The 72089-nt window shown below is 34.2% G+C and overlaps 2 protein-coding genes and 3 pseudogenes across 2 annotated transcripts; 3 read left to right on the forward strand and 2 right to left on the reverse strand.

Annotated features, from left to right (window-relative positions):
* Positions 1 to 2304: 2304 nt before the first annotated feature.
* Positions 2305 to 6850, forward strand: LOC142531845 (splicing factor SF3a60 homolog; annotated as a pseudogene).
* Positions 6851 to 7660: 810 nt separating this feature from the next.
* LOC142530485 (uncharacterized) lies at positions 7661 to 10576 on the reverse strand (annotated as a pseudogene).
* An 8587-nt stretch (positions 10577 to 19163) lies between these two features.
* Positions 19164 to 22371, forward strand: LOC142531107 (uncharacterized; annotated as a pseudogene).
* Positions 22372 to 22727: 356 nt separating this feature from the next.
* Positions 22728 to 27420, reverse strand: LOC142531601 (splicing factor SF3a60 homolog). Its single transcript, XM_075637800.1, has 12 exons — positions 27178 to 27420; positions 26949 to 27068; positions 26745 to 26849; positions 26437 to 26579; positions 26047 to 26143; positions 25617 to 25781; positions 25202 to 25273; positions 24728 to 24886; positions 24423 to 24500; positions 24124 to 24252; positions 23342 to 23488; positions 22728 to 23097 (listed from the first exon to the last, which is right to left on the reverse strand). Exons 1-12 carry the CDS (start codon positions 27349 to 27351, stop codon positions 22951 to 22953), a joined length of 1536 nt encoding a protein of 511 aa, XP_075493915.1. The 5' UTR covers positions 27352 to 27420; the 3' UTR covers positions 22728 to 22950.
* Positions 27421 to 67536: 40116 nt separating this feature from the next.
* On the forward strand, positions 67537 to 71422 carry LOC142530486 (uncharacterized). Its single transcript, XM_075636319.1, has 6 exons — positions 67537 to 67553; positions 68396 to 68666; positions 68826 to 69480; positions 69528 to 69815; positions 70320 to 70462; positions 71069 to 71422. Exons 1-6 carry the CDS (start codon positions 67537 to 67539, stop codon positions 71420 to 71422), a joined length of 1728 nt encoding a protein of 575 aa, XP_075492434.1.
* Positions 71423 to 72089: the final 667 nt, after the last annotated feature.

Raw genomic sequence — 72089 nt, forward strand, 5'->3', positions numbered from 1 at the left:
TAGGTGAAGTCCACAAGTCACTATGAATAATATCAAATGGTAAAGTAGTAACAGACATAGAGTCACTAAAAGGCAACTTTTTAAGTTTACCAAGAGGACAAGAGAAACATGATTGTTTAGAAGTTTTATTACAAGAAATTAAATTGCTTTGACAAAGAGAATGTAAACCATTGTCTCCCGGATGTCCAAGACGATTATGCCACAGGGTAGAGGACAAAGCCATGAGAAGCCGAGGGGGAGAATGATTTAGTGGGTTGATTATTTGAGAAGATAGGATATAGATCGCTCATGCTGTCACATCTCATGATTTTGGTCCCTGTCTGTAAATCATTCACAAAAAATCCAAAAGGATCAAATTCAACAGAAACAGAGTTATCGATGGTAAATTTACGAACCGAGATTAGATTTTGATGATTTAGGAGCATGTAACATATTGTTTAAGGATAAAGGTGGGTGAGGTTTAGGCAAAGAAGTACTTCCATGACCAATAATTGGAATCAAATGGCATTGCCAACAACAATATGATGATTATTGCTCGAATTAAAATAAGAGAAAAATATACCTTGATCCGCCGTCATGTGAGATGTCGCTCCGGTGTCCATGTAGTAGTTTCCATCTGGCTGAGAGAGCGACATGGTGTGCATGGTGTCTCGACGTCCGTAGGAATGTATTCGGCATTAGACGGAGCATAAGAAGCTGTATAAGCTGCTGAGGCCTTGGGCCAAGAACACCAGATGCCCTATTAGGGTAATTTTTCCGAGGTTGTTGCTGCCATGGACTAGAAGAAAATGGGCACGGTGGAATGGCCCATGGAGCTCCCCATTGTTGATGTGCCCAGTTGCCCCAAGGAGTCTGCCAATGCCAGGGACGTGGCTGCTGTGGGTTTGTGCAAAGGCAAAATTTCCAACGCCATTGGCGGCGCCACCGCCGTTATTCCTTCCACGGTTGGATTGGTAGTTACCTCGGCCATAATTTTTCTTTTTGTTCTTGCTGTGATTATTATTGTTCCTGCCGGCAGTATTGGGTGAGTGACCATCATCAAGGGTTGATTGCCATTTGTGGTGGCGAGTAAGGCGGCGGCGCCACCACCCTCCTTGGCTGCAGCGCTTTTAATTGTTCTTTCCCGCAATTAAAGGCGAGACCTGCAATTGTTCACCATGACGTTTAGTACATCAAAATTTTAGCTGATGAACGGAAACATTCACAAAAACTACATTTTTCCAGCAACCAATATCCTTTGAAGACCAACCTGAAAATATTATGAGCAAAATGGGTTTGGAATTTTGATAAATTTTCCAAAAATAAAATTGTAGAAATCATTAAGATACACCTTCCGTAAAATTTTCATATTTTTTTGGAGATGACTTCGAATTATTATGATTTTTCTTGTAAAATATTATATAGTATCATGCTTAATTTTGACCAAAAGTTTGAACAGGGTAGTCAAATATCTAGTAGCCTAACTAATACACATAAGATCAAAAAAATTATTACTCTAGGGATTATTGAAGCAACCAGAGTAAGAAAGCAAGCTGTTGCAGGAGATTTTACTACTGGATTTCTTTCTATATAGCTTTTTGGCATTTGGCCTAACATTTATGATAAAATCACCATTCTGTTTATTAAATATTGCATCATATTGAAACTTCACATTTATCATATTATAATGCATGTTTGAAATGTGAAGATACTATTGAGTTCTAATCATTCATGAACTACTGTAAATGAATGGATGAATGACTGTTTATTGGAACACTGGACAACGATCATCGTACTGGAAATTGAGTCCACTGACAAATGCAGCTTTGGCTCATAAACTGATTATATATGTCAGATATCGGAGTACCAAAGCTTGAATAAAAGGGAATAGGAAAATGAAAAGTTTTATAGTTAGATCTTGTGTGATAATATATCCTATCTAATCCAAAATTTGACCTTTTATATCAAATTTATGGATGGTCTTATCAACATGTTTGATTGTACTTTAATTTAAATAAATCATATAACGTTTCTGCTATTAATGTTAATTATAATAATGTTGTTATTATGAGTCTGAGGCCCAAAAACAATGCAACATTCCGCCTGCTGTAATTTGCATTCAGTTAAGTATTATCATTTTAGAATTACATTTTCCAGTACTATGCCTGCCCGGATTACTGATGCCTGCCCGGATTACAGAGGCTACAAAATCAAAAAAAAAAAAAAAATTAAGAATAGAGAAAATATTAAAATTTAAAACAATCTAATCGACCCCTCAATATAATAGTATTATCTTAAAACCCCAACATATTTTCACTCCATGCAAATAGGTCCTTTCTAGTGCCCCACTATCAAAACGACACCGTTGCTTGGCTCCCCCAATCTTCATTCCCTCAACCTCTACAAACAAAAAATCCTAGGTCTCGAGCAGATCTGAAGAATTCGAAGGATGTCTTCGACGCTGCTGGAGGTGACTCGTGCATCGCACGAGGAAGTCGAGCGACTGGAGCGGATCATTGTGAAGGATCTCCAAACCGAGCCGCCGACGAACAAGGAACGTCTCTACCAGAGTCACCGCGTTCGCAACATGATTGATCAAATCACTTCAACCACACACAAGCTCGTAAAACTATTTTTTCGAAGCTTAATTTTTATTTTTGTACTTTTTTTTTAGCTTCAGGTATTTATTTTGATGATTGATTTACGGTGAATGTTAGTTTTTTGACATGTAGATTGAAATTTACGAGGACAATGACAATGCTAGGAAGGATGAGATTGCGGCGCTCGGTGGACAGAGTTCCACGGGAGCCAATGTCAATGTTTTCAGCGCATTTTATGATAGACTGAAAGAAGTGTGAAATTCTGTGCTTTCTTACTATTGTTTTTTTTTTAAAAAAAAACAACTGTTCTCTATTTCTTGATATTGATGATGTGTATTGGTGGAATGCAGATTCGTGAGTACCACAGAAGGCATCCTGCTGCTCGATATGTTGACACCACTGATGAGTTTGAACAGCTTCTTAAAGAGGAGCCGGTTATTGAGTTCACTGGAGAGGTTATTACTCTCTTTCTGTTTCATTCAGATGAAATGCACTAGCACATGATAATAGCGGGATTCTGCTGATACAGCTCAAATTTATCTTATTTTTGGATTAATTTATCTTGGAAGTTTGCAGATTTGCTTTTATGCCATTGTTGATAAAATTTGGATTTTTTCAGGAAGCCTCTGGTAGATACCTCGATTTGCATGAATTATACAATGACTATATCAACGCTAAATTTGGGAAGCAAATCGATTATTCTATTTATCTCGACTTATTTTCGCAACCAGAGAACATATCCTGCAAGTTGAAGCTCACCAGGTAGATCTACCACTTACTACTTTGCTCCATAAGATTTGCAGTTTATACTCTACTTTGTCATATCTTCCACTTTTATTTCTGAAAAATTGTTAGGGTCATTTTGTCCTCAAAGTTTGTTCCATGTATTTATTAATATGTTGGATTATCTTGTTTGCTTTACCTTCAGAAATGAAAATCTCATGGAAACTCATCTGAGAATTCTTATTATCTGTTCTGCTCCTCTTTCGTTCTCGAGCTAAGAATTGCATGCCATCCATTCTAAACCTGTCGTATTTCTCGTTGTTTTTAACAGGCAGTATAAAGAGTACATGGAAAAACTCCTGGAATATCTTATATACTTTTTCGAGCGTGCAGAACCTTTACAAGATCTTGAAAGGATTTTTTCCAAGGTTTGTTGCTACACCTACTATGATCCACCTTTTCGCTTTGGTCCTTTCTATTGTTATGTTCTTCTTTGGCTTTTTGTTCCCCTGCTTTCCAGTTCAAAATTGATCTAACGAGCACACCAAAAGTTGTTACACTATTCTATTTTGATGGACTGTTGAGTATTATTTTATTGACTTTTACTAAAGGGAAAAAAATCCTCCTACTGATTGGTATACATATTGACTGATTTCAGCTTGAGTTCTTATTAGTCTCTGTATCTGGCAGGTAGTTTCTGATTTTGAAGAGCAATGGAGTAATGGTCAGGTTGAAGGATGGGAGAATGAGGGCCAGAAAAATGCTGCCATTCCGGAACAGAATCAAATTATTGATCTTGATTATTACGGCACTGTCGAGGAGCTAATGATAGTAGGACCGGAGAAGTTGAAGGAGGTACTAATGGAAGTGTTGGAAGAACTTTTTCAATTTAAGTATTTGCTTTGGAAGCGAAACATTATTTTCACATGAAAAGCTAAATTTTTGGAAAAGATTTAGATTAACCAGTTGTATACTTGTTATGCTGATGATTTTTTTCAATGAGTAGCTCCTTGTAATGCTTTCAACAATGAGTAAAAAGCGAATAAGCTTGTCTTACTGATAGTGATGCAGCATATCTGATCCAATGTGATTTAAATCCATTTCTCATTTTACACTTTCTAGTTTCTAGAGTTTGTGAAAGTGCGTTTTACGAAATCCTGTTATGGTTTATTACTGACTAATACCCTATTTTGTAGGCATTGGCTGTCCTTGGATTGAAAACAGGAGGCACTGTTCGACAGCGTGCAGAAAGGATTTTTCTTACGAAGGTGAGAATACACTCTTTGATGCATAATGTAAATGGACTTGTGCATGTGTACCATTGTACATATGTATAGGTGTGGAAGCTATGGTTGGATGGCTATGAATCTTTTTCTTTCAGATCCAAGTTTTTGCGTGCATTATTTTTAGAGGATCTGTACTTTACTTGATCCAATAAAGTCTCATCTTAGGCGCGTCATGATTAAACAAACTGTGCTATACTTCAATTACCTCATGAAGTAGAAGTTACGGGTTACCTATAATTTGGCACCTGGTGCTGAAATTTATCTGTCTTTGATCTTGTTGATTTTTTTCTGCTCCAGCATACACCCCTTGAGAAGTTGGATAGAAAACATTTTGCTAAGGGCTCACTTGGACCAGATACAAATGGTGGAGCTGTTGCCCTGGGGCCAAATGAAGATGCTAAAGAGATTCCTTGATGGAAGCCAAATTGAAAAAGTTATGTGACCTGTTGCATGAGGTAAGCTTATAATGTCTCTCACTTCTTTAATTCTCTCACCCTTCTCCATTTGATTTCTGATTTCCCCTTTAGTGTTGGTTCTGCACCCCTCTTTCTCATGGTTGTGATCATTTTACCCAGTTCTTCCACCTTTTTGTGCGTTAAATTTTATATGACTCGGAGGCTGCATAAATGAAATGTTTCTGGAATGGTGACTTAATTTTTTTCTGGTATTTGATTTTTGCAGACCATTGAGCGAACAAAAGAAAACATCGAAGAAACATGCCTTGACATATGATGAAATTGTACAAGAACGTGAAGAGGTACTGCTATTCATGCTCTGCTAACCCGGATAATACTGATATGAGATTTTAAAAGGATGGGCTAAGTGTAAAACGTAAATAAAAACAAAACAACTCACCCCTAGAGTATTAGTGCGGTTATTTTGTGTTTATTTGTGAATGTAATTTTTTTTTGGATTATACCATCAGGATGAGGTGCAACCTGAATCTGAAAGTGATGATGAGGATCAGCAGATCTACAATCCCCTAAAATTGCCCATGGGTTGGGACGGAAAGCCTATTCCATATTGGTTATATAAGCTTCATGGGCTTGGTCAGGTAAATAACCTTCTACTCATGTTGGAATTTGACGAATCTGTGGTGTTTTCCTCTTGCTGTGGTTTTCCGGTGGTCTGTCGTGAAGCTTCTCTATTACTTTCTGTTAAAAGATGTCAGTATACTAAAAGAGTGCTCAGAAAAAATTTAGCTAGTTTAGAATATTTGAGCAATGGGTGGCATACCCTTCCCCCTCAGTGCAGTTAGGAGATGGAAAAGAGGGCAGGGAAAGACAGAAGGAAAATAGATGCAGAATGGTCACAAACAGAGGTACCAAGTAAAAAAAGAAAATGTGGGAAAGGCGGAATGCTATAAAATAATGTCCTTGTGGAACCAAGAAAGCAAAATGAAATAATGGACGATGAACAATTGTAGTTAATGTGATACTAACCTCTTTCTAAATATCCCTTGTTACTGAGTCTTGTTTCCTTTGGGAGTGAGGGATATTGGTGGTTTGATAATAAGTTGGTTTTACTAACTTAGGCTGAAGAGTGAGACTTGTCGGTCATGGTTATTTTTCTACTGTTGGATGGTCTTAATGGTGATTGCCCTTCATGTTTGTATTTTGAGCTGTCTGATACTGTGTTTGGCTTTCTGAACATACTAACTTTTGTTGATGAGTTATTGCACGTTAACAGGAGTTCAAATGTGAAATATGTGGGAACCAAAGTTATTGGGGCCGTAGGGCTTATGAGCGCCATTTCAAGGAATGGAGACACCAACATGGAATGCGATGTCTTGGTATTCCAAATACGAAGAATTTTAACGAAATAACATTCATTGAGGTACGCTTTCTATCATGCAATTTTGGATTTATATCAGCCTCATCTCTTTGTTGATTATTTTCCTGGTGGATGTTGCAACCATCGAATGCTATCCTCATTTGTAGGAACAATGATCCTTGTAATCTGATAACTAGGCATGTTGAAAAACACATTTTTTAATGATTGATCACTCTGTCAAAAATAATGTTGTATAATACTTTCTCTGGTACGTATGGGTAAACAATATTGATTCATTCACATAGGAAGCGAAACAACTTTGGGAAAAAATCCAAGAAAAGCAAGGTGTAAATAAGTGGCGCCCTGAGCTGGAAGAAGAATATGAAGGACAAGGAGGGTAACATTTATAACAAGAAGACATATACCGATCTACAACGTCAGGGTTTGATATAAGGGAGACATTCCGATCCAGCCAATGCCTTTTTGTCTGGATTGACGGAAATCATCCATGCTCGTTCTTTGGTAAGCTGAAATTGCATATCGAGTTGATCTTCGTGACACGGGATTAATGTTAAAATTATTCTGAAGCAATGGGAGCTTCTTCTCGAGTACTCAATATTCTGACATGGAATTCAATATAACCTAATTTGTAATGATATCATTTAATGATGTCATGTCAGTAGATCTACTGCTTCGCGCGTAGAAATTGTTTTTGGACTATTTAGCAGTGAGACAATTTTGTAGTTTTTTTCTTTATCTTTCTAAATACTTTTTTTTATAGTATTAGAATTAGACATAGAGATAATTTAAATAGAAAGCTTGTATAATTATGAATGAAAAAGTTAAAATAATAAGTGATTTGAGAAAATTTGACGTAAAAATCGTTGATTTGACGTTTGAGGCAATTAATTATAGTATTGAAAAATGTATAAATAAATTTTGATGGCATTACAAATAAAATATTTTCTATTTAATATCGATGGGTTTCCTCCACAGAATTGACAACGCAACATTTATCAAGTCACAGAAATTTTATTTATTTTACTACGAACCAACCAGATATATATACATATCTAATCTACATGAGATTATTCAAGTAACAAAGAAACAAACCCGTCTACCAACTAATAGGTTCATGCATCCATCTTATACTATGTAAGTAAATCCTACCTAAGCTTCATTATCATTGCATAGACCTAAATCTACTGCTCGGGACGCTTCTTTTTCCCCTCACAACATCTAAATATTTTCCACATTCATTTTGTTCTTGCTCATGGCCTGTTTCTCCGAGGCTCCTATTTATTCGGTCTTCGCGAATCTTCACACGATTCTTGGCTGGCTGTCAGCCAACGCCTTCCTGCAAGCATACTGAAACAAAAACATATAATAAGTTTCGCAGTGTGTAGTTTTCAATACCCCATTTTGAGGATAAACTGATTGGTTTTGGACTGACCTTGATTTTCCTGCCAAAAGTTGCGCTGGACTTCTGCTCCGGTTACCTGGAAAGTTTCTCCCTTGCGTTCTTCAGAAGTGTAACTACTCGTAATAGTGGGCATGCCCAATGGGGATTGAACGAGGTTTGCATCACAGTACCAGAGTCTGTCATAAAAACTCAGAATCAATGAACCGTGCCCCATCCTGTCGAAGAGGAACAAACATCTAAACCTTTCTTAGTTTGCAGACTGTCATAGAACCGGTACATGCATGTGGGACTTGAATCATGAGAACAATTAGAGGAGAAATCATATTATTTTTTGTTCACATGTTTGGGAAAATAGCTACAACCCACTGCCTCTTGAGTTCGATTAACTTTACAGAATGGGTGCCACTGGATACTATTTTGACATATCCATTGTTTTTTTTTAAAAAAACTACTTAAGTTAACAGAGTTGTGAGCATAATCGGATAAGGGCATTCAGACTTCTTCCATAATCTGATATGAGACAAGATAATACGAGTTTCCAGCTTATACTGGTCTAAACTGGAGCCACATTTTCTTGGGCACTTTATCCTTCTTAGGGTTAGCAAAAGATTCACTTTGGACACAAATCAATCTTATCGTTCAGCGAAAGAATGGAATCATTCTATGCATGAGTTGCTGGTAAGAAGATAACAAGAAAGTAAGTGATTTTGAACCTTTATGTCTCCATCACTATAAGCTCTTCGCATCGATAAACATCTCCAAAGTCCCTAACAGGAAGATCAAGGAAATTCGGCCTCAATGAAGCCTCGTGTACATACTCCATTGAACTCAGGCAGCTAGAACTAACACTTTTCTGGAACGAACTCTCGATGATGGAGATTCCATCTGTCTTCACAGCAGGAATTTCGATACTTAGGACATCAGATAGAGGCGTTTCATTCCCTTCTTTGGCTAAATATCTTCTTGCATTCGTAAAAAACATCACTGAGAAGCTGACCGCTCTTGATGGATGATTCGATATCCGACACAGTCAATGGTTGTGGGGGATATGATATTTTCACCACAAGAAATCATGAAATGGCAGCTGTCATCGGATCGATTCCCATAATTGGTTCTTCAATTACTGGTTCAGGGGCCTTGAAGAGATCCCTTCCCCTCCCATGGTTGTAATCGGATATAGTGGAGGTCTGAATGACACTACTTGTTATGCCCTACATTAAATTAAAAGACAAGAAATTGTTAGTGATGTAAAAAATCAGATGGTGATGAGCATTAAAAAAGTTAACGGCCTCTATATACCGTCACCTATTCATGATTTTAGACATAGTCAAGAAGCATAAACAAAATAAATTAGGTCACCAGACATTGTCACCTTTTTAGATTTCGGAATTAAAACCTTCTAAAACCAATACCAATGTCCAAAATATTCAAAAAAAGCGTGCATTGGTCATTCCCCTGGTTTTCAATTTGTCAACTCTCACACTGTTCTAAAGCAAGGATGCTAAAGCTATATGGTCGATAAATTCTCCATTGCACTCATCTTAAGACATCATCCAGCAGTGGTGTACCACCCGATCTGTGGCGTGGCCAGTCTTCAGCCCTCGCAATTACCATTTCCAGCTCTTTTAAGAGGTGGTAAAACAGGTTCCCAAACTCCATACTGGCAGAGCCAAAATAAGGAAACAAGGGGGCTAATATGAATCAAATTTTTTTTATATGATTTAGGGAACAAATTGTAAATATTGGTATGCATATGAAAATATAAGAGGGTAGGCAACATCCTCTCATCCACCCCCCACCCCTCCTCTCCTCACTGCCGGCAAGGCCGCAACCAATGAAGTGATATCTACAAGAATGCACAAAACACGAGTCTGTCTACCTTTCCTAGAAATCCCTACAATCTCAACTCTCAAGCAAATAAAGAGCGCAAGGAAGGTAAAAATAACCCGTTTCAAGGTAAACAACAAAGCTACTCCAACGAATGGAAATCCATCAAGAAATGGAAAACAATTAATAGAATAGCAAACAATAAAGGGAGCTGAGCTTAGCTTAGCTTAGCTTATCTCTACCTTTTTCCAACTTTTTCCATCTTTAATCAGCCTCAAGTGGGATAAAAGGTGAATTCCCAACGCATTACAAGATCAAAATAAACAAAAAGGAACTGTGCAAAATAAAAAGATTAGTCATCCCTATTTGTCTTTTTGAATGAAGAAGAATGGGCAGTGAGTGAATGACACGGAACTAATGATGATGAATTATGTCCACATCTTCTTTCATCTCCTTTTATTTCCCTCTTCCTAAATAGATCCCAGCACTTAAAGAAGAACTGAAATCACTTTTCGTTTATGCTGCTTACTCCCATTAAATAAATATGTTTTAATAAAAATTCAAGCAGTGAAAGCGGCACTAATAACCCACCAAAATATTGGATCTTGAACTGGAAAATCTTGTAAATTCCATTAACATTCACCAAAATACAGATGATTACTGAGAACCCACCTCAAGAAAATCCAATGAAGATGAAAAAAAACGCCAAATAAAAAATGTGTAGACAGTCAAGCAAATGAAAAGAGCCCCTCAAAACTTAATCATTCTAATTTTGAAAAGAAGATTAATGCAGGCCAAGAAAAGAAGAAACAAGGAGATTACTTACCAATGAAGCATTGGTTTTGTGTGAGCAGCAAAACTCATCAAACTGCTGAACTTCTTGAGCGAAGTTCTGAAAGTAAGGGAACAAAAGCTCAGTATCCGCATACATTTACCTCACTTTTTCTTTGAAATTTGTCTTCTTTGACGATTTACAGAAATATTAGAGAAGCTGAGTGTAAATATTTTAGATAGAAAGAGAAAAACTTTAATGGTGGGAAGGCCTATTTATAGGGTATCAAACAGAGCTAGAGGGAAAAGGAAACAAAGTAGCAGCACAAGCAGTGATGGAACTGTTTGCCTGAGAGAGGAGTGAAAGGAATCTGATTTTGTTGATTCTTTGGTGTCTTCATTTCTAACAGTAAATTAAATAAATAACAAAAATAAAAGAATTAAAAATTTCTTAATTAATTTTGTTTAATTTAATCATATTAATTATGTTGGATTTTATAAGAATAAAGTATTTTTTTAAGCGGGAGTAATTATATTATAATTATATTTGGATTCTAAAAACTCATCCCAAATTTAAGATTTTGATATCAGATTAGCTGTGAGTTATCAACTATTATAAGTAATTTCAATCATCTATTTTTGCATAAAATAAAAAAATCCAATTCAATAGAATAGATTTAATTTTTTTTTTCAAGTAATTCTTGAATTATTCAATTTTGAGTGATGCAAGTTTTGGTAGTGTGGTGACGAAGATTTAAGAGAGAAAACAAATACTTGATAGATGAAAATTCTACCTAAAAAAATCAAAATTCAAGAAATAAGTGTTTGATCGGGATATTATTCGAATTTGGTTTCGGTCCTATTCACTAATGAAGCCTAATTTTTTTACAAAATTTATATTATTTTGGTACCAAAAATAACAACAACAAAATAACAATAATAAAAATAGTTTATAGGTATGGTCTTAATGGTGACGACATGAGCAAAAATGAATTATAATTTAATAAACAATTCCTCAATTTAAGGTGGCTTTTTATTCTCTTGACTTTTTCTCGTAGTGTGTGTGAGTTTAGACATATAATTATAAATTGGATGATAGGTCCAAATAACCTCTCCATCTATTGTATTTATGTTGGTTGGTTGTGCATATGTAAGATAATTATTAGAATTATTACAAGTCAAATGATAAAATATATTGTAGTATTTTTTTCAACTATTATTTTACCTTTATTAAATATAAATATTATGTTATCATGCTAAAAAAACTATTAAAAATATTATCGTACATAATTTAAACTCTTTGTGTTTCACAAGAATATCAAAGAGTTGTTACTAGAAAAATATATAAAATTATATTATTGTATAAATGGACTTATAACATTGAATGAAAACATAAATAGCAATTGCGCAACACAATCAAATTCTTAATCGTTTGTATTATTGTTTGATGATGTTTCTCACGTACATCAAAAGACAACTGAAAAACTAAATGATTTACCAAATAAATTTTCATTGATACATATTTGGGAAAAAAACACAACAAATAAAAGTTTCGAAAATAATGCAGGTGAGAGTGTGTATAAGTTATGGATGGATATGTTGGAAATTTGGATTAGATTTAAAGTTTGAATCAAAATTATGGCTTGTTGTGAATGTGTCTTTTGGCTCTCCACATTCTTGAGTTAGTTGTGCCTCGTGATTGTGGAAATGTCTTTTAATTTTCCAAATTCTTGAGTTAATTGGAGAATTTTGGATCTTCGTGTTTTTCAGTTAATTGCAGTTAATTAATCTTGCATGACTTTTAGTTTGCATTTTGAGCTTATAAATATTGTGTTCATTTCTTCAATCCATATAAAAATATTTTTTTTACAAACACGATCAACATCTCACTCAAGCATTATCTTGCATTTCATATTATTAGATACCCATTTGGCCTCCGTTAAGTTTTGATGATAAAGTGAAGGTACGTTTTTAGTCATCGATGTAGTTATTTCGTGCTAAATTGCTGCATGATTTTGTCATCGTATCATCGGAAACAGTTATACGTCCTAAACCTCGAAACACCTTCAGAGGCAATAAATTTGTCTTAAGAAAATTATACTTCGTACAGTGTATTTCGTATATGCCTCAATTTGATTTACTGGTTTCCTATTGTTTTAATAATCAATATTTATACTTCCAGTTACACGCTGCTTTTGTTTAGTACTTTGTTTGTATATATACGATCCTGCTTTCGTTTACTGCTCTATAATTGTTGTTTTGATATTTGGATTTTAGCATCTTGACTAACAATCTTAAAACATTTTTTTTATAATCATTATGTGATTTGTTGAAGACATGCCTACTGATTCGAATGTCTTGAATGTTCCAAAGGTTACTCCCTAGTCATGAAAGTCACTGTTGGTGTTATGCCTGTGAACCATGCCAATAAATCAGAGAAATTCAACCGCTCAAATTTCAAAAGGTGACATTAAAACGTTTTTATCTCACCACCTTGAATCTAGAAATGTTTCTTACCGAGGATGCTCTCAAACTAGATGAGGTTGATGGAGATGCTCATAATACTAGTGCTATTGATGCATAGCACCATCATAGTTCTTTTGTAGAAATTACATAATGAATTGTTTGGCTGATTCGATTTACAATCTTATAGTGAAAAAAGACAACTCAATAATTGTGGGAGTTTCTGGATCGGAAATACAAAACCGACGACATCGGGGCCAAGAAATTTGTTTTTGGTGGATTCTTGGACTACAAGATGACCGACTCTAAAAAGGTGATCAATAAAGTTCAGGAACTCCAAGTGATCCTGCATGATATTCACGCAAAGGGCATGGTGCTGAATGAAACCTTCCAAGTGACAACTATCATTGAAAAGTTGCCTCCGGTTTGGGATGATTTCAAGAATTATCCGAAGCACAAACGAAAATAAAAATTATTTCCTACCAATACTTGTACATGAATCTCAAAATAATTATCTTCCTACCAATTACCTTACAAGAATTATCTGAAGCACATGAATCTACCAGTACACACTCCCAAAACAGTAGGGCTTATTGTTTTCTTGTACATGAATCTCAAATATAAGATATTCACAAGAATACGATAATAGAATCAAGAAATGTTTCGTTATTTACCATGCAAATCTAAGGAAGAACCAAATTTATCTAAAAGATTACATGAGACAATTGAAAAAGAAAATGAGATTAACTATAAGGTTGAACCTAGACGTAGTAAGAGAGTTAGGACATAAAAATATTTTCCGGATTTTATCACTTTCATGATGATAAACTTGACTATCAAGATTTGTATCAATTTTCATTCATGTAGAGGATTGTGGAAAATTTGGATTAAATTTAAAGTTTGAATAAAAAAATGGCTTATGGATGTGAGATGTGTCTTTTGGCTTTCCACATTTTTGGGTTATTGTGACTCTCACTTACGCACTTGACACAACATTTTCTTACCAAGAAGTATATAAATATGCTTTTTGGGACACTTGTACTCATAACCTCGCTCCGATACCAATTGTAGGACCAAACATTTGTTGCTTTACCAAATACTATAACTAGTGTTAATGATGCAATTCAAATTTTAAACCAACAACAGCTTAAGCATCACGATTCGACCATTCTTTTAGTAGAGATAAATATTGCAGTTATCACACTCAGAAAACTTTTATTTTCATCCACACTAGACTCCATTTGGTTTGAGAATTCAACCTACTAAGACTACGTTTTTTAAATGATATTTTTTTTTCTTAAAAGTAACCTAAGCAAATTAGTTGATTATCTCTTGCTAATAAATAAGCTCTAAAAGAATTCAATTGAACAATGTATTTTGATATACATTTTCAACTTTAAGATTTATTTTTAATATCTTCTGGAGCATGGGTAAAACAATGTATGTTCTCGAATTCAACTTGAATAAGAGTTCATTTTAACTACTTGTTTCATTCAAATTTATTTAATATTCTATTAATTAAGTGATAGATCAAGCGCTTGCTGTTTTACCAAAAGTTATAGCTGATGGTAATGACGCAATTCAATTTTTTTAAACCGCATACAACATAGCAGCTCAACGTCATGGTTCGATCGCTCTACCTAGCAGAGACAATTATTGCACCTCAACATTCTCCCTCCTAATAATTGCATTCATTGCAATCAATGATAATCAAATCATGACATTGGTTCTGATATCAATTATAAGACCGAGCGTTTGTCATTTTACCAAAATTTATAGCTGATGGTAATTATGCAACTCAAATTTGTAAACGCATACAGCTCAAATATCATGATTCGATCATTATACTCACTAAAGATAATATTAGACCTCAACACAAACTATGAATAAAAATATAAATTAAATTCATGATGATATGACATGATAATTTATTCGTTTCACTCGTCAAACGAGCATCTCTCAAGTAAAAACCAACCAATTTGAACTTTTATATATATATATATTATAAATTTTTTTAATATATATATATATATATAAAAAGTTCAAATTGGTTGGTTTTTACTATTGAGAGATGCTCGTTTGACGAGTGAAACGAATAAATTATCATGTCATATCATCATGAATTTAATTTATATTTTTATTCATAGTTTGTGTTGAGGTCTAATAATTATCTTTAGTGAGTATAATGATCGAATCATGATATTTGAGCTGTTATGCGTTTACAAAATTTGAGTTGCATAATTACCATCAGCTATAAATTTTGGTAAATGACAAACGCTCGGTCTTATAATTGATATCAGAACCAATGTCATGATTTGATTATCATTGATTGCAATGAATGCAATTATTAGGAGGGAGAATGTTGAGGTGCAATAATTGTCTCTGCTAGGTAGAGCGATCGAACCATGACGTTTGAGCTGCTATGTTGTATGCGGTTTAAAAAATTGAATTGCGTCATTACCATCAGCTATAACTTTGGTAAAACAGCAAGCGCTTGATCTATCACTTGATTAATAGAATATATTAAATAATTTGAATCAAACAAGTAGTTAAAATGAACTCTTATTCAAGTTGAATTCGAGAACATACATTGTTTTTACCCATGCTCCAGAAGATATTAATAAAATAAATCTTAAAGTTGAAAATGTATATCAAAATACATTGTTCAATTGAATTCTTTTAGAGCTTATTTATTAGCAAGAGATAATCAACTAATTTGCTTAGGTTACTTTTTAAGAAAAAAATATCATTTAAAAAACGTAGTCTTAGTAGGTTGAATTCTCAAACCAAATGGAGTCTAGTGTGGATGAAAATAAAAGTTTTCTGAGTGTGATAACTGCAATATTTATCTCTACTAAAAGAATGGTCGAATCGTGATGCTTAAGCTGTTGTTGGTTTAAAATATTTGAATTGCATCATTAACACTAGTTATAGTATTTGGTAAAGCAACAAATGTTTGGTCCTACAATTGGTATCGGAGCGAGGTTATGAGTACAAGTGTCCCAAAAAGCATATTTATATATTCTTGGTAAGAAAATGTTGTGTCAAGTGTGCGTAAGTGAGAGTCACAGATAACCCAAAAATGTGGAAAGCCAAAAGACAACACATCTCACATCCATAAGCCATTTTTTTTCAAACTTTAAATTTAATCCAAATTTTCCACAATCCTCTACATGAATGAAAATTGATACAAATCTTGATAGTCAAGTTTATCATCATGAAAGTGATAAAATCCGGACCAATATTTTTATGTCCTAACTCTCTTACTACGTCTAGGTTCAACCTAGTTAATCTCATTTTCTTTTTCAATTGTCTCATGTAATCTTTTAGATAAATTTGGTTCTTCCTTAGATTTGCATGGTAAATAACGAAACATTTCTTGATTCTATTATCGTATTCTTGTGAATATCTTATATTTGAGATTCATGTACAAGAAAACAATAAGTCCTACTGTTTTGGGAGTGTGTACTGGTAGATTCATGTGCTTCAGATAATTCTTGTAAGGTAATTGGTAGGAAGATAATTATTTTGAGATTCATGTACAAGTATTGGTAGGAAATATTTTTATTTTCGTTTGTGCTTCGGATAATTCTTGAAATCATCCCAAACCGGAGGCAACTTTTCAATGATAGTTGTCACTTGGAAGGTTTCATTCAGCACCATGCCCTTTGCGTGAATATCATGCAGGATCACTTGGAGTTCCTGAACTTTATTGATCACCTTTTTAGAGTCGGTCATCTTGTAGTCCAAGAATCCACCAAAAACAAATTTCTTGGCCCCGATGTCGTCGGTTTTGTATTTCCGATCCAGAAACTCCCACAATTATTGAGTTGTCTTCTTTTCACTATAAAGATTGTAAATCGAATCAGCCAAACAATTCATTATGTAATTTCTACAAAAGAACTATGGATGGTGCTATGCATCAATAGCACTAGTATTATGAGCATCTCCATCAACCTCATCTAGTTTGAGAGCATCCTCGGTAAGAAAATTTCTAGATTCAAGGTGGTGAGATAAAAGAACATGTTTTAATGTCACCTTTTGAAATTTGAGCGGTTGAATTTCTCTGATTTATTGGCATGGTTCACAGGCATAACACCAACAGTGACTTTCATGACTAGGGGAGTAACCTTTGGAACATTCAAGACATTCGAATCAGTAGGCATGTCTTCAACAAATCACATAATGATTATAAAAAAAGTTTTAAGATTGTTAGTCAAGATGCTAAAATCCCAATATCAAAACAACAATTATAGAGCAGTAAACGAAAGCAGGATCGTATATATACAAACAAAGTACTAAACAAAAGCAGCGTGTAACTGGAAGTATAAATATTGATTATTTAAAACAATAGGAAACCAGTAAATCAAATTGAGGCATATACGAAATACACTGTACGAATATAATTTTCTTAAGACAAATTTATTGCCTCTGAAGGTGTTTCGAGGTTTAGGACGTTAACTGTTTCCGATGATACGATGACAAAATCATGCAGCAATTTAGCACGAAATAACTACATCGTGAACTAAAAACGTACCTTCACTTTATCATCAAAACTTAACGGAGGCCAAATGGGTATCTAATAATATGAAATGCAAGATAATGCTTGAGATGTTGATCGTGTTTGTAAAAAAATATTTTATATATGGATTGAAGAAATGAACACAATATTTATAAGCTCCAAAATGCAAACTAAAAGTCATGCAAGATTAATTAACTGCAATTAACTGAAAAACACGAAGATCCAAAATTCTCCAATTAACTCAAGAATTTGGAAAATTAAAAGACATTTCCACAATCACGAGGCACAACTAACTCAAGAATGTGGAGAGCCAAAAGACACATTCACAACAAGCCATAATTTTGATTCAAACTTTAAATCTAATCCAAATTTCCAACATATCCATCCATAACTTATACACACTCTCACCTGCATTATTTTCGAAACTTTTATTTGTTGTGTTTTTTTCCCAAATATGTATCAATGAAAATTTATTTGGTAAATCATTTAGTTTTTCAGTGTCTTTTGATGTACGTGAGAAAACATCATCAACAATAATACAACGATTAAGAATTTGATTGTGTTGCGCAATTGCTATTTATGTTTTCATTCAATGTTATAAGTCCATTTATACAATAATATAATTTTATTATATTTTCTAGTAACAACTCTTTGATATTCTTGTGAACACAAAGAGTTTAAATTATGTACGATAATATTTTTAATAGTTTTTTTGAGCATGATAACATAATATTTATATTTAATAAAGGTAAAATAATAGTTGAAAAAAATACTACAATATATTTTATCATTTGACTTGTAATAATTCTAATAATTATCTTACATATGCACAACCAACCAACATAAATACAATAGATGGAGAGGTTATTTGGACCTATCATCACCAATTTATAATTATATGTCTAAACTCACACACACTACGAGAAAAAGTCAAGAGAATAAAAAGCCACCTTAAATTGAGGAATGGTTTATTAAATTATAATTCATTTTTGCTCATGTCGTCACCATTAAGACCATACCTTAAACTATTTATTATTATTGTTATTTTGTTGTTGTTATTGTTGGTACCAAAATAATATAAATTTTGTAAAAAAATTAGGCTTCATTAGTGAATAGGACCGAAACCAAATTCGAATAATATCCCGATCAAACACTTATTTCTTGAATTTTGATTTTTTTAGGTAGAATTTTCATCTATCAAGTATTTGTTTTCTCTCTTATTTAAATCTTCGTCACCCACACTACCAAAACTTGCATCACTCAAAATTGAATAATTCAAGAATTACTTGAAAAAAAAAATTAAATCTATTCTATTGAATTGGATTTTTTTATTTTATGCAAAAATAGATGATTGAAATTACTTATAATAGTTGATAACTCACAGCTAATCTGATATCAAAATCTTAAATTTGGGATGAGTTTTTAGAATCCAAATATAATTATAATATAATTACTCCCGCTTAAAAAAATACGTTATATCTTATAAAATCCAACATAATAATATGATTAAATTAAACAAAATTAATTAAGAAATTTTTTAATTCTTTTATTTTTGTTATTTATTTAATTTACTGTTAGAAATGAAGACACCAAAGAATCAACAAAATCAGATTCCTTTCACTCCTCTCTCAGGCAAACAGTTCCATCACTGCTTGTGCTGCTACTTTGTCTTTCCTTTTTCCCTCTAGCTCTGTTTGATACCCTATAAATAGGCCTTCCCACCATTAAAGTTTTTCTCTTTCTATCTAAAATATTTACACTCAGCTTCTCTAATATTTCTGTAAATCGTTCAAAAGAAGACAAATTTCAAAGAAAAAGTGAGGTAAATGTATGCGGATACTGAGCTTTTGTTCCCTTACTTTCAGAACTTCGCTCAAGAAGTTCAGCAGTTTGATGAGTTTTCTGCTCACACAAAACCAATGCTTCATTGGTAAGTAATCTCCTTGTTTCTTCTTTCTTGGCCTGCATTAATCTTCTTTTTCAAAATTAGAATGATTAAGTTTTGAGGGGCTCTTTTCATTTGCTTGACTGTCTACACATTTTTATTTGGCGTTTTTTTTTCATCTTCATTGGATTTTCTTGAGGTGGGTTCTAAGTAATCATCTGTATTTTGGTGAATGTTAATGGAATTTACAAGATTTTCCAGTTCAAGATCCAATATTTTGGTGGGTTATTAGTGACGTTTCACTGCTTGAATTTTTATTTAAAACATATTTATTTAATGGGGATTAAAGCAGCATAAACGAAAAGTGATTTCAGTTCTTCTTTAAGTGCTGGGATCTATTTATGGAAGAGGGAAATAAAAGGAGATGAAAGAAGATGTGGAAATAATATCATAATCATTAGTTCCGTGTCATTCACTCACTGCCCCATTCTTCTTTCATTCAAAAAGACAAAATAGGGGATGACTAATCTTTTATTTTGCACAGTTCCTTTTTGTTTATTTTGATCTTGTAATGCGTTGGGAATTCACCTTTTATCCCACTTGAGCTGATTAAAGATGGAAAAAGTTGGGAAAAAGGTAGAGATAAGCTAAGCTAAGCTAAGCTCAGCTACCCTTTAGTTGTTGCTATTCTATTAATTGTTTTCCATTTTCTTGATGGATTTCCATTCGTTGGAGTAGCTTTGTTGTTTACCTTGAAACGGTTATTTTACCCTTCCTTGCGCTCTTTATTTGCTTGAGAGTTGAGATTGTAGGGATTTCTAGGAAAAGGTAGAAGACTCGTGTTTGTTGCATTCTTGTAGATATCACTTCATTGGTTGCGGCCTTGCCGGCAGTGAGGAGAGGAGGGGTGGGGTGGGATGAGATGGATGTTGTCCTATCCCTCTTATATTTTCCTATGCATACCAATATTTACAATTTTGTTCCCCTAAATCATATAAAAAAAATTTGATTCATATTAGCCCCCCTTGTTCCTTATTTTTGGCTCTGCCAGTATGGAGTTTGGGAACCTGTTTTACACCTCTTAAAAGAGCTGGAAATGGTAATTGCGAGGGCTGAAGACTGGCCACGCCACAGATCGGGTGGTACACCACTGCTGGATGATGTCTTAAGATGGAGTGCAATGGAGAATTTATCGACCATATAGCTTTAGCATCCTTGCTTTTAGAACATTGTGAGAGTTGACAAATTGAAAACCAGGGGAATGACCAATGCACGCTTTTTTGAATATTTGGACATTGGTATTGGTTTTAGAAGGTTTTAATTCCGAAATCAAAAAGGTGACAATGTCTGGTGACCTATATTTATTTTGTTTATGCTTCTTGACTATGTCTAAAATCATGAATAGGTGACGGTATATAGAGGCCGTTAACTTTTTTAATGCTCATCACCATCTGATTTTTACATCACTAACAATTTCTTGTCTTTTAATTTAATGTAGGGCATAACAAGTAGTGTCATTCAGACCTCCACTATATCCGATTACAACCTGGGAGGGGAAGGGGATCTCTCAAGGCCCCTGAACCAGTAATTGAAGAACCAATTATGGGAATCGATCCGATGACAGCTGCCATTTCAATGATTTCTTGTGGTGAAAATATCATATCCCCACAACCATTGACTGTGTCGGATATCGAATCATCCATCAAGAGCGGTCAGCTTCTCAGTGATGTTTTTTACGAATGCAAGAAGGATATTTTAGCCAAAGAAGGGAATGAAACGCCTCTATCTGATGTCCTAAGTATCGAAATTCCTGCTGTGAAGACAGATGGAATCTCCATCATCGAGAGTTCGTTCCAGAAAAGTGTTAGGTTCTAGCTGCCTGAGTTCAATGGAGTATGTACACGAGGCTTCATTGAGGCCGAATTTCCTTGATCTTCCTGTTATGGACTTTGGAGATGTTTATCGGATGCGAAGAGCTTATAGTGATGGAGACATAAAGGTTCAAAATCACTTACTTTCTTGTTTATCTTCTTTACAAGCAACTCATGCATAGAATGATTCCATTCTTTCGCTGAACGATAGATGATTTGTGTCCAAATTGAATCTTTTGCTAACCTAAGAAAGGATAAAGTGCCCAAGAAATGTGGCTCCATGTTTAGACCAGTATAAGCTGGAAACTCAGTATTATCTTGTCTCATATCAGATTATGGAAGAAGTCTGAATGCCCTTATACGATTATGCATCAACTCTGTTAAACTTAAGTAGTTTTTTTAAAAAAAAACAATTGGATATGTCAAAATAGTATCCAGTGGCACCCATTCTGTAAAGTTAATCGAATCTCAAGAGGCAGTGGGTGTAGCTATTTTCCCAAACATGTGAACAAAAAAATAATATGATTTCTCCTCTAATTGTTCTCATGATTCAAGTCCACATGCATGTAACGGTTCTATGACAGTCTGCAAACTAAGAAAGGTTTAGATGTTTGTGTCCTCTTCGACAGGATGGGGCACGGTTCATTGATTCTGAGTTTTTATGACAGACTCTTGGTAACGGTGATGCAAACCTCGTTCAATCCCCATTGGGCATGCCCACTATTACGAGTAGTTACACTTCTGAAGAACGCAAGGAGAAACTTTCCAGGTACCGGAGCAAGAAGTCCAAGCGAAACTTTGGCAGGAAAATCAAGGTCAGTCCAAAACAATCAGTTTATCCTCAAAATGGGGTATTGAAAACTACACACTTGCGAAACTTATTATATGTTTTGTTTCAGTATGCTTGCAGGAAGGCGTTGGCTGACAGCCAGCCAAGAATTCGTGGAAGATTCGCGAAGACCGAATAAATAGGAGCCTCGGAGAAACAGTGACATGGAGCAAGAACAAGAATGAATGTGGAAAATATTTAGATGTTGTGAGGGGAAAAAGAAGCGTCCCGAGCAGTAGATTTAGGTCTATGCAATGATAATATGAAGCTTAGGTAGGATTTACTTAATAGTATAAGATGGATGCATGAACCTATTAGTTGGTAGACGGGTTTGTTTCTTTGTTACTTGAATAATCTCATGTAGATTAGATATGTATATATATCTGGTTTGTTCGATAGTAAAATAAATAAAATTTCTGTGACTTGATAAATGTTGCGTTGTCCAATTTCTGTGGAGGAACCCATCGATATTTAAATAGAAAATATTTTATTTGTAATGCCATCAAAATTTATTTTATACATTTTTCAATACTATAATTAATTGCCTCAAACGTCAAATCAACATTTTTACGTCAAATTTTCTCAAATCACTTATTATTTTAACATTTTTCATTCAATAATTATACAACGCTTTTCTATTTAAATTATATCTATGTCTAATTCTAATATATAAAAAAAAAGTATTTAGAAAGATAAAGAAAAAAAACTACAAAATTGTCTCACTGCTAAATAGTCCAAAACAATTTCTACGCGCGAAGCAGTAGATCCTACTGACATGACATCATTAAATGATATCATTACAAATTAGGTTATATTGAATTCCATGTCAGAATATTGAGTACTCGAGAAGAAGCTCCCATTGCTTCAGAATAATTTTAACATTAATCCCGTGTCACGAAGATCAACTCGATATGCAATTTCAGCTTTACCAAAGAACGAGCATGGATGATTCCGTCAATCCAAGACAAAAAGGCATTGGCTGGATCGGAATGTCTCCCTTATATCAAACCCTGACGTTGTAGATCGGTATATGTCTTCTTGTTATAAATGTTACCCTCCTTGTCTTCATATTCTTCTTCCAGCTCAGGGCGCCACTTATTTACACCTTGCTTTTCTTGGATTTTTTCCCAAAGTTGTTTCGCTTCCTATGTGAATGAATCAATATTGTTTACCCATACGTACCAGAGAAAGTATTATACAACATTATTTTTGACAGAGTGATCAATCATTAAAAAATATGTGTTTTTCAACATGCCTAGTTATCAGATTACAAGGATCATTGTTCCTACAAATGAGGATAGCATTCGATGGTTGCAACATCCACCAGGAAAATAATCAACAAAGAGATGAGGCTGATATAAATCCAAAATTGCATGATAGAAAGCGTACCTCAATGAATGTTATTTCGTTAAAATTCTTCGTATTTGGAATACCAAGACATCGCATTCCATGTTGGTGTCTCCATTCCTTGAAATGGCGCTCATAAGCCCTACGGCCCCAATAACTTTGGTTCCCACATATTTCACATTTGAACTCCTGTTAACGTGCAATAACTCATCAACAAAAGTTAGTATGTTCAGAAAGCCAAACACAGTATCAGACAGCTCAAAATACAAACATGAAGGGCAATCACCATTAAGACCATCCAACAGTAGAAAAATAACCATGACCGACAAGTCTCACTCTTCAGCCTAAGTTAGTAAAACCAACTTATTATCAAACCACCAATATCCCTCACTCCCAAAGGAAACAAGACTCAGTAACAAGGGATATTTAGAAAGAGGTTAGTATCACATTAACTACAATTGTTCATCGTCCATTATTTCATTTTGCTTTCTTGGTTCCACAAGGACATTATTTTATAGCATTCCGCCTTTCCCACATTTTCTTTTTTTACTTGGTACCTCTGTTTGTGACCATTCTGCATCTATTTTCCTTCTGTCTTTCCCTGCCCTCTTTTCCATCTCCTAACTGCACTGAGGGGGAAGGGTATGCCACCCATTGCTCAAATATTCTAAACTAGCTAAATTTTTTCTGAGCACTCTTTTAGTATACTGACATCTTTTAACAGAAAGTAATAGAGAAGCTTCACGACAGACCACCGGAAAACCACAGCAAGAGGAAAACACCACAGATTCGTCAAATTCCAACATGAGTAGAAGGTTATTTACCTGACCAAGCCCATGAAGCTTATATAACCAATATGGAATAGGCTTTCCGTCCCAACCCATGGGCAATTTTAGGGGATTGTAGATCTGCTGATCCTCATCATCACTTTCAGATTCAGGTTGCACCTCATCCTGATGGTATAATCCAATAAAAAAAATTACATTCACAAATAAACACAAAATAACCGCACTAATACTCTAGGGGTGAGTTGTTTTGTTTTTATTTACGTTTTACACTTAGCCCATCCTTTTAAAATCTCATATCAGTATTATCCGGGTTAGCAGAGCATGAATAGCAGTACCTCTTCACGTTCTTGTACAATTTCATCATATGTCAAGGCATGTTTCTTCTCGATGTTTTCTTTTGTTCGCTCAATGGTCTGCAAAAATCAAATACCAGAAATAAAATTAAGTCACCATTCCAGAAACATTTCATTTATGCAGCCTCCGAGTCATATAAAATTTAACGCACAAAAAGGTGGAAGAACTGGGTAAAATGATCACAACCATGAGAAAGAGGGGTGCAGAACCAACACTAAAGGGGAAATCAGAAATCAAATGGAGAAGGGTGAGAGAATTAAAGAAGTGAGAGACATTATAAGCTTACCTCATGCAACAGGTCACATAACTTTTTCAATTTGGCTTCCATCAAGGAAATCTCTTTAGCATCTTCATTTGGCCCCAGGGCAACAGCTCCACCATTTGTATCTGGTCCAAGTGAGCCCTTAGCAAAATGTTTTCTATCCAACTTCTCAAGGGGTGTATGCTGGAGCAGAAAAAAATCAACAAGATCAAAGACAGATAAATTTCAGCACCAGGTGCCAAATTATAGGTAACCCGTAACTTCTACTTCATGAGGTAATTGAAGTATAGCACAGTTTGTTTAATCATGACGCGCCTAAGATGAGACTTTATTGGATCAAGTAAAGTACAGATCCTCTAAAAATAATGCACGCAAAAACTTGGATCTGAAAGAAAAAGATTCATAGCCATCCAACCATAGCTTCCACACCTATACATATGTACAATGGTACACATGCACAAGTCCATTTACATTATGCATCAAAGAGTGTATTCTCACCTTCGTAAGAAAAATCCTTTCTGCACGCTGTCGAACAGTGCCTCCTGTTTTCAATCCAAGGACAGCCAATGCCTACAAAATAGGGTATTAGTCAGTAATACAACCATAACAGGATTTCGTAAAACGCACTTTCACAAACTCTAGAAACTAGAAAGTGTAAAATGAGAAATGGATTTAAATCACATTGGATCAGATATGCTGCATCACTATCAGTAAGACAAGCTTATTCGCTTTTTACTCATTGTTGAAAGCATTACAAGGAGCTACTCATTGAAAAAAATCATCAGCATAACAAGTATACAACTGGTTAATCTAAATCTTTTCCAAAAATTTAGCTTTTTCATGTGAAAATAATGTTTCGCTTCCAAAGCAAATACTTAAATTGAAAAAGTTCTTCCAACACTTCCATTAGTACCTCCTTCAACTTCTCCGGTCCTACTATCATTAGCTCCTCGACAGTGCCGTAATAATCAAGATCAATAATTTGATTCTGTTCCGGAATGGCAGCATTTTTCTGGCCCTCATTCTCCCATCCTTCAACCTGACCATTACTCCATTGCTCTTCAAAATCAGAAACTACCTGCCAGATACAGAGACTAATAAGAACTCAAGCTGAAATCAGTCAATATGTATACCAATCAGTAGGAGGATTTTTTTCCCTTTAGTAAAAGTCAATAAAATAATACTCAACAGTCCATCAAAATAGAATAGTGTAACAACTAATTTTGGTGTGCTCGTTAGATCAATTTTGAACTGGAAAGCAGGGGAACAAAAAGCCAAAGAAGAACATAACAATAGAAAGGACCAAAGCGAAAAGGTGGATCATAGTAGGTGTAGCAACAAACCTTGGAAAAAATCCTTTCAAGATCTTGTAAAGGTTCTGCACGCTCGAAAAAGTATATAAGATATTCCAGGAGTTTTTCCATGTACTCTTTATACTGCCTGTTAAAAACAACGAGAAATACGACAGGTTTAGAATGGATGGCATGCAATTCTTAGCTCGAGAACGAAAGAGGAGCAGAACAGATAATAAGAATTCTCAGATGAGTTTCCATGAGATTTTCATTTCTGAAGGTAAAGCAAACAAGATAATCCAACATATTAATAAATACATGGAACAAACTTTGAGGACAAAATGACCCTAACAATTTTTTCAGAAATAAAAGTGGAAGATATGACAAAGTAGAGTATAAACTGCAAATCTTATGGAGCAAAGTAGTAAGTGGTAGATCTACCTGGTGAGCTTCAACTTGCAGGATATGTTCTCTGGTTGCGAAAATAAGTCGAGATAAATAGAATAATCGATTTGCTTCCCAAATTTAGCGTTGATATAGTCATTGTATAATTCATGCAAATCGAGGTATCTACCAGAGGCTTCCTGAAAAAATCCAAATTTTTATCAACAATGGCATAAAAGCAAATCTGCAAACTTCCAAGATAAATTAATCCAAAAATAAGATAAATTTGAGCTGTATCAGCAGAATCCCGCTATTATCATGTGCTAGTGCATTTCATCTGAATGAAACAGAAAGAGAGTAATAACCTCTCCAGTGAACTCAATAACCGGCTCCTCTTTAAGAAGCTGTTCAAACTCATCAGTGGTGTCAACATATCGAGCAGCAGGATGCCTTCTGTGGTACTCACGAATCTGCATTCCACCAATACACATCATCAATATCAAGAAATAGAGAACAGTTGTTTTTTTTTTAAAAAAAAAACAATAGTAAGAAAGCACAGAATTTCACACTTCTTTCAGTCTATCATAAAATGCGCTGAAAACATTGACATTGGCTCCCGTGGAACTCTGTCCACCGAGCGCCGCAATCTCATCCTTCCTAGCATTGTCATTGTCCTCGTAAATTTCAATCTACATGTCAAAAAACTAACATTCACCGTAAATCAATCATCAAAATAAATACCTGAAGCTAAAAAAAAAGTACAAAAATAAAAAATTAAGCTTCGAAAAATAGTTTTACGAGCTTGTGTGTGGTTGAAGTGATTTGATCAATCATGTTGCGAACGCGGTGACTCTGGTAGAGACGTTCCTTGTTCGTCGGCGGCTCGGTTTGGAGATCCTTCACAATGATCCGCTCCAGTCGCTCGACTTCCTCGTGCGATGCACGAGTCACCTCCAGCAGCGTCGAAGACATCCTTCGAATTCTTCAGATCTGCTCGAGACCTAGGATTTTTTGTTTGTAGAGGTTGAGGGAATGAAGATTGGGGGAGCAAGCAACGGTGTCGTTTTGATAGTGGGGCACTAGAAAGGACCTATTTGCATGGAGTGAAAATATGTTGGGGTTTTAAGATAATACTATTATATTGAGGGGTCGATTAGATTGTTTTAAATTTTAATATTTTCTCTATTCTTAATTTTTTTTTTTTTTTTGATTTTGTAGCCTCTGTAATCCGGGCAGGCATCAGTAATCCGGGCAGGCATCAGTACTGGAAAATGTAATTCTAAAATGATAATACTTAACTGAATGCAAATTACAGCAGGCGGAATGTTGCATTGTTTTTGGGCCTCAGACTCATAATAACAACATTATTATAATTAACATTAATAGCAGAAACGTTATATGATTTATTTAAATATAAAGTACAATCAAACATGTTGATAAGACCATCCATAAATTTGATATAAAAAGGTACAAATTTTGGATTAGATACGATATATTATCACACAAGATCTAACTATAAAACTTTTCATTTTCCTATTCCCTTTTATTCAAGCTTTGGTACTCCGATATCTGACATATATAATCAGTTTATGAGCCAAAGCTGCATTTGCCAGTGGACTCAATTTCCAGTACGATGATCGTTGTCCAGTGTTCCAATAAACAGTCATTCATCCATTCATTTACAGTAGTTCATGAATGATTAGAACTCAATAGTATCTTCACATTTCAAACATGCATTATAATATGATAAATGTGAAGTTTCAATATGATGCAATATTTAATAAACAGAATGGTGATTTTATCATAAATGTTAGGCCAAATGCCAAAAAGCTATATAGAAAGAAATCCAGTAGTAAAATCTCACCGCAACAGCTTGCTTTCTTACTCTGGTTGCTTCAATAATCCCTAGAGTAATAATTTTTTTGATCTTATGTGTATTAGTTAGGCTACTAGATATTTGACTACCCTAATGTTCAAACTTTTGGTCAAAATTAAGCATGATACTATATAATATTTTACAAGAAAAATCATAATAATTCGAAGTCATCTCCAAAAAAATATGAAAATTTTACGGAAGGTGTATCTTAATGATTTCTACAATTTTATTTTGGAAAATTTATCAAAATTCCAAACCCATTTTGCTCATAATATTTTCAGGTTGGTCTTCAAAGGATATTGGTTGCTGGAAAAATGTAGTTTTTGTGAATGTTTCCGTTCATCAGCTAAAATTTTGATGTACTAAACGTCATGGTGAACAATTGCAGGTCTCGCCTTAAATTGCGGGAAAGAACAATTAAAAGCGCTGCAGCCAAGGAGGGTGGTGGCGCCGCCGCCTTACTCGCCACCACAAATGGCAATCAACCCTTGGATGATGGTCACTCACCCAATACTGCCGGCAGGAACAATAATAATCACAGCAAGAACAAAAAGAAAAATTATGGCCGAGGTAACTACCAATCCAACCGTGGAAGGAATAACGGCGGTGGCGCCGCCAATGGCGTTGGAAATTTTGCCTTTGCCACAAACCCACAGCAGCCACGTCCCTGGCATTGGCAGACTCCTTGGGGCAACTGGGCACAGCAACAATGGGGAGCTCCATGGGCCATTCCACCGTGCCCATTTTCTTCTAGTCCATGGCAGCAACAACCTCGGAAAAATTACCCTAATAGGGCATCTGGTGTTCTTGGCCCAAGGCCTCAGCAAGCTTATACAGCTTCTTATGCTCCGTCTAATGCCGAATACATTCCTACGGACGTCGAGACATCCATGCACACCATGTCGCTCTCTCAGCCAGATGGAAACTACTACATGGACACCGGAGCGACATCTCACATGACGGCGGATCAAGGTATATTTTTCTCTTATTTTAATTCGAGCAATAATCATCATCATATTGTTGTTGGCAATGACCATTTGATTCCAATTATTGGTCATGGAAGTACTTCTTTGCCTAAACCTCACCCACCTTTATCCTTAAACAATATGTTACATGCTCCTAAACTCATCAAAAATCTAATCTCGGTTCGTAAATTTACCATCGATAACTCTGTTTCTGTTGAATTTGATCCTTTTGGATTTTCTGTGAATGATTTACAGACAGGGACCAAAATCATGAGATGTGACAGCATGAGCGATCTATATCCTATCTTCTCAAATAATCAACCCACTAAATCATTCTCCCCCTCGGCTTCTCATGGCTTTGTCCTCTACCCTGTGGCATAATCGTCTTGGACATCCGGGAGACAATGGTTTACATTCTCTTTGTCAAAGCAATTTAATTTCTTGTAATAAAACTTCTAAACAATCATGTTTCTCTTGTCCTCTTGGTAAACTTAAAAAGTTGCCTTTTAGTGACTCTATGTCTGTTACTACTTTACCATTTGATATTATTCATAGTGACTTGTGGACTTCACCTATTGCAAGTTCAAGTGGGCATCGCTATTATATTCTTTTTCTTGATGGTTTTAGTAAATTCTTGTAGACCTATCCTCTTGCTAAAAATCACAAGTTTTTCTATACTTCAAAGCTTTTCATGCTCTTATCAAAACTCAATTTGAAAGACCCATCAAAACTTTTCAATGTGATAACGGTACAGAGTTTGTTAATGGTTCATTTCAAAGATTATGCATTGATAATGGCCTTCGACTTCGTCTCTCTTGTCCTTACACTTCACCTCAAAATGGAAAAGCCGAAAGACATATTCAATCAATCAATAATATAATTCGCACTCTCCTTGCACATGCATCTGTTCCGGGTTCCTTTTGTCACCATGCACTTGAGATGGCTACCTACCTTCTCAATGTTCTCCCTGCCAAAGTTCTAGGTTACTCATCTCCAACTCATATTCTTTATAAACAAGATCCTTCCTTTTCTCATCTCCGCGTTTTTGGTTGCCTGTGTTTTCCCCTTTTTCCTTCCTCCAAAATTAACAAGCTACAACGCTCCACCCCTTGTGTTTTCTTAGGTTACCCTCATAACCATCGTGGTTATAAGTGCTATGACATGTCAACCGGAAGAAATTTTGTGTGTCGTCACGTGCATTTTATTGAAAATGAATTCTCATTCTCCAAGATTCATACTGATTTATCTCATGAATACGATTTCTTAGACAATGGCATACCTCCTTTTCTACTTCATCAAATGCACAACCATAGCCCACAACATTCATCCTCTCATTCTCAGTCTACGGATGCCTAGCACTGTCACATCTCCAGCCCCACATTCTGTTTCGGCCCCATTTGGCTCTCAAGCTCCACCTATCCCCCCTACTTCTACAAGTCAGCCTGTGACCCAAATAAATTCCCCTCACACCATGGCACGACTGAACCCAGCCAGCAGTTCTCTGCTACCTACCTCCGCTATAGGGACAAACTTACAATCACAGCCCAACACATCTTCACCCAGGCCGAGTACTACTCATCCCGTGCTTCATGGAATGACGACCAGAAGTAAACATGGCATTTTTAAACCCAACCACAAATATGACACTAATTTGAGCTCCAAGACCACTACAATCATTTCACCCATACCAAAAAATCCAGTAAATGCTCTCCATGACTCAAATTGGAAGGATGCAATGATAGATGAGTATAATGCTCTTATTAAAAATAAAACATGGAAATTAGTGCCTCGTCCACCTAATGTGAATGTTATTCGGTCTATGTGGATTTTTCGTCATAAACGGAAATCTAACGGTGATTTTGAGCGGTATAAAGCTCGTCTTGTAGGTGATGGCAGGTCTCAAAAGCAAGGTGTGGATTGTGATGAAACCTTTAGTCCTATGGTTAAGCCTGCTACCATTCGGTTGTTCTGACCATTGCCTTATCACATTCTTGGCCAATTCACCAGCTTGACGTCAAGAATGCTTTCTTACATAGCCATCTCCATGAAATAGTGTATATGCATCAACCATTGGGATTCAAAGATCCCAAATATCCTGATCATGTTTGCTTGTTACAAAAATCTCTCTATGGCCTAAAACAGGCTCCACGGGCCTGGTATCAGCGTTTTGCAGACTATGTCTCCTCCATTGGGTTTTCTCACAGCAAATCTGATCATTCACTGTTCATTTACAGAAAGAGTTCTGATGTTGCATACATTCTACTATATGTTAGATGACATTATTCTCACAGCTTCCTCCGATAATCTTCACAAGTCTATCATGTCCCTTTCGGCATCGGAGTTCGCCATGAAGGACCTTGGTCCATTGAGTTATTTTTTGGGGATTAGTGTTACCAAACATACGAATGGCCTCTTTCTTTCGCAGCAACGATATGCCGAGGAGATACTAGAACGGGCTGGCATGACCAAATGCAGCACGTGCCTTACTCCAGTTGACACCAAATCCAAACTTGGTGCCATTACAGATGCTCCTTTTGATGATCCAACAAAATACAGACAGCTTGCGGGTGCACTACAATATCTCACGCTCACTCGTCCTGATATATCTTATGCAGTGCAACAGGTTTGTCTTCACATGCATGATCCACAGAATGCGCATATGCATGCTCTTAAGCGCATTTTGCGCTACATTCAGGGCACTCTTACGCTCGGCTTACATCTTTATACATCTCTTATTGGCAAATTGGTCTCTTATATAGATGCGGACTGGGGAGGTTGTCCCGACACTCGCCGATCCACTTCGGGTTATTGTGTTTTTCTTGGTGACAACCTCATTTCATGGTCGTCCAAACGTCAACCGACTCTTTCGAAGTCTAGTGCCGAGGCCGAATACAGAGGTGTAGCTAATGTTGTTTCAGAGTCCTGCTGGATCAGGAACTTACTGCTTGAGCTTCATTGTCCTTTCCAAAAAGCTACACTTGTCTACTGTGATAATGTTAGTGCGATATACTTATCCGGTAATCCTGTACAACATCAGCGCACTAAACATATTGAATTGGATATTCATTTCGTTCGTGAGAAAGTTGCACGTGGCGAAGTACGTGTCCTACATGTTCCATCCCGATATCAGATTGCAGATATTTTCACCAAAGGTCTTCCGCATGTTTTGTTTGATGATTTTCGGGACAGTCTAAGCGTCCACTTACCTCCCGCTTCGCCTGCGAGGGTGTGTTAGATAATACAATTATTCTAGCATAAAATCATGCTTGTACATTATTCTAGCAATATTCTAGGCTTAGTTTATGTTTATAATTAGCTTGATTATTGTACATATCTCTAGCCTTAATTTACGTTTGTACATTGTATATTAACCCCATTCATGAATGAGAAGAGGCAGGAGATTAATCTCTATCATAAATAATATATACTAACTAAAAAAACTTTGAAATTTGGATTCAAAAGCCTAAAAATCAGTGCAGAAACCATCGGTCATGGATAGTTTTTAAAAATGACGTGGCGCGTGGAAGGCAAGCGCCGGCGCGTGGGTGTTCTCCATCCACCACATGCGGCCAAGATTTTTAGGGTGAAACCACAGTGGCACGTTCTACAACTTTCATGTTGAATGTTTTTTGAAATTTTCAGTCAATCGTGCTTAAAATACGTATTTTTTAAATGATTTTCATAATTTGTAGTCGTCAAAAAAGACTACTTCCGGTGAAATTTTGGGCAACCGGCCGACGTTGAGATGAACTAGAGAACATGAATAACAATTTTCTTCTATATCTAAAACAGAAACCATCTGCAAAGTTATAAAATAAAAGCATGAACATTCAACTTGCAAACTAAGTTTTTGGTTAAAATACATTAACGGCTTGACTTGGTTTCGAATTTTTATGGAGAATTTGGCTTTTACTTTTCGACACCTCTTATTCCTAAAGCTTTCTGGATAATTGAAGAGCGTAGGGAATTTTTTGTTCGGATTTTTGGGAAATTTTGGATATGTTCTACAATTTTTCACACAAAATACACATTTTTCACAAAACTTGTTTCTATAGACTAACTTGTGTATCACGAAAATTACAGCTTATGCTGTGTTTTTATAGCCTAGATTGCATGGGGAAGTTTTCCAAATGTTTGACAAGTATGGCTTTAGCTTTTTGAGACATATTTAGCTTAATTGATTTTAATTGATCGATGGCTTATTTCTCATTGGTTGACACATGCATGTATATTAGTATTATGTTAATTTCTTATCTCCGAGTTTGTAATGTTAGAAAGTGCTTAAATTTTTTCTAAATAATACAGTTTTAAATGTTGTATGGATGATTTGTTGGGCTTTTTGAGCTTTTGCAGCCCTAAAAACAGAAATTAACAAGCTATGAAACACAGCCATTAGTGCTTATGCTTTTAACCTTAGAACTAAACGTAAAACTTATTTGGTTCTACTTGTAAAGCACTTGAAATAGTTTTATATACAGACGAAGTGATTTTATGTCCAAACTCCCTTACGTTGACTTACCTTATTGAACATGAAATATTGAAAGATATTGAACATGAAATATTTTTATGTAATTTCAGTCAGTATAGCGTCTGGATGTACTTTTACCAGAGAGATTCATGTTCAGCTTCTCACGGTCATTGCCATCATATGTGAAATAGGTGCTCTTATAATTTGGTAAGTCGGGTTAAATATTCATTCTATCCTTTTCATTTTCCTGCAGTTTAATCATGTCTTAGCTAGGAAGGTTTTCTGAAGTGACCATCCGTCTCTTCGACACTGAGATGTTGATTACTCGACGTAAGACTATGTTCTTGGTCATTTAAATGTGAAGCAACAGTGTTTAACAGTTCTTGGCCTTCTTTAATGTGGCGAAATTCCTTTTGATTCTTTCATGTTTAATCGGTGTTTGAGTTTGGTTCGTGGGACTGCTGATTTTTACAACACACGGAGTTTGATTCTCGACATTCAAAAAGCAATCATGTTGAAAGATTGCTTCGTTCCACGTTTCTGCTATATATTTTCAACATTAAAAAGCAACCAACCATCTTTTCGATTTAAGCTTTTATGTTTGTTCACACCATCTCCTGTGCTTATTTCTAAGTCTTCGTTACTAATTTCTGACCGACATTCGTTCTGATTTACGCATGAAAGAAGATGGTAACGTGAAAAAACTATTGTTTGACGCAGCTATTCGTTCGACTTTATGAAAAAAGTGAATTCTAACATATTTGGAGTATAATGTATTATTTACATCTTAGAACTGCATATTTATCGAGCACAATGATAGCAAACTCGTGCTCGACGGACAAGAGACAAAGGTATGTTATGATCAACTTCAAATTTAGTCGTTCAATCGAAAACTACCCAAGAAAAACTTGTTTGATGAATCAACACCCAACCTACCATGGTGAGCTAGATTGTAGGACCACCCAAGTGATCTTAGTCTCAACCAAGAAAATGGAATTGCCAGCATACTTTTTCAGGTTGTGTTACACATCCTTACCATAAAAAGGGGAATATGGTTCACAAGAAAACGCAGCAAAACCGTCCCACCACTTTGGAGGACACTCAAAGGATGCAGAATATAGCTTCCAATAACAAGTTCTGTTATTCAAGAAATTGTGATATATTCGATCCTAGCTTAACTGTAATACCCCAACTACTGATTCGATGAGGTAAAAGATCCGATATATGTTTTTTCATGTAGCCCACGTGTTGCATCACATGAAAAAACTTAGTGGTATTACCGAATGATTGGTCGAATTAACCAGAAACTGCATTCAATAACTTGTTCTTTAAAATATTGTACTCAATGGCAGATCCACCTTAGGATCAAAGGGGGCCCAAATTTTTTTTTTACTCAAATAATTGGAAAGAACATGTATCTTAGTAGTAGACATGACTTTATGAATTTGTTATACCCGAATTCGAATCCTATCATTCCCAAATTGTTTTCCCTTTCAACCCTTTTTTCCTTCTTTTTTTTAATCAAAATTATCCTTTAAAATAATACAAAATAAAATTGACAAATACATAATAAATAAATAGAAACGGGAAAGTGAGCTTGATTCTTGGTCGATTGTAATTCATCGTGAAACATTTCTCTTGCAAAAAAAACAGATTAAGCGAAAAAGACAAAAAAAAAATCAGGTGAGCATATTTCTTTAAATTTTAATCACAACATTTATTAAGTTGTTTTTTTTAGTCGTTTCTGACTTGTTTTATAATAAATTTTTGGTTGGTGTTATCTAGAATCTTGAATTGAAATATGGATCATGTTACCATTTTTTGCAAGAATTTTTGGTTTTTTTATGTGTTGTTTGTTTTATCTATTGAAATGGATAAGAATGTTTTTAGTCCTATTGTTCAATTTTGCTACTGTTAAGCACAGATGTTGTTCCTTTCCCACAAAGAGTGTAATTTAAAATTATATTAATTACCGTAATTAAATAGTCAAACTTTATTTAGAAAATTAAAGCAAGCTGTGATTGTTATCTACTAATTAATATTAAGTCGATCACACAAGCACGATTAAAATTATTGAAAGGAGGAATCTAGATGTACGATTTCATTTGATCTTCACTATATTAAATTGTTGATAACATCTATATTCATAAATTCAAATCGTTTAGTACAAAAGAATTCTCAAATATTCTTATTCCATTGCCCAAGTGATAAATAGGAATTTATTATCTCGATTACAATATCCCTATTAAAAATCCAATATTAAATAATCTATATTGTACAATTATTCTTTCCATAGATTCGATTAAATTATAGGCTTTCTGAACTCTATAAACACCACTAATATATTTTTCGAAATCCCCCGAGTGAAAGATTTCAAATAAACATTATAAATAAATAAAGATTTTTCTATAATATTTTTCTCACTCTCTGTATTTTGTGTGGTTGGAGGTTACCCCATTTTCTAATCTAAGGTGGTTGTGTCCCCTTTATAGTCGAAAAAGTCCGCAGATATCTAATTCTGCGCTCGCCCATTCCACTTTATATTTGGTTTTTCTCTTTTAATTATTCGTCTCTCTTTTGTAAGCTCCCGGAGAGCTTAAATCTTAGAACCGCCCCTGATAGAACTGTTTTGCTGTACGTTGAAGTCGAAAATGTGAAGCCCACATCGACTATAGTTCATTGGTTTGTTTCACGAAAAGAGGATCCAATCAGTCGTTGATTCGTTTATTCATTGGTCATTTGGGAGGTTGGCATAGTACATCTTCAATGGGTAGATGAAGTTGCTTAATTCTTAATTAGTTGTGCATAATGTGTATTAATTAATATTCGATACAAATCTCATGTAGATACTATATAATTTTTAAAATCATAGAGACAAATGCAATTTTCTATTTTTCCGACGTATGATACATCAAATATAGCAGAAATTTTGATGGTGATTTATAGTAGACTTGGTAGTATCGATCAAAGGATTAGAATATATGATTCTTTGTAATTTGGTATCCAATTAACTAACCAAAAAACTTGTGGTTTTAAGTATGAGTGGCATTATTTTAATTGGATGCCAAATTACAAAGAATGAGTGACAAAGAAACCATAAGTTGATGGATGATATATTACAAAAATTCTTATGAAATATATTAATTTTATGAGACAAATTTCTTATTTTACTCGAAAGAATCGACAGGAACACAGAAGATGTTAGCTCAACCAAATTTAACATAAATGTTGTTGGTCGTTTGTTGAGATGTGACCACTGACCCTTTGAGAACAAAAAGGGGGGAAAGTCAAGTGTCCATTACCCACTCGATTTGTGCAATGGCCAATTGCCTTTTTTGCATAATAAAACCAAACGCGTGAGAGATAATAAATGATGTTGGGTACTACTACACTTGGAAAAGCTCTCTTTTTTTGTCCCCAACACAACTTTTTTAAAAAAAAAACTCAGAAAATTGTGTGAAATGTTTCACATAAACAATTTTGTTAGTTGTATATCTTATTTGAATCACTCTGAAAAAAATATCATTTTTTATGTCAAAAATATTACTTGTTACTGTAAATATGAACAAGGTTGACCCATTAGGTTTCACGAATAAAAATCCATGAGACCGTCACCTGCTATTTTGAAAATATATTCCAAAATTTCCTTTACAAGAGAGCGAAAAAATATCTTAATTTGATAGATATTGTAAAATGGTTACTAAAAAAGTTAAATTACTTGAATAGTGAATAAATTTGATAAAAAAATATTGAGTTTTGCATGATTGCATTAAATATAAATGATTAAAACAAGCTTGTATGGATTACTTTATTTCATTTAATAATGATTTCTGTTGCAAGTTATGTTAGTTGTCCTACATCGGTTGGATAAAATATCTGAGACTTGAACAATCATCTTCTCTTAGCTAGCTTTTGGGGTTAAGTTGGTTCAAGTCCAAATCTTAAAATATGATATCAGAGCTCATGTTCAACTCTTATGTGTTGGACTGTCCATAGTTGGGTCACACGTTCTGTCCATAATTGGATCATTTGTAAACTTCATGCTCCAAATGTTCATTTCTGGGCGTGAGGAGGGTGTGTTAGTTATCTCACATCGGTTGGATAAAATGCCTTGAACTTGCATATATATACTTGGACAATCATCTCCCTTGAGCTAGCTTTTGGTGTTAAGTTAGGTTCAAATCCAAATCTTTAACAAGTTAATAATATATAATATTGAGCATCGTCCAACCATATAAAGTTTAAATTTGAGGGAAATCAATTTAATAAATGGTTACATATTTTTTTATGTTGTGAAAAAATAAAAATTTATGGTAAAAAGTAAAAATCTCAAACTCTCAAAATTTACCAAACTACACACTTTATAATATTTTTCTCTCTACTCAATTGTGATTTTCTTCACAAATGAGAGATCTATTTATAGGAAATCTTTACAAATAATCCAAAAATAAAATACATCATTACCTACATCATCACACACTAATTTTCAATATTTACAACTCTTATTTTCAACATTCAAAATATTCAACATTCAAATATTCAATACACATATTTTAAATATTATTTTCCAATACTCCCCCTTGTGATGATGATCATGATACGATGATGTCTTCATTACGTGTTTTTGTACTGCCTCGTTAAAAATCTTACTTGGAAAAACCCATTGGGATAAAAACCATAGTAAGGGAAAAAGAGTGCAGTCACGTAAACTCTCCCTGATGTTGACATGAACAATTCTTCACAAATTTCGTAGATTGCGCATCCCAATATTATATATGTGCTTTCTGAATATTGACGTAGGAAGTGCCTTTGTGAAGAGATCTGATGAGTTTTCACTTGATTGAATGTGACGAACATCAATACATCTATTCTTCTCAAGCTCCTTGGTGAATGCGAAGAACTTAGGAGGAATATGTTTAGTTCTGTCGCTTTTTATGTATCCTTCTTTCATTTGAGCAACACATGCAGCATTATCTTCATATAGTATCACAGGCTTCTCATCAGATGATAATCCGCATGAAATTTGGATATGTTGGGTCATTGATTTTAACCACACACATTCACGACTTGCTTCATGTAGTGCAATAATCTCGGCATGATTTGATGAAGTTGTTACGAGCGTTTGTTTCTGAGAACGCCAAGATATTGCAGTGCCTCCACGAGTAAATACATATCCAGTTTGGGAACGTGCCTTGTGTGGATCAGATAAGTATCCAGCATCAGCATAACCAATTATACTTGGATTAGCATCTTTTGAATACAAAAGTCCCAAGTCTGTCGTTCCTCGTAGATAACGGAATATATGTTTAATTCCGTTCCAGTGTCTCTTTGTTGGATATGTGCTAAATCTTGGCAACAGATTCACGGCAAAAGATATATCAGGCCTTGTACAATTTGTAAGGTACATAAGGGCACCGATGGCACTTAGATATGGTACTTCTGGACCAAGAATATCTTCATCATCTTCACATGGACGGAATGGATCCTTTTCTATGTTTAATGATCTAACAACCATTGGAGTACTTAAAGGATTTGCTTTATCCATATTAAAACGTTTAAGGATCTTTTCTGTATAATTTGTCTGGTGAACAAACATTCCACATTCTTTTTGTTCAATTTGTAAACCCAGACAATACTTGGTTTTTCCAAGATCCTTCATTTCAAATTCTTCCTTCAAGTATGACACAACTTCTTGAATTTCTTTATTCGTTCCAATGATGTTTAAATCATCAACATATACAGCAATAATTACGCATCCGGATGTTGTTTTCTTAATGAAAACACAAGGGCATATTGAATTATTTACATATCCCTTTTTCATCAAGTGATCACTTAGTCGATTATACCACATTCGACCTGATTGCTTTAACCCATATAATGATCTTTGTAATTTCACATAATAACATTCCCTGGGTTTTGAACTTTGTGCTTCAGGCATCTTAAATCCTTCAGGGATTTTCATATATATATTACTATCAAGTGATCCATATAAGTAAGCTGTAACAACATCCATAAGACGCATTTCTAAATTTTCAGATACCGCCAAGCTAATCAAATACCGAAACGTAATTGCATTCATCACAGGAGAATACGTTTCTTCATAATCAATTCCAGGCCTTTGAGAAAAACCTTGTGCAACAAGTCGAGCTTTATATCTTACTATTTCATTTTTCTCATTTCGCTTTCGAATAAAAACCCATTTGTATCCAACAGGTTTTACACCTTCAGGTGTAAGGACTATAGGTCCAAAAACATTACGTTTATTTAGCGAATTTAATTCAACCTGGATGGCATCTTTCCATTTTATCCAATCCTGCCGATTTTTACATTCACCAAAAGATTTTGGTTCATGATCTTCGTTATCATTTATGATGTCGATTGCCACATTATAAGAAAATATATCATCAATTTCATCTATATCTTTTCGGTTCCATATTTTTCCAGTATTAATATAATTGATAGAGATTTCATGATTCTCGTCAGTTTGTGGTTCTGACAGAACATTTTCATCATCATGTGTTTCTTCAGGAACATCATTCTCTATTTTGTGATCATCATGTGTTTCTTCAGAAACGTCATTCTTTATTTTGTAATCATCGTGTTTCTCTATGAATTTTCTTTTTCGAGGATTTTTATCCTTGGAACCGACTGGCCTTCCACGCTTCAGGCGTTTAATGACATCATGAGTATCTTCCATTTGTTTCTTTGGAATTTCAATTCGAGCAGGGGCATTTGCAGCATGTATATATGATTTAGTTACCCCTTTTGTGTCTGCAAATGCATCTGGTATTTGATTTGCTATTCTTTGCAAGTGTACAATTTGTTGTACATCTTTTTCACATTGTTTTGTTCTTGGATCCAGATGTAACAATGATGATACATACCATGTAATTTCCTTTTCGGTATGTTACTGTTCTCCCCCTAACATTGGGAAGATTTCCTCATTAAAATGACAATCAGCAAAACGTGCTGTGAACACGTCGCCTGTCTGAGGTTCAAGATATCGAATGATTGATGGACTATCATAACCGATATAAATTCCAACCTTTCTTTGAGGTCCCATTTTCTTTCGTTGCGGTGGTGCAATAGGCACATACACCATACATCCAAAAATTCTCAGATGAGAAATGTCTGGTTCTTTACCAAATGCAAGCTGCAATGGGGAGTATTTATGATATGCACTTGGTCTGATGCGAATTAATGAAGTAGCGTGTAAAATTGCATGTCCCCATATAGAAATAGGGAGCTTTGTTTTCATAATCATTGATCTAGCAATCATTTGCAGACGTTTAATCAATGATTCAGCCAATCCATTCTGTGTATGTACATGAGCAACATGATGCTCAACAATGATTCCCATAGACATACAATAATCATTGAAAGTTTGGGAAGTAAATTCACCAGCATTATCAAGTCTAATTTTCTTGATTGTATAATCGGAAAATTGATTCCTCAATTTTATTATTTGAGCAAGTAATCTTGCAAATGCAACATTTCGAGTTGATAATAAACATACATGTGACCAACTGCTGGAGGCATCAATCAATACCATAAAGTATCTGAATGGTCCACATGGTGGTGGATGGATTGGTCCACAAATATCACCCTGAATACGTTCAAGAAACATTGGTGATTCAGTTTGGATTTTGACTGGTGATGGTCTTATAATAAGTTTTCCAAGAGAACATGCTTTACATTGAAACTTATTATTCTGAAAGATCTTCTGGTCTTTCAGTGGATGACCATGTGTATTTTCTATAATTCTTCGCATCATTGTTGAACCAGGATGTCCCAATCGATCATGCCAATTGGTTAATATCGAAGAATTATCAACTACCATGTTTGATTCAACGGGACTTATATGTGTATAATGCAATCCAGTAGGGAGCATTGGTAGTTTTTCAATCACATATTTCTTTCCTGATTTATATGTGATAAGACACATATATTTCTCATTCCCTTCATTCATTGTTTGAGTATTATACCCATGGGAATATATATCATTAAAACTCAACAAATTTCTTTTCGATTGTGGTGAATATAAAGCATCATTGATCAAAAATTTTGTACCATTAGGTAACAAAAATTGTGCTTTACCACATCCTTTAATCAAGTCTACAGGACCTGATATTGTATTCACCGTTGTTTTTGTTGGTTTTAGTTCCAAGAAATATCTTTTATCTCGGAGGATAGTGTGCGTTGTACCACTATCGGGTATGCAAACTTCAGCTTTGCTCATAGCATTTTCCATATTTGAACTTCAAAAAAATATGCAATGAAATAAATTACTTGCAATATATATTTAAATATAACACAAATCATAATTATACAATAAAACATTATTATATGAATACATGAAAAATAGATTATTGTACATTTATATTCTACCATCATATTGTTCATTTTCAGAGAAATCGTTGAGAAAATCTGCAGCATCAATATTGTTCATTTCTATCCCACCAACATAGTGATCATTTTCAGAGAAATCATTCATAAAATCACCAGCATCAAAATGAGTTGAATTACTCAAACGGTCACTGCGTTCAGTGAAGTTGGTCTCCTTTTCTTTCCCCTTTAATGATTCTTTATAAAGTTTACAAAGGTGCTCAGGGGCTCGACAAACTTTGGACCAATGTCCTGGAGTACCACATCTGTAACAAGAACTTTCATATCTTTTTGAGTGCTTCTCATTAACACTTGTATTCTCATGATGCCTTTTCTGTGGATGGTTTGGGACGTTCTTTTGAGATGAGTTATAAAAATAACTATCTCGATTATTTTCAAAACCACGGCCTTGACCACGACCACGGCCAATTCCACGTCCACGTCCACGACCTCGACCTCGACCAAAACCTTGTCTTTGAATTTGATTTTGGTTTCCAGGTTTAAATTCATTTTTACTTACAGCATTTACTTCTGGAAATGCTGTTGATCCAGTGGGTCGGGACTGATGATTTCTCATTAATAGCTCGTTGTTTTTTTCCGCCACAAGAAGACAGGCGATGAGTTCAGAATATCTCGCGAATCCACGTACTCTATATTGTTGCTGTAGAGTAATATTTGATGCATGAAACGTGGAAAATGTTTTTTCAAGCATCTCAGATTCTGTGACCTCATGTCCACAAAATTTTAATTGCGAGATTATTCTATACATCGCCGAATTGTAATCACTGACTTTTTTAAAGTCTTGGAATCTCAATGTATTCCATTCATCCCGGGCGGTCGGAAGTATAACTTCTCTTATATGTTCGAATCTTTCTTTTAATCCCTTCCACAAAGCCATGGGATTTTTTCAGTCAGATATTCACATTTCAATCCATCGTCGAGATGTCGACGCAAAAATATCATGGCTCTTGCCTTTTCTTGTGACGTGCATATGCCATTTTCTTTAATGGTCTCGCTTAGACCCAATGACTCAGGATGCATTTCTACATCTAGAGTCCATGGCATATAATTCTTTCCCGTGATGTCGAGCGCAACAAATTCGAGCTTTGTTAAATTTGACATGGTGGTACTAAAAAAAATTACGATGCATTTTATTAGTTAATAATTATTGCAATACAAAGTAACGGATAAACAACAAGTACAAGTATTTGTAAAAATAAAGAAAACGCACGAGGAGGATATTCTCCGATAAATACAAGACTTGTGAGTATGACAACCAAAATAATGAAAAATATCCTTGAGAAAGCCATCTTCTTTTTTCTTCGAAAAATTTGATGATGAATAATTTTTAGAGAAGAAGAGAAAATTGGAGTGATGGAATGTGTTTGTGAGATCATATTTATAGGGCAAAAACTAGCCGTTTTTTACCATTTATGACCGTTGGGGTACAAAAAAAATAAAAGTATGTATTTGTATAATTTTATGGTAATAATATGATATATATAATATTAGACATGTTTAAATAATTATGTATATCATATCATAATATTATAATGAGTGTCATAATTTATTTTGTTTAAAAACCTTATAGGCTTTTATACTTGTCGTATCCCTTACCGGGAGTGTGGGATGTCGTCTTAACATCCTCCCAGGATTTATAACAAGTTTATAAAAAAATTTTTATTATTTCTAATAATAACATTATATTGTATATTAAATAAATACACAATAAATAAATAACAGTAAAATAAATATAATAATTTTTGTTACCTTTTTCTTCTGTTTGGAGCTTGGAAAAGTATGTAGGACTTTTAGAGCTTCGTGCTGATAACGTGTTGTGAAAAAGTAAAAATTTATGGTAAAAAGTAAAAATCTCAAACTCTCAAAATTTACCAAACTACACACTTTATAATATTTTTCTCTCTACTCAATTGTGATTTTCTTCACAAATGAGAGATCTATTTATAGGAAATCTTTACAAATAATCCAAAAATAAAATACATCATTACCTACATCATCACACACTAATTTTCAATATTTACAACTCTTATTTTCAACATTCAAATATTCAACATTCAAATATTCAATACACACATTTTAAATATTATTTTTCAATATTTTATATATTGTACAAAATTGTGGAATATTTATATTGATCTTTTGAATTCTATCATTTATAATAATACAAATTTTTGATTTCTATTTAAAGATATTCAACTTAAATTTCTTGGTTTGAGAATAAATTATTCTATCGTCTTTTTGCAAGTTGCGAAAAAAAAATTTCGTAATGGTGTCCTAGGAAAAGGACTTTTTATTTCATAGGTTTTTAAAATATGAAAGTTTTTAGAATTAGATTCTCTGAAATTTAGCCATAATTTAAATATTTGAAATTATAAATTGACTTGCTATTAAAATAAAATCCCACGCATTCTATCTCACTTGTTCGAATGTCGACGTGGGAGAAATGAAAATTTTATATGATTAAAAGAGTAGGTATTTTGTAGTACGATCTCACACATCTATTTTCATAAGATGGGTCGATTTAATTCCAACTTGTAGTCAAAAATAATATATTTGATATAAAAAAAATATATTTTCATTGGTCGGATTGAGTTAGAAATTTATATCATAAAATTGATTTGTGATACAATTTTATAAAAAAATTATATAATTAAAAGGAAAAATTGTCACATCTATATGTACATAATGATTAGGGATGTAAATGGACCAAACCGTTTGTGAGCTATTCGAAGCTCGATTCGATAAAAGCTCGTTTGAGCTCGTTTAATGAGGCTCGTTAAGATAAATGAACCAAATTCAAGCTCTACAATATTCGGCTCGTTAGCTCGTGAACATGTTCGTTAGTAAATTCATAAGTAATATCTTAGATGAAAATTAATAATTTTGATATTTAATTTATTGATTTAACACATTAATTATGAAGTATATAGAAAATTTTATTAAATTTTTTTATTATAATAAATTAACAAATTTTAATAAGAATATTATATTTTTTTCTAAATTTATAATTTATCTTTTAATGAATTTAATGAATATTTAAATGTACAATTCATATTTATTGAGCTCGTTTAGGTTCGATAAAAGCTTGAATAAGCTCGTGAGCCATGAATATATTTGTTAAATAAAGCTCGAGATCGCCTAGATTATAAACAAACCAAGCTCAAACATTCAAGAGTTCGACTCGGCTCGACTCGATTACATCCCTATTAATGATAAAACTTTTTTTTAGATTTCCAAACAAAATCTATTATTATTCAATAATATATATGTCTCTATTGAAATAACTATTTATCGCATAACACGTCAAAAGTATAATTTACATTGTCTCCTATCCTCCGGACATTATATGTGACATATATATATATATTGTTGTGAAAAAGTAAAAATTTATGGTAAAAAGTAAAAATCTCAAACTCTCAAAATTTACCAAACTACACACTTTATAATATTTTTCTCTCTACTCAATTGTAATTTTCTTCACAAATGAGAGATCTATTTATAGGAAATCTTTACAAATAATCCAAAAATAAAATACATCATTACCTACATCATCACACACTAATTTTCAATATTTACAACTCTTATTTTCAACATTCAAATATTCAACATTCAAATATTCAATACACACATTTTAAATATATTTTTCAACACTCCCCCTTGTGATGATGATCATAATATTGTCTTCATTACGTGTTTTTATACTGCCTCGTTAAAAACCTTACTTGGAAAAACCCATTGGGATAAAAACCATAGTAAGGGAAAAAGAGTGCAGTCACGTAAACTCTCCCTGATGTTGACATGAACAATTCTTCACAAATTTCGTAGATTGCGCATCCCAATATTATATATGTGCTTTCTGAATATTGACGTAGGAAGTGCCTTTGTGAAGAGATCTGATGAGTTTTCACTTGATTGAATGTGACGAACATCAATACATCTATTCTTCTCAAGCTCCTTGGTGAATGCGAAGAACTTAGGAGGAATATGTTTAGTTCTGTCGCTTTTTATGTATCCTTCTTTCATTTGAGCAACACATGCAGCATTATCTTCATATAGTATCACATGCTTCTCATCAGATGATAATCCGCATGAAATTTGGATATGTTGGGTCATTGATTTTAACCACACACATTCACGACTTGCTTCATGTAGTGCAATAATCTCGGCATGATTTGATGAAGTTGTTACGAGCGTTTGTTTCTGAGAACGCCAAGATATTGCAGTGCCTCCACGAGTAAATACATATCCAGTTTGGGAACGTGCCTTGTGTGGATCAGATAAGTATCCAGCATCAGCATAACCAATTATACTTGGATTAGCATCTTTTGAATACAAAAGTCCCAAGTCTGTCGCTCCTCGTAGATAACGAATATATGTTTAATTTCGTTCCAGTGTCTCTTTGTTGGATATGTGCTAAATCTTGCCAACAGATTTACGGCAAAAGATATATCAGGCCTTGTACAATTTGTAAGGTTCATCATCATGTGTTTCTTCAGGAACACCATTCTCTATTTTGTGATCATCATGTGTTTCTTCAGAAACGTCATTCTTTATTTTGTAATCATCGTGTTTCTCTATGAATTTTCTTTTTCGAGGATTTTTATCCTTGGAACCGACTGGCCTTCCACGCTTCAGGCGTTTAATGACATCATGAGTATCTTCCATTTGTTTCTTTGGAATTTCAATTCGAGCAGGGGCATTTGCAGCATGTATATATGATTTAGTTACCCCTTTTGTGTCAGCAAATGCATCTGGTATTTGATTTGCTATTCTTTGCAAGTGTACAATTTGTTGTACATCTTTTTCACATTGTTTTGTTCTTGGATCCAGATGTAACAATGATGATACATACCATGTAATTTTCTTTTCGGTATGTTTCTGTTCTCCCCCTAACATTGGGAAGATTTCCTCATTAAAATGACAATCAGCAAAACGTGCTGTGAACACGTCGCCTGTCTGAGGTTCAAGATATCGAATGATTGATGGACTATCATAACCGATATAAATTCCAACCTTTCTTTGAGGTCCCATTTTCTTTCGTTGCGGTGGTGCAATAGGCACATACACCATACATCCAAAAATTCTCAGATGAGAAATGTCTGGTTCTTTACCAAATGCAAGCTGCAATGGGGAGTATTTATGATATGCACTTGGTCTGATGCGAATTAATGAAGCAGCGTGTAAAATTGCATGTCCCCATATAGAAATAGGGAGCTTTGTTTTCATAATCATTGTTCTAGCAATCATTTGCAGACGTTTAATCAATGATTCAGCCAATCCATTCTGTGTATGTACATGAGCAACAGGATGCTCAACAATGATTCCCATAGACATACAATAATCATTGAAAGTTTGGGAAGTAAATTCACCAGCATTATCAAGTCTAATTTTCTTGATTGTATAATCGGAAAATTGATTCCTCAATTTTATTATTTGAGCAAGTAATCTTGCAAATGCAACATTTCGAGTTGATAATAAACATACATGTGACCATCTGCTGGAGGCATCAATCAATACCATAAAGTATCTGAATGGTCCACATGGTGGATGGATTGGTCCACAAATATCACCCTGAATACGTTCAAGAAACATTGGTGATTCAGTTTGGATTTTGACTGGTGATGGTCTTATAATAAGTTTTCCAAGAGAACATGCTTTACATTGAAACTTATTATTCTGAAAGATCTTCTGGTCTTTCAGTGGATGACCATGTGTATTTTCTATAATTCTTCGCATCATTGTTGAACCAGGATGTCCCAATCGATCATGCCAATTGGTTAATATCGAAGAATTATCAACTACCATGTTTGATTCAACGGGACTTATATGTGTATAATGCAATCCAGTAGGGAGCATTGGTAGTTTTTCAATCACATATTTCTTTCCTGATTTATATGTGATAAGACACATATATTTCTCATTCCCTTCATTCATTGTTTGAGTATTATACCCATGGGAATATATATCATTAAAACTCAACAAATTTCTTTTCGATTGTGGTGAATATAAAGCATCATTGATCAAAAATTTTGTACCATTAGGTAACAAAAATTGTGCTTTACCACATTCTTTAATCAAGTCTACAGGACCTGATATTGTATTCACCCTTGTTTTTGTTGGTTTTAGTTCCAAGAAATATCTTTTATCTCGGAGGATAGTATGCGTTGTACCACTATCGGGTATGCAAATTTCAGCTTTGCTCATAGTATTTTCCATATTTCAACTTCAAAAAATATATGCAATGAAATAAAATTACTGACAATAAAATGCAAAAATATAGCACACAATAAAACATTATCATATGGGTACATAAAATATTTTACATATTTATTCCACTAGCAAATTGATCATTGTCTGATAAATCAATCAGAAAATCTCCAGCATCAAAATGAGTTGAATCACTCAAAGGTTCACTTTGTTCAGTGAAGTTGGTCTCCTTTTCTTTCCCCTTTAATGATTCTTTATAAAGTTTACAAAGATGCTCAGGGGCTCGACAAATACGGGACCAATGTCCTGGAGTACCATATCTGAAACAAGAACTTTCATATCTTTTTGAGTGATTCTCATTAACACTCATATTTTCATGATGTCTTTTCTGTGGATGGTTTGAGACGTTCTTTTGAGATGAGTTATAAAAGTAACTATCTCGATTATTTTCAAAACCACGGCTGCGTCTACGACCACGACCACGACCACTTCCACGTCCACATCCACGACCACGACCTCGATTTCGTCCTCGACCAAAATCTTGTTTATAACTTTGATTTTGGTTTCCAGATTTAAATTCATTTTTGCTTACGACATTTACTTCAGGAAATGCCGTTGAACCAGTGGGTCGTGCCTGATGATTTCTCACTAAATTCATTTGTTTGAATCTTTCTTTTAATCCATTCCACAAAGCCATGGGATGCCAACGCAAAAATATCACGGCTTTTGTCTTTCTTGGGATGTCGATATGCCATTTTCTTTTATGGTCTCATTTAGACCCAATGACTCAAGATGCATTTATACATCGAGAGTCCATGACATATAATTTTTTTCCGTGATATCAAGAGCAATGAATTCGAGTTTTGCCAAGTTTGACATGGTGGTACTAAAAAAAATTACGATGCATTTTATTAGTTAATGAATATTGCAATACAAAGTAATGGATAAACAACAAGTACAAGTATTTGTAAAAATAAAGAAAACACACGAGGAGGATATTCTCCGATAAATAAAAGACTCGTGAGTATGATAACCAAAATAATTAAAAATAACTTTGAGAAAGTCATCTTCTTTTTTCTTCGAAAAATTTGATGAAGAATAATTTTTAGAGAAGAAGAGAAAGTTGAAGTGATTGAATGTGTTTGTGAGATGATATTTATAGGGTAAAAACTAGCCGTTTTGTTACCGTTTATGACCGTTGGTGTACAAAAAATAAATGTATGTATTTGTATAATTTTATGGTAATAATATGGTGAATATAATATTAATCATGTTTAAATAATTATGTATATCATATCACATTATTATAATGAGGTGTCGTAAGTTATTTTGTTTAAAAATCTTATAGGCTTTTATACTTGTCGTATCCCTTACCGGGAGTGTGGGATGTCGTCTTAACATCCTCCCAGGATTTATAACAAGTTTTTGAAAAATTTATTTTTATTATTTCTAATAATAATATTATATTATATATTAAATATATACACAATAAATAAATAACAGTAAAATAAATATTATTACTTTTGTTACCTTTTCTTCTGTTTGGAGCTTGGAAAAATATGAAGGACTTTTAGAGCTTCGTGCTGATAACGTGTTGTGAAAAAGTAAAAATTTATGGTAAAAAGTAAAAATCTCAAACTCTCAAAATTTACCAAACTACACACTTTATAATATTTTTCTCTCTACTCAATTGTAATTTTCTTCACAAATGAGAGATCTATTTATAGGAAATCTTTACAAATAATCCAAAAATAAAATACATCATTATTTACATCATCACACACTAATTTTCAATATTTACAACTCTTATTTTCAACATTCAAATATTCAACATTCAAATATTCAATACACACATTTTAAATATATTTTTCAACATATATATATTAGTCAAATAGTTATTCGTAAAAAAGTTATTACATTTTATAGTCAAATAGTTATTCTTAAATAAAATATTAAATTATATAAAATTTAAAATTAAATAAAACATTATCATTTCAAAACACACCAAATTTGGCACATTATTTTAATTCTTCGATTCTCCCCTCTTATTATGCTTAATCGTATTGTTGTCCATAGTGATAGGACAATCTTGATGTGGGGACCCGGATGCTAATCATGTTCTTAATCATAATTGGGGCTAATTAATCAATTATAAAACAGGGTCTAAAAAAATTTTTTTTTAAATGCGGAACGTAGTGAAATAAAACATATATACATCTCAGTATAAAAGTACAAGTCCTGTACCACATACATTTATTCAACTAAGGTTTAACAGCTAATATCACGTGTCTAACCCTATCTCTAATCCAAGTCCGAAACCTCCACTCTAATCACGATCTCTCTTCATCTTCTCAACCCTGAACCTGTCCCACCTGTTGTCATGCACACGTACAAAACAAGACAACAGCCTGATAACTCCGGTGAGAATAAATCTCAGTATAAAAAATGTAAACATGCAATCATATAAAAACATATACAAAAGCATATAACAAATATCATTCATATGCAGCCAATCAACAAACATGTATAATATCAAAACTGTAAATCAACTAGTCATCACAGACTCGACTCAAAAAACGCGTCGTCTCAGACTCGACTCAACTCTAACCTAGGGATCCCAATGTCTGGATATTGATAATTATATCGAATCTCAGTCGATAGGAATGAATCAACCCTAAACGGCATCGATATAATTCATATATCCAGTGTCTGGGCGAAACATCCGCAGAATTGACGAATCAGTCAAGAATTAAGCGAATCGGCCAATAACTAGACGAATCAGCCAGTAATTAAGCGAATCAGCCAAAGTTTAGACGAATCAATCGATAACTAGACGAATCAGCCAATAACCAGACGAATCAGCCGGTGACTAGGCGAATCAGCCAATGACTAAACAAATCAGTAGTCAATACAAGCATACAGTAACTAGGCAATTCAGCCGATGAATAGCGTGTCAGTAGTCAATACATGCAGTGGCTATAAATCAATAGACTACAAACATCAATCTCATCAATTACAAATATCAATGCAATAAACTAAGTATGTGATTTAGGGAAACTCGAGTCAAACCTCACTCGAGTTGTGCAATCCCAACTCAACATTAATTTATACATTTCTTTCTGATACTCTGACTCTGTCGAAGTCTCAAACTCAAAGCCTGTCAATACTCAATCTGACAATAACATTATCGAGGGTACGGTATCAATACACCACTCAATCAATACTGGATATAATCAGAATTCAATCAAATTCTGTTTCAACAGCACAACGTCATAGTCTCAATATACCCAGCAATATCATCTCAGTCAGATATCAATTCTAACATCTCATATTTGATAGCAATTCAATTCTGATATCAAATCGATTCCAAAATAACTCCGAAAATCATAACAATTTCATATGGTATTTGTTTTCCCGTCCGGTTTCGATTATACGATGTCTAACATGACCAGAACATCATATAAGAATCATATCAGATTCTGACAATACCATAACTTCAAATCATATCAAAACGTAGTAAAACTTACATCCAGTTGTAGCCTACGTCGATAGGAACTCAATACCGAAGTCGGATACAATATATATATATATATATATATATATATATATATATATATATATATGCATACACGTACATGCAGCAAGGCAAATGGCACGTCCTTCAAGCAACACGTCTCGCGCATATGCGCGACATCAACCGGCGCATATGCGCGAGACCTTAAGTCTCGGCGCGTGTCTTCCCAACTGCTGGCGCATATGCGCGACACATTTCCGCGCATATGCGCCCAACTCTCTGGACTCGGCATTCTTGAATACACCTGCTCGCGCATATGCGCGACACATTTCCGCGCATATGCGCCCAACTCTCTGGACTCGGCATTCTTGAATACACCTGCTCGCGCATATGCGCGTCATGTCTCGCGCATATGCGCGAGACTTACTGTCTCGGCAATCACCCCAAATACTTGCCTCGCGCATATGCGCGCCCCTTCTCGCGCATATGCGCGAGGTGTTCTGTCCTCGCGAAGGATCTTTCGCTTGTACAGGCTCGCGCATATGCGCGACTCACTTCGTGCATATGCGCGAGGTCCTCTGCCCACGTCGCGCATATGCGCGCATCTGTGCCGCGCATATGCGCGAGGGCTACTGTTCCTCGCACATTTCATGCATTTTCTCTTCTTTCTCGGTTCGATCCTTTCCGTCTATAATCACATCAATTAATCACCGAATCATTTCGGATTATCATAATCAAAATCTCGGGCATTACATTTCTCCCCCCCTAAGATCTGATTTCGTCCCTGAAATCACAATCAATCAACTCGGATATCACAGGTAATCATATCACATACCAATTCAGATACAAGAAGGAGATCTATACAATAGTTAAGAAGAAAACTCACCTCGATGAAGTGATTTCTAGAATCTTTCTCTCATCTCAGATTTTGTTTTCCAACTAGTGTTTTTTTTCAATATCATAACGATTTCATTGAATTCTCACAAACAGAATAGTCTTCGTTCTAAATCATCTTTCTTTTACTGATTCTGATTTCAATCTGGAATAACGCTTCAAGAAGTATAATCTCATAATACCACTTGAATAACTGATGATAGAATCAGTCTCACAATACTGGCTATACAATATTCATATATACCAATTAACAGCTCATAATACCTCAATACTATCATCTCCTATCAATCTGATAATTTAAATCAGGATTATATTCAATTTCCAACTTAAATTATCAACAGTTATCATCCGACGTTGACATATTCAGTCTATTTATTCTGAGCTGTCTTCATTCTCTTCTGAATCAGTTTCACTTTTTCAATCATATCTCTGATCATGCCAGGTCCAATCTCAGGAACCTCAGAGATATCATTCCAATAAAGAGGGGATTGATATTTCGTTCCGTACAACGCTTCGAAAAGAGCCATCTCAATACTCGTCTGATAGCTATGGTTGTATGATAATTCATAAATGACAATAAATCATGTCAACTAGTGCTAAAATCCAGCACTACAGTTCTTGGATATTCTCCAGTATCCGGATAGTTTGCTCCGACTATCCGTCAATCTATAGACAGTAGGTGAAGGAGTTAATATATTCTGCCAAAAATACAAAATCAACCGAAAATCATGGTATGATATAGTCAATTTTGGCATTCAATGCAGTCTAATCACTCTTCTGACATAACTCTTGATCGTCTGATCTTATCTGTACATCGTCCTGTACACCTAATATATGCAGATTCAAGCATTCTATCAACACCTTGTCAGCTATCAAAATGCATACCGCATAGATTATTGCACACTGTCTGGCAATATTTATAATTTTAAATTCGGAACATCTGGAACAACAGATTGGTTATTCATATACAATACAGTATTACTTACCTGATTCAAACACGGATTCAAAACAACAGCAATCTTCAATCAGATTCAAAACATCAGTCATCGGTACTGATCTGCTAAACTCATAAACCGCAAATGTTTGACACTGATATCCCCTCGGCCAAATAATTCCGGTTTAATTCTGCTAAATTCAACAGATACATCATTTTCAGATATAACACACCCTGAATGCAATCTGTCTCAATCAGGATGCAATCTGTTTCTGATATCAAATCAAGGCTAAAATCAAGCTCTCTGACTGAAATCGAATCAGAAGTCTTATCGGGGAAAACATTATTAACTTTCTTATCATTGGTAAATCAGCCAATGATAGACTCAACTTCAGTAAATCAACTGAATACATAAGGAATCCCTCTGTTCCTTTCTGTAATAATCAAGTTATAGATAGTACGAATTATCAAAGGAATTCTCAATCTAGAATCCTTATCGTACACTATTCATCCCTTGGCCATCTCAGGTCCGATTCTCACCATCTTCTGGAACTAATCTAGGGTAGCTCTGTACTTGGTCATCATATCAATATCAGTAATGAAGTCTCAAAACCAGACAAAACTAGTACAATACAAGCTACCACACGATCTAACTCAATCTCATTCTCATCCTACTGTAGTATACGATATTTTACAGAATTCACTGATATAAAAACTCTCCCCAACCAGTAAAGAGATATACTACAGTAGATAAAAACTCAACAGGTAATGCATGACTCAATGCAAATCGTTCAGGAATAAACGTATGGGAAGCGTCCGTATTTATCAATACAAAAGCAGGATAACTACATCAAGAACAGTTACCTACAACATCATCATCTGGTGCTTCCTGAGCCTGCTCCTCGGTCAAAGCAAATACTCTGGCCTGCTGCCTAGGAGGCTAGCCAACTGTCTGGCTTCCTCCTGGCCTCAGCTGTGACTGAGATGGTGCTGGCTGAAATGAAGGAACAGCAGCTGATCGTCTACTCCACTGTGCCGCTGATCCAAATGATTCGGCTCCCTGGAATCTTTGAGAACCCTTCTGTGGACACACTCTGGCAAAATGTCCCTGTTGTTTGCAGAAGTGGCAACTACCAAGTACTCCTTGGCATTGCTCAGTGGAATGGCTCCCTCCCCAATTTCCGCAGTAAGCTTCGGTATAACTCTGTTTGGAACCACTGGAGCTAGAAGAACTGCCGCCAGACTTCTTAAACTGCTTTCCTCTAGCCTTCAGAAAATCTTTCTTTTCACCACTGCTACTATCACTCTCAAATCGGGGAAGTGGTTGCTGTAGTCTCGGTGCGGGAGGAATATCTGCAGCTCCTCTCTGCCTTATCAGGCCCGCTTCCGCGCCCTTTGCTCTATTCATGGCATCAGCAAAGTTATTCGGTCGCCCTGTGTTCACCAATGTAAATATATCGGGATTCAAGCCATTGATGAACTGATCAGCAACGGCTTCGTCATTTCCAGCCACATGGGGAGCAAACTTCAACAAGGTAAAGAACTTGGTCACATATTCTTCAATGTTCAGCTGACCCTGTCTCAAATTGGCAAACTCCGCCCCCTTGTCTTTCCTGTACGACACTGGGAAAAATCTTTGATAAAACTCAGTTTTAAATACATCCCAAGTAATAGTCGTACCTCGCTGTTCCAAGGCCCTCTTCATCGTAATCCACCAGTTCTTTGCAACATCAAGCAACTGGTGCCCAATCAATTTAATTTGGCGCTCATCACTGTACTCCAGTGAATCAAACAGCATCTCAATGTTATCTAACCAACTCTCACATTCAACTGATGTCTCAGTACCCTTCAGTGTCGGTGGTTTGAACGACTGAAACCTTTTCAATAACATTTCAATCGGAGTTGCTGTCACATCCATTGGAGGATTCGATGTGCTACCCTGTTCTGGTATTCTTCGAGGAGTCATATCTGATAATCAAATGGATTAGTACCCCAATCCAATAAACCTGTTTCAATTCAGTCCCTCCTCCGATCATCTTACTGCTGATCGAGAATCGATTCAAATTCGTTCCCAATAATACATATTACACAATCAAATCAGATAAGTCAAGTAACATGTATTATATAAAGCAGTAAAGCATGCTAGCAATCACAAGCAAGGAAAGAAAACTCAATCTACCCCGCTCACTAGCTTCTATCTCAGTCTAAAGGATCTATCGCTCTGATACCACCTGTTGTGGGGACCCGGACGCTAATCATGTTCTTAATCATAATTGGGACTAATTAATCAATTATAAAACAGGGTCTAAAAATTTTTTTTTTAAATGCGGAACGTAGTGAAATAAAACATATATACATCTCAGTATAAAAGTACAAGTCCTGTACCACATACATTTATTCAACTAAGGTTTAACAGCTAATATCACGTGTCTAACCCTATCTCTAATCCAAGTCCGAAGCCTCCACTCTAATCACGATCTCTCTTCATCTTCTCAACCCTGAACCTATCCCACCTGTTTTCATGCACACATACAAAACAAGACAACAGCCGGATAACTCCGGTGAGAATAAATCCCAGTATAAAAAATGTAAACATGCAATCATATAAAAACATATACAAAAGCGTATAACAAATATCATTCACATGCAGCCAATCAACAAACATGTATAATATCAAAATTGTAAATCAACTAGTCATCACAGACTCGACTCAAACAACGCGTCGTCTCAGACTCGACTCAACTCTAACCTAGGGATCCCAATGTCTGGATATTGATAATTATATCGAATCTCAGTCGATAGGAATGAATCAACCCTAAACGGCATTGATATAATTCATATATCCAGTGTCTGGGCGAAACAGTTGCAGAATTGACGAATCAGTCAAGAATTAAGCGAATCGGCCAATAACTAGACGAATCAGCCAGTAATTAAGCGAATCAGCCAAAGTTTAGACGAATCAGTCGATAACTAGACGAATCAGCCAATAACCAGACGAATCAGCCGGTGACTTGGCGAATCAGCCAATGACTAAACAAATCAGTAGTCAATACAAGCATACAGTAACTAGGCAATTCAGTCGATGACTAGCGTGTCAGTAGTCAATACATGCAGTGGCTATAAATCAATAGACTACAAACATCAATCTCATCAATTACAAATATCAATGCAATAAACTATGTATGTGATTTAGGGAAACTCGAGTCAAACCTCACTCGAGTTGTGCAATCCCAACTCAACATTAATTTATACCTTTCTTTCTGATACTTTGACTCTGTCGAAGTCTCAAACTCAAAGCCTGTCAATACTCAATCTGACAATAACAATATCGAGGGTACGGTATCAATACACCACTCAATCAATACTGGATATAATCAGAATTCAATCAAATTCTGTTTCAACAGCACAACGTCATAGTCTCAATATACCCAGCAATATCATCTCAGTCAGATATCAATTCTAACATCTCATATTTGATAGCAATTCAATTCTGATATCAAATCGATTCCAAAATAACTCCGAAAATCATAACAATTTCATATGGTATTTGTTCTCCCGTCCGGTTTCGATTACAATACCATAATTTCAAATCATATCAAAACGTAGTAAAACTTACATCCAGTTGTAGCCTACGTCGATAGGAACTCAATACCGAAGTCGGATTCAAAATTGGATGGGCGGATTTCTCCCAAAAGGCGTAAGGATTTTCTTTCCCAATCCTTCGACTCTTTCTCTGAATTCCCGGGGATAATTGCAATTCATATATATATGAACAGCAAGGCAAATGGCACATCCTTCAAGCAACACGTCTCGCGCATATGCGCGACATCAACCGGCGCATATGCGCGAGACCTTAAGTCTCGGCGCGTGTCTTCCCAACTGCTGGCGCATATGTGCGACACGTTTCCGCGCATATGCGCCCAACTCTCTGGACTCGGCATTCTTGAATACACCTGCTCGCGCATATGCGCGTCATGTCTCGCGCATATGCGCGAGACTTATTGTCTCGGCAATCACCCCAAATACTTGCCTCGCGCATATGCGCGCCCCTTCTCGCGCATATGCGCGAGGTGTTCTGTCCTCGCGAAGGATCTTTCGCTTGTACAGGCTCGCGCATATGCGCGACTCACTTCGTGCATATGCGCGAGGTCCTCTGCCCACGTCGCGCATATGCGCGCATCTGTGCCGCGCATATGCGCGAGGGCTACTGTTCCTCGCACATTTCATGCATTTTCTCGTCTTTCCCGGTCCGATCCTTTCCGTCTATAATCACATCAATTAATCATCGAATCATTTCGGATTATCATAATCAAATCTCGGGCATTACACTTGACCTTTGGATATTGTAAAAATGGCGATAATGTAAATTCGTCGTGTCGTGTGAAATATTTTATTTAAATTGTAGAAGTATTTTTTTATTTTAAATTTTCATTATTTTAGAAGATTAATTAATGACTATTTAAGTCTACAATACCAAAATGAAATAAGTAAAATCTTGTAATCACATATGTGAATTTTCTAGACTATATTTTTAAATTATCATGATATTCTTAAATCAACGGAATTTAAATTGATAGATAGAAGTCGAGACTGATGAAAAATTTAACATCTATGTGTTTGTTTCAACTTTCGAGAGAATGCGACGCGGAGAAAATAAACTTATGCTTAATTTTTTTTAAAGATTGATTTACATAAAAAGAGATTCATTTATAAAATACCCATGTATAAAATACCAACCCCATTATTTAAATTAAAAGATATGAATTTAATAATAGATATTTACCTTTAATATAATATTGTAAAATAATTTTGCGGCCCTCCACGTGAGAAATTTCAGGCAGTAGGTTTTTCAGGTGGGTAACGGCCATTTCATGTTGCATAAAAACAAGTATCTGATCTGTCACCCATTTTATTGTTAATAATAAATGAATAACATGTCCATAATCATTAATCAATCTATTAAAATCATATAATAAAAATTAATATATTATTAGTCAAGCATAATGTATATATGAACACAAAACCTTGTGAGATATTTTAGTCGGATATATTTTATGTAAAACTCCTACATCTTATCGACGTTGTGGTAAACTTAATATATCGAAAAATATAAATTTTATAAACAAATAATATTATGATTATTAAAATAATTCGATTGTTGCAAGACAAATAATTACTTATAGCTACTTGAAAACGATTACTCGACTAAAATAGTCGCGACAGCTCGGAAAAGATTGTGCTTTGCTCTAATTTATTTATTTAATGTAATAATTGAGGTTATTTCTTTTATATAGTTTTGAATTAATTAATACATCAAAAGAATCCTTTGATTCTGATGTCAATCCTAGGATACAAACCCGAGGTTCGGAAATCAGCCTAGATGTGTAATGTCGTCAGTAGGTTCGGTGTGCTCTTAGTTTCATCTACATTTACCAGAGTTTTAAAAAATGTTTGGGTTAGGTAAGGTGGTACCATAGGTTAACACAAATTTTATTAGAAATTCCTTGGTTTGAGATTAGGTGCCACACCCTTACCTAACTTAATTTTAAAAAAAAATTAATTCCAATTTTTTTTAAAAAAATACATAAACAATTAATTTTTGTATTATTTATATTGAGTGAGACCGTCTCACGGATCCTAATATGTGAGACGGGTCAATCCTACCGATATTCACAATAAAAAGTAATACTCTTAGATAAAAAATAATATTTTTTCATGGATGACCCAAATAAAAGATCTATATCACAAATACGACCCGTGAGACCGTCTCACACAAATTTTTGCTATTTATATTTACACTGTTATTATGGAGTATAACAATGATATCTCGCCACTTCATTTCGTAACAACACTCGTAATCCTACAATTTGGTGCTCTCTTTTTTAAATATATATATATATATTTTTCGATACTTTAATTATTTTCCATAGTTTATAAAGTCAAGTTTCTTTAAGACAATGTATCTCGTTGGATGTCATGCTTAAATAACAGACACATTTTAAATCTTTTTAAATTTCATATTTGAATAATATTTCAACAATCATCCTAATATAATTAAGTCCACAAGTTTCATATTTGAATAATTAAAATGTGCATTTTTTAAAAATTTTAATCATGTTTTCGGTCCATTCACGCAGCAATTAGTCCACTGATTTCTATTTCACTTTTCTTCACTATCATGACGACGTTACATGGAATACGTCATCAATATCCTTGTCACGTCATCATTTTCTATCGTCATGTCAGCACTTTAATGAAAAATACTGACTAACATCAGAAAAAATAAAAATTAGTGAATTAAAATCATGAAATAAGGGAGCATGGACATAAAAGTTCATTGTTTGCAAGATACATAGAATATATCTATTTCAAAAGACTATTGGCACTTTCGATATTTCATGTTTGGGAAGAAATAATATTTTTTTAAAAAAGGGGGAAAAAGAGATGCAAAGGTAGTTCTTCTTTTTATATGATATTGAAATTGGCACGATAAGTATGCTAAAAATGGCTTTATTTATAAGATAAACGTTTTCTTTTTTATGTGTAGACACGAAGTTTCCTTTACAAGAGAATTTTAAAAGTTAAAGAATTTAAAGTTAGGGTATTTTTTCAAAAAATCTCTTGAGTATCAAGAGCTCCACCACTTTAATTAGTGAAATTATGAAGAAAGATTTAAAAAAAAATCAGTGACAATTTATTCCTCTATAATTTTCCAAAAAGTAAAAATAAAGTATCTTACTTCTTTATTGGATACTTTTAATTCTCCACGTTTTTAATATTTTGATAAAAAAAATTCCATACACGTTTTTTTTCTTTAGCTTTTTTTTTTCCATTTTCGCTTGTCGAGAAAAACACAAAGAATTGATTAAATTTGTAGAATAAATTATATTACCCGATTTTGGTTTAAAAAAAAAAACAGAAACCATGAGTTTGATTTTTATTTTTTTTTTAAAAAAATTATGTTATCTTTTAACTACGATGTATAATATACGAATGATAAATCCATATATATGGGTAGCATAATGATTTAGAATTCAAGTCATTTTTAAATTCCGAGTCAAACTTTTGATAAAACAATGACATGTAATCAATTTATGACTTATTATTTGTACCAAACGATATTTCATACCGTCTAACTTTGACGTGTATATCTTGTTTTTCGATCTCCGATATACATACATGGAAAATATTAAAATAAAATTATTTTTCAAGAGGCCAAATTCAAACTTTTAAGCAAAATATATTCGTAACAAAATCAAAATGTGATTGTAAAATTTATCATAATCCATAAATCAAATCACCAATTCCAAATATTTCGTAAACAATTATGGAAAAAACAAATAAACGCCAAGGGAATGAAATATCACAGGCTCTCATTTTCATAATGGTTGCATGTGATGCCTTTGGGGCCATTATTGCTCTCGAGAATTTTGATTTTTCAAATTTTATATGAAAAGGAAATAATTATCTCTTTTTTAGGTGAATTTCAAAAGATAAATCTCAAATTTCTAGAAAAAGAAAATGAACTGATATGTTTGTCCCCGAGTCTCACAAGGATCAATTCGAAATGGGTTGGATAATTATCGATTAACTCACACAAAAAATAATTTTTATTATATATTAAGCATATGCATTTTATTTAACATCCATTCAATTAAATTTTGGATAATGATATATTAATATAGTTATTATAAATACAAGTATGTATGTAAATAAATACATTATAATATATTAAGCAACATACCATTTTAAAAATTGATTTGATATGATCAAATTACACCAAACTATAATTAAATTTATACCTCTATTTCTAAAAATCAAATTTATGTAAAAATAATTTTTAAAAAACATAATTTCTACATTTTCAAAAAAATATTTGAAATGATAAAATGTAATAAAAGGATACTACAGTGAAATTGAGGGGTAGTTAGGCATTTAGTCTTTCGACGATGCCCGAGAAATTCGTCAATTTCACATGACGATGTATGCCAATTTTAAGGTATAATAATTTACTTACACGTACCGACACACATATATTAGACCGCTACATTAAAAGTACAGTTGATTGTTTGTTGATTATAAATTTTGGTGATGAGTAATTAATTATTAAAATATTTAAAATTTAGTAAACAAGTAAATTCAGCATAACGTTTTTGCGCAAAATCAGAAGATCTTTACCGATTTCGGTTTAGGAAGCTTTCACAGATGATAGACTCTGAATCTTTTGGTGTCAGCTGAATTCTGAATTTTTTCATGTCTGGATTAACTCAATATTAAGAAATTTATTTGATTCAGATAATATTTTAAGCGTAAAGATAAATTTATTATGACCGTTTTATATAAGTACTCCAGATATTTATTGTAATTTTATATTTTGGGATAAATATAAAAGACACGTGACATCGAGTACTATTTCTATTATGGTCTGAGTGCAACCGATTTATAGTCGTTCAAATCTTAACGTTGCTTTTTTCTATTAAAAGTCGATCATGATTGTTGGGTGCAATAATTGTCCTTGCTTGATAGAGCGATCGAATCGTGATGCTTGAGCTGCTGTGCGGTTTAAAAGATTTGAGTTGCACAATTACTACTAGCTATAGCTTTTGGTAAAGCGGCAAGCACTCGGTCCTACAATGATTCATATTCTAATCTACGAACTGCATATATTCATTATCTATATGAGATTTCCAAATTAATTTAAGCTATGCTGAAATATTATTAAGCACAAGCTTGAAAGTTTTATATGATCTTTTGAAGGGTCTTATGTGCTGATTTTCTGTTCACTAGTGCATCAAATATTTATTATTTGAAGTGTGAACATTTGTAACTGATGGAAGAGTTTTTATGTGCATATTTTATTCATTTGTATTTAAGTTGTGTAATAAGAGTTTCAATAAAGCAGTTGGTAAGTCATGTTAAAGTGGGACGTTGTAATTCTTGTAATGATTAAAGTTTTGAGTGGAATCTTTGTGGAAACAAAATAAAGAGAACGTAAAAGATTTTTGTCATCGAACTTGTGTACTAATTTTTTTGGTCTACCAATTTTTACAAAACTTGTTGTTCCCTGAGTCGGCTGGAATATTTCAACAATTATATTTGATAAGTTGTCATCTGCTCTCTCAGGAGTTCGATATTTGATCTTGATTATTGACAAAAGTTGTGATCCCCAAAGTCTTTTAGAAAAAAAATTTATGAGATATTTATTTACCTCCTCTAAAAACATCCATTGATTTTAACATTCATGTTCAAAAATTAGTGTTTTGTGTGAAAAAAACACGTTCAATTCACTAATTTTTCATATTTTGTCACAAAATCAACCAGGAATTATACCATAATAAAAAGTTATTAAAAGGGATTACAAGGAAAATGTAGAACAAATAATATTTTAAAAGTAAAAGTCACCCAAAAAAATTAGAGATAATTACAAGGGAAAATTAGTGCACTTTTGATGAACATAATATGAACCATGTAATGCAATTTCCGCCAAACGAGATATATATTTACCCGATCTTACATTTAATGTCCTCGATACAACATGAACTAGGTTTTAGAAGTATTTATGCCAAGTAAATACTTCTTTCATTGACCTAACAATAGCTACCTTAAATTCACTTGGTTACAATTTTTTTCCAACGCAAAAATTTCTATGAGACCGTCTCACATGTCAATTTTATGAGATGAACTACTTGTTTTATCAAAAATATTATTTTCCTTGATAGGTATAGATTGAATCGCTCCGTCTTATAAATATATATCTATAACACCGCCTCATTGAAAAGTACTCTTTTTCCAATTGATGCTACATGTATCACAATAATTGAGATTAAAAGTCATCTTCCATCCCCCATGAATTTCCTCTATTAATGGAAAATAACTTTTAAGAAACTAGGGGTTTTTTGGCATAAGAAATATACAGGTAGTTAGATTATTGCATTATTTAAAGATTAGGTTTATTGCGAGACGTTTTCATGGATTTATATATGTGAGATGAGTCAACCTGATTCATTTATGTAGTAAAACATAATACTTTTGACATAAAAAATAATTTTTTCATGGATCGGGTCAAGTAGGAGTTCTATCTCACAAAATTATCATTGAGACCGTCTCATTGAAGTTTTGTATTATTTAAAATATTTAAATTATATCATCGTCAATAACTACCATTTTTCATAGATTATGTGTCGATATATCAGTCAATTAATTCATATTTAAGAAATTTCCAAAGGGGTAAAAAGTCGTGTTGTCTTCGAAAGGCATCATCTTATCATACAAGTAATATCAACGTTCCATAAATGGATTTCATCATATGCAAATGACATCAAATTTCTACATAAACATTAAAAAATTGGACCACAAAACTGATTTAATCACATCAAAATCAAACTAGTTGTTTGATATCACTTTTTCACATGCTAAATATTTAGCATATCTTAGTTACATATACGTTGTTGTTTTATATCAAACGAAAAGTGACGTTTGAACAATACAACTGAATGATATAAAATATTTCAATTGCACCGTTACTGTAAGTTATATATAATTTTGGATAAGTCGATAAATGGTCGAAGCCATCATAAATTTCAACAAATACAGATCATGAAATTAGAATAAAGATAAGATTTTGTATAAACTGTTGGCTGTTGTTGTTAGCCGCATATATATAACCATCAGCTGTAACAATTGGCCGCATAGTCTCTATTTAATTATAGTTATTAATTAATCAAATTGTTGGATAAATTCAATGTATCAACTTTCTTCATCCATTTCGTCACATTTTGCGGAGTCAACTCAACCTACACCATCATATGAGTTAAATATATATCTGAAAACGAAAATCAAATTTTTATTTCATTTTTTTAAGGTAAAAAATGATTTTCATAATACTTTTATTAGGTAAAATTTGTTTAATATCATGTAATTTACATGACCGCCATATTTTTTTTAGTTGAAACGATCAAATGTAATTAGAAAAATCTAAAGTTGCGTTTTGATCGAAGGATTTGAGTTGATTTGATTTCGAATCCATACCTCAAATCCATTTGGTTTAATATTTGATTCTTTGAATTAATGGTTTGAGATCTTTTACGTTGTCTAAGTATTATTTTTGTTTCAATTTCAAATTCAATTTTCAGTCTAATCATTTCAAATCAATGGATTTCATGTGCTCAAATATACTCGCAAATCAAAATCTATCAATTCAAACGCAACTTAAAAGTTTTGACAATTGTGGTGAAATTTAATTTACACAAATAACATTAAAAAAAATTTGAGATAAGAAGATATTTTTGAAGAAGTCAAAACACATTTATAATTAATTTGATCGTATTTTTGTTTAGACGAGAGAATTATATTGGAAAAAGGTAAGGTGACTAATAATAATTGAATTCAAAAGCAGGAGTTCTTTAATTTTCATTGATATAATAAATGTTTATGGTGGTTGATTTGAATGCGATCATTATTACTTATCATGAATTTGATAATGGTTCCGCAGCAAATTAGAATATTTGCTATTATTTACTTTTTTTTAATGATAAGATCATAAATAAATATAGAGGGGTGAATAGATTTTTCTCAAAAAATATTTCGATTCACTTATCAAAACTGAAATGAAATTATTGTCAATTGGGTTTTCAATATGTCAATAATAAAAATCGTGCGGAAAAGACCGTCTGAGACTTATTTGAACAAATAACTCGTCAAAACCCAGTTGGGTTATCGAATGAGAAGTAAAGTAGGTAAACTGAAAAGTAGATTGACATGAGTTTATTTCTGGATGTTCGGAGACTTCAATACTCTCACGTCACCCCTTATTTCTTACAAAGGTTTGCATTAAAATACTTTGGTAGTTACAAGCAATTTGAAATTACTCACTTCAGTAGGACTTGACACCGCCTAACTGAATGCAATAGACGCCACACTTGCTGAATTGGTACTCTGCCATTTTTTATTTGTTCGAGTATGTAAATAAATCACGAATACGATCCAAGTAATAAAAGGCCAAGTTTCTTTTGGATCCAAACTCCAATAAGATCTCCATGCTCCGTTAGCCTATATTGCTCCGTTAGCCTATACTACTCCATAAAGAATTCCTATGGTTAAAAAGACAAATCTGAAACTAATAACTTGGTAAACTTCAATCTTAATTAACTCGAGCATTAGGACTGTTTACTCTCAATTGCACATATTTCACAAAGAAATTTTAAGAAATTAATCCTCAAATGATCAGATAATAACTTATCAACGTGTGATTGCTCTTATCAGTTTGGCTCACATAAAGTGTTTTCAAGATACAATATATTAATTAATTCAAAATATTTAGAGAGTTAGAGAGTTTTTTTAGCTTGTCAAACTGATGTATTAGTAGACTTCATCAGCAACGATAATCTTTTTTGAAATCATATATTTGTTTCCAAATACAGATGTCGTTGTTGTCATGTCATCGTCCTTTCTGAGATGTTCTGGTAGTGAATACTAACATTCTGTTGAGAATCAGTGACCGTTGATACAAAAAATTTTATCCGATATTTCAGCTAGGCTCTGATTCTTAATCAATGAGTATAATGATATTTCTCAAAGAATGCTTGGATTTGGGCTGATTGATTGACTTAAATGAACTGTCAGTTAGGCTCTATCCATTGTCCTTAGATCAATTTGCCTATCATTATCCCTATTAGACTATCAGTTTAGCTCGGTAGTCATTTAGACTCTTAAAAACTTTTGCTCATGAATATTCCATTTTCTTCTTGAATTCGATTAGATTAAGTTATGTAATTATCCGTCGGATCAACATTCTTGTCAAATCATCAAAACTTATCATTTTCTAACATAAAGAACAAAGATTTGATAATTTTAAAAATAATTGTCAAATTTAGATAATGTTGTGCATTATTTGTTTATAGATTTTTGTTTTTTCAACAAATTGTTTATCAACATTTTTATGAAATCATTTTCTAAAAATATTCAATCATGGCGTAGGGGGATTAGATGTCAGATTCGCTGTCCAATTTAGAGCATCCACAACGGGTGGGTGTTAACTCATCAAAAAACGTGGAGTCCACTGCCACATAGTCATTATAACAACATATCTCTTTTACCCACATTCCTTTTAACATTCAAACTCATTATTTATGGGTCCCACAGTCCACTCAATCATTTTAAAATTTTTTCATATTAATAAATAATATTAATTTTTAAAACAATATATTTAAAATAAAAAATAAAATATATACAACGGTTTACAAAATGTAAAAAAAAAAATTTCTTTAAAAAAACTAATGGAAAGTCAAAATTTAAAAATTTAAAAACAAAATAAAAATAATTCAAAACACGAAGGGCACCCGTGTCAGCGACGGTTTATGGAAAACAATCGCAAAGTAGCGACGGTTCTTCAAAAACCGTTGCTAATTGTCCAATTTTTTTTAAAAAATAAACTGACAGAGGGGTGTTCAACCCCCTCTCTCTTGTGAGTGGGTGTTATAATGCCACTCACAATGAAGAGGGGGTGTTAAATAGGTGTTATATTGTGGGTGCCCTTAGAGCATCCGCATCCGTAGTCATTAATTTATGTTATTAACCTTCCATCTTGAAGGGAAATATAATTTCCATATTAAATTGATTTCCCTAATATTATCTTTTTCTTGTTGATTTGATTGAGTATAATATTTAATTATGGTTTTGCCTTTCTAGATAATTATGTTAAGATTTTATTGTGATATAATATCTTCCTTAAGTCTAATTTCATTCTTGATAAGATTATGTGGAATATTGGATTTGACTTTTCTAGATATTATATTTATGATAAAGATCTTGAAGATATTATATTATTGATTTAACTCTTGATTTCTTTATTTTGTAGATTTTCTCGTGAGATGAAGTGAATTATAAATAAGAGAGATGAAGATTAAAAAGAGGTGAGAGAGTTTTAGTGGAGGAGTTCACGTGTAGGATTTTCGTGGAGGTGATTTTCTTGGGAGCTTAAAAGAAAGAATTTTCGTGGGAAAAATTCACAGAGTTTGTGTGTAGAATTTTCGTGGAGTCGAAGTGTTTTTCGTGGGAAGTTTTCGTGAAGAGTTTTCACGTGAGAAGATTTTCTTGGAGTTTTTAGTGAGAGTTTTTCTTGCGGCTTCTTCCTCTCGGTCAATATTCACTCATGTGTGCACGTTCAGAATTTCAGAGAAAACCTTATTCAAGAGACGTGCTGTGATTTAAAGAGTTGTGATAGGGTGTTGCTGTGAATGTTGAGAACATCTGCGGACAACATCTGGGAAGAAGTTGGCCGAAGATTGCTTCTCGTGGATCTACCTTTTTGGATCACGTTTTTGCTTTCTTGTTATAGTTTTATTCTGGTTATTTGTTTTAGAAAGCATTTGTTTTCTCAACTTGTTGAGAAAATTGATTTTTGTCCTAATCACTAGTGTTAGGTTTTTGTGAACGATTGATTTTTCTAGTGATTAATTTTTGCCATAAGGCATCGCACAAGTATTTATATTCGTGCAAATTTAATCTCGTCCATCTATTTTTTTAAAGTCAATTTGTGTTGCAAAATATAATATTCCGCTGCATGTTGTCCGAGATGTTGTAACATCTGGCACAACACTTAATTCTGATTAAACACAAATTCACTATTTTACATATAATTCTGATATTCTTATTATCTTGAGCATCTGTCGGACAAAATAATCCTTACTAGTGGTATCGGAGCATACTCTTGATATACTAAGTGCTGATTCTGGTTTTTGTTTTTGTTTGACAGAACTAATCCAATGGACAATTCATTTGCAAGCGCAGCACTTCGACCACCAATTCTAGATGGTACCAATTACAGCCTATGGAAGGTCAAAATAAGATACTACATAAAATCTCTAGATGAACGGGCATGGCAGCGTGTCATCAATGGATGGACTCCACCAGTCATGATAGATCAAGAGGGTGACAAACGGTCAAAGCTTGAAACTGACTGGACTGTTGATGAAGTGCAAAATTCGAACCACAACTCAAAGGCTTTGAATGCTATATTCACATCGGTTGACATGAACATGTTCAGTTTAATCACAAACTGTACTTCGGCTAAAAGTGCATGGGATATTCTCCAAAATCACTGTGAAGGGTCTGAGAGTGTGTGACGAACCAGATTAAGGATGCTTACTTCCAAATTCGAGATGATGATGATGGAAGAATCTTAGAACATACTCGAGTACGATCGTCGCCTACGGGAAATTGCTAATGAGGCATTCAGTGTTGGAGAAGCTATCTCAAATGAGCGTCTAGTTAGCAAAGTCCTCCGTTTTCTGCCCGAAAGATTCAACATAAAAATTTGCGCAATAGATGAGGCTAAAGACACTTCTAAGATGGCATTGGAAGACCTTATCAGTTCATTACGTACTTTCGAGATGAACCTGGACATGCAGAAGAAGGATAAAGGGAAGACAATTGCACTCCAAACTTCAAATGACTCCTACAATGAACTCGTTCAAATATCTCAAGAAGTCAATGATTCTGATCTCTGCGAGGATTCTATCTCCTTTATCACAAAAAAATTTGGTGATTACTTGAAAAGAATCCGAGATAAAAAGAAGGATGCACAACCATCTAAATTTCCTAGCCTTCCTGCACCTGAAAAGTCACAAAAGTACCCTGCCAAGCAACAATTTCAGCCAAGGAATGAAGGCAAGGGACAATACAATTCAAAAAGGTATGATTCGGCGCAGTGTAGAGAGTGCAAGGGCTTTGGACAGTATGCCAATGAATGTGCTAACCGATTGCGAAAAAACAAAGGCTACAATGTGTCTCTAAGCGATGAAGAATCCGATGCAGAGGAGAAATCCACTGATGAAGAAAGTCAAACCTCCTTGACTGCACTATTGACAGAAAATCGCTGGCTGCAGGTGAATCCTTAGATGTTGCCCTAGGTGTTGCCACACCTGGCCGCAACATCTGCAAAAATTCAGTATGTTTGAAATCCACAACTTCTGGAAATTTGAGTGGAGATGATGAATCAGAAGCTGATTATGAAGAACTCACTCTTGAGAGTGTGCAAAAGCTTTATGTAGAGCTGTTTGAAGATTGGACCAAAAGAAACAAGTTGAACTCAAGTCTCATGAAGGATAACGTTGAACTAAAAGTCGTAGTTGCCAAACTTGAAGTAATTTTGAGCAAAAAGGATTTGGAACTTTGTAAGACCAAAGAAGAACTTCAAAAGGCAACTGAAACCTTGTCCAAGTTTAATTCAAGCACATCCAAGCTTGAATCCATACTTTTGATGGGAAGAGATGACAAGAAAGGCTTAGGGTTCAAAGACAGTGTGTTTGAAATAGGTGAATCTTCCAAGTCTACTTTTTTTTTTATGAAGGAAAAAACTGAAACATTCACACCATCTCAAACTACATCTTCAACCAAAAGCTCCCCACCAAAAAGACAACATACTACACATGTCCCTAAGAGAAGAAAATGAAGGTATGTATGTCATTACTGCTTTAATCCTGGTCATATCAGGCCATACTGTTTTAAACTCAGGGATGATCGCATGAATCAAAAGTCGAGCCAGATGTTGCCCCGAATGTTGTCCAACATTTCCCGCAACACCTCCAACTGCCGACCTACAGTAAGACAAATTTGGGTACCAAATGTAAAAATTCACTGTAAAGTTGTCTATACTTCATTGAAAACTAACACTGCAGGTCATTGGTATTTTGATAGTGGAAGCTCACGCCATATGACAGGATCACAAGAACATCTCACTGATTATGTTGAAAAAAAATGTGGTAGAGTAACCTATGGAGGGGGATCTAAAGGAAGGATTGTTGAAAAGGGAACATTAAATGTTGAAGGACTACCAAAGCTCCGCAATGTGCTTCATGTTGAAGGATTAAATTCAAATTTGATAAGCATAAGCCAACTGTGTGATGATAATTTGCATGTCGAGTTTGATAAACATATGTGTGAAGTGTTTGATGAAACTAACTTGTGCATTATGACAATTACAAGGTCTTCGGACAATTACTACCAAATAGGTGAAGGACTTTCATGCAAACATGCAGATGTTAGTGAACTCGACCTATGGCATCAAAAACTTGGACATGCTAGTTTCAAAACCCTGAAGAATTTGAGTAAGTACGATGCTGTACGAGGTATACCTAACCTATCATATAGTACACCATATGTTTGTGGAGACTGTCAAAAAGGTAAGCAAACTCGCGTGTCACATCATATGTTGCCCCACTTTGGGACAACACGTTGCCTCGAATTGCTACACATGGATCTTATGGCACATGTGGAAGTGGAAAGTTTTGGAGGTAATAAGTATTCATTTGTTTGTGTTGATGATTTCTCACAGTTTTCGTGAATAAGTTTCATTAGGGAGAAATCAGACACTTTCAATGTGTTTAAAAAATTGGTCACAAGTATTACAAACTTTCATAATTTGAAGGTGACAAGGATAAGGACTGACCATTATCTCAAAAAGAAAACAGCTGAAGATGATATGGATGAGTTTCTAGAAATTCCAATATCACTGGAAAATGCAGATGTTGCCCCAGATGTTGCAACATCTGACACAACACCTGACACTGAAGTCACTGAAGCTGCGGACGAAACGAATAACGATGATGACGCAGTAGATGATGGACAGAATATTCCAAGTAAAATTCAGAAAAACCATCCATCATCTCAAATAATTGGAAGTATGCATGAAGGTGCCCAAACTCGAAAGAAAGAAAAAGTGGATTACCGAAAGATGACTGGACTTATTTGCATGAGCTCCTTATACTCACAAATTAAGTGAATATCTACTGGAAATTGGCTTCAAACGAGGTGAGGTAGACAAAACTCTTTTTATTAAGAAATCTAAAGGTGAGAGTCTTATTTGTCAGGTTTATGTTTATGATTTCTCACAATTTTCATGGGTTAGTTTCATTAGAGAGAAATCGGATACTGTGATAATTTTAGTACAATTGATATTTCAAAAAATCCAGTAAAACACTCTCGAACAAAACACATTGACATTAGACATCACTTTATTCGAGATTTAGTAGAAAAAGGATTGATTCGAATTGAATTTGTTGATACAAATAACCAAATGGCTGACATATTCACAAAAGCATTAGTTTTTGAGAGATTCTCCAACCTTAGAAAATCTCTCAGCATGTGTTATGCCTAATCATACATAGATGTTGTCTCAGATGTTACAACATCTCGGACAACACCTAACATGCATGTGCATTTTTAGGATTTCGGCATTCTGCATTACATTCATACTGTTATATGATGTGTTATCACAATGATGTACAATCTTCTGGTGCACTTACAATTTCTTGTTCTATTTAATCTTAACACACTTGGACATGATTAATGATATGTTTAAATCACAAAGTAGTTGAGGGATGTTCATGTACTCCATGACATTGACCCATGCGAAAGGTGACTTGAAAAGATTAAGTAAAAAGACAAAA

This window comes from Primulina tabacum, chromosome 17 (genome assembly GCF_025594145.1).
Source record: "Primulina tabacum isolate GXHZ01 chromosome 17, ASM2559414v2, whole genome shotgun sequence".
Taxonomy (NCBI): domain Eukaryota; kingdom Viridiplantae; phylum Streptophyta; class Magnoliopsida; order Lamiales; family Gesneriaceae; genus Primulina; species Primulina tabacum.

Excerpts from the sequence above, each read along its gene's own strand:
- LOC142531601 (XM_075637800.1), bottom strand. The coding sequence starts at position 27,351 with ATGTCTTCGACGCTGCTGGAGGTGACTCGTGCATCGCACGAGGAAGTC. Across the intron at positions 24,887-25,201 it reads AAAGGATTTTTCTTACGAAG|CATACACCCCTTGAGAAGTT; the intron begins GTGAGAATACAC and ends TTTCTGCTCCAG. Across the intron at positions 23,489-24,123 it reads AGCTTCATGGGCTTGGTCAG|GAGTTCAAATGTGAAATATG; the intron begins GTAAATAACCTT and ends GCACGTTAACAG.
- LOC142530486 (XM_075636319.1), top strand. Across the intron at positions 68,667-68,825 it reads TGAATGCTATATTCACATCG|AACATACTCGAGTACGATCG; the intron begins GTTGACATGAAC and ends GAAGAATCTTAG. Across the intron at positions 70,463-71,068 it reads TTGAAAAGGGAACATTAAAT|GTGACAAGGATAAGGACTGA; the intron begins GTTGAAGGACTA and ends CATAATTTGAAG.